The sequence below is a fragment of the Silurus meridionalis genome, chromosome 4, assembly GCF_014805685.1.
Source record: "Silurus meridionalis isolate SWU-2019-XX chromosome 4, ASM1480568v1, whole genome shotgun sequence".
Taxonomy (NCBI): Eukaryota; Metazoa; Chordata; class Actinopteri; order Siluriformes; family Siluridae; genus Silurus; species Silurus meridionalis.
In genome coordinates this window covers 8,791,904-8,863,016 of record NC_060887.1, presented here as the reverse complement: position 1 = coordinate 8,863,016, position 71,113 = coordinate 8,791,904, and the positions used below count along the sequence as shown (strand labels likewise).

The 71,113-nt window shown below is 37.9% G+C and overlaps 5 protein-coding genes across 13 annotated transcripts in view; 3 read left to right on the top strand and 2 right to left on the bottom strand.

Moving 5' to 3' along the window:
• The window catches only part of prelid3a (PRELI domain containing 3A), an 11,205-nt gene extending 2,371 nt beyond the window's left edge, over window positions 1–8,834 (bottom strand). Inside the window, exons 1-6 of the mRNA XM_046847180.1 lie at window positions 8,638–8,834; window positions 7,455–7,623; window positions 6,628–6,717; window positions 6,340–6,410; window positions 6,134–6,236; window positions 2,950–3,056 (exon numbers count right to left, since the gene is read on the bottom strand). Coding sequence (XP_046703136.1) covers window positions 2,985–3,056; window positions 6,134–6,236; window positions 6,340–6,410; window positions 6,628–6,717; window positions 7,455–7,623; window positions 8,638–8,669 — 537 coding nt within the window. The 5' untranslated portion in view covers window positions 8,670–8,834 and the 3' untranslated portion in view covers window positions 2,950–2,984. The remainder of the gene's footprint in view (window positions 1–2,949; window positions 3,057–6,133; window positions 6,237–6,339; window positions 6,411–6,627; window positions 6,718–7,454; window positions 7,624–8,637) is intronic.
• A 1,837-nt stretch (window positions 8,835–10,671) lies between these two features.
• si:dkey-29h14.10 lies at window positions 10,672–15,449 on the top strand. Its single transcript, XM_046846295.1, has 5 exons — window positions 10,672–10,862; window positions 12,434–12,697; window positions 12,778–12,828; window positions 13,920–14,039; window positions 14,848–15,449. Exons 1-5 carry the CDS (start codon window positions 10,817–10,819, stop codon window positions 15,036–15,038), a joined length of 672 nt encoding a protein of 223 aa, XP_046702251.1. The 5' UTR covers window positions 10,672–10,816; the 3' UTR covers window positions 15,039–15,449.
• Window positions 15,450–21,847: 6,398 nt separating this feature from the next.
• On the top strand, window positions 21,848–43,528 carry tbc1d31 (TBC1 domain family, member 31). 2 transcript variants are annotated; one of them, XM_046848246.1, is made up of 23 exons: window positions 21,848–21,955; window positions 22,144–22,265; window positions 22,994–23,140; window positions 23,217–23,332; window positions 24,629–24,807; window positions 26,745–26,896; window positions 29,128–29,287; window positions 29,482–29,682; window positions 29,801–29,971; window positions 30,465–30,544; window positions 30,713–30,859; window positions 31,055–31,188; window positions 31,338–31,471; window positions 32,018–32,197; window positions 33,976–34,208; window positions 34,485–34,637; window positions 38,091–38,226; window positions 38,373–38,465; window positions 38,980–39,120; window positions 40,032–40,226; window positions 41,739–41,895; window positions 42,004–42,123; window positions 42,638–43,528. In XM_046848246.1, the coding sequence occupies exons 2-23, from the start codon at window positions 22,192–22,194 to the stop codon at window positions 42,781–42,783; spliced, it is 3,249 nt and encodes a 1,082-aa protein (XP_046704202.1). In that variant the 5' UTR covers window positions 21,848–21,955; window positions 22,144–22,191; the 3' UTR covers window positions 42,784–43,528. The 2 variants fall into 2 exon arrangements, with proteins under 2 accessions (XP_046704202.1, XP_046704201.1); XM_046848245.1 differs by lacking the exon at window positions 21,848–21,955 and having other exon boundaries at window positions 21,979–22,265.
• A 3,059-nt stretch (window positions 43,529–46,587) lies between these two features.
• On the bottom strand, window positions 46,588–49,802 carry LOC124384995 (cancer-associated gene 1 protein-like). The gene is made up of 10 exons (XM_046848036.1): window positions 49,534–49,802; window positions 49,237–49,283; window positions 48,692–48,772; window positions 48,272–48,442; window positions 48,069–48,161; window positions 47,753–47,923; window positions 47,572–47,664; window positions 47,328–47,399; window positions 46,830–46,997; window positions 46,588–46,731 (listed from the first exon to the last, which is right to left on the bottom strand). Exons 1-10 carry the CDS (start codon window positions 49,667–49,669, stop codon window positions 46,645–46,647), a joined length of 1,119 nt encoding a protein of 372 aa, XP_046703992.1. The 5' UTR covers window positions 49,670–49,802; the 3' UTR covers window positions 46,588–46,644.
• Window positions 49,803–51,440: 1,638 nt separating this feature from the next.
• On the top strand, window positions 51,441–69,617 carry dync1i1 (dynein, cytoplasmic 1, intermediate chain 1). Of its 8 annotated transcripts, none has more exons than XM_046848064.1 (17): window positions 51,441–51,591; window positions 52,920–53,035; window positions 53,119–53,200; window positions 55,656–55,713; window positions 58,020–58,079; window positions 58,183–58,301; window positions 58,402–58,491; window positions 58,572–58,734; window positions 59,824–59,923; window positions 64,619–64,744; window positions 65,196–65,342; window positions 65,918–66,031; window positions 66,559–66,692; window positions 66,777–66,921; window positions 68,454–68,594; window positions 68,831–68,956; window positions 69,128–69,617. In XM_046848064.1, the coding sequence occupies exons 2-17, from the start codon at window positions 52,928–52,930 to the stop codon at window positions 69,188–69,190; spliced, it is 1,776 nt and encodes a 591-aa protein (XP_046704020.1). In that variant the 5' UTR covers window positions 51,441–51,591; window positions 52,920–52,927; the 3' UTR covers window positions 69,191–69,617. The 8 variants fall into 8 exon arrangements, with proteins under 8 accessions (XP_046704020.1, XP_046704019.1, XP_046704017.1 ...); XM_046848063.1 differs by having other exon boundaries at window positions 55,623–55,713; XM_046848061.1 differs by having other exon boundaries at window positions 55,572–55,713.
• Window positions 69,618–71,113: the final 1,496 nt, after the last annotated feature.

Sequence of the window (71,113 nt, the reverse complement as noted above, 5' to 3'; positions counted from 1 at the left end):
AACCTGTTCCACAGCACTCAGGACCTCATGTTTACCTTCCTACATGGCAACAACCCTAAGCACACAGCTAAGACAACACATGAGTGGCTTAGGGACAATCAGTGAATGTCTTAATCTGGCCCAGCCAGAGCCCTGGCTTGAACCCTATTGAACATCTCGGGAGAGGCCTAAAAGTGGCTGTCTATTGATGGTCCCCATTCAACATGAATAATCTTGAGAGGATTTGCCATGAAGAATCTCCAAATCCAGGTGTAATTGTTGCCAAAGGTGCTTCAATTGAGTACTGAGTAAAGGGTGTGACTAGTTATGTACATGTGTGTAGCGGATTTGAATAATGATGCAACAAACAATGGTTTATTAAGCAAGAGTTTTCTTTAATAACATTCATTTTCACCCAGGCGCTTTCCTTTTCAGTAATCACGCTGAGGCACACACTTGCGGTTGACCCCTGCTTTTCAGTGGGATCCACGCAAACTCTCATACGGAGGCAGACTCGGTCTTTCCTGTGGACGAAACTGCTACCCGTCAAAATCTATGCACACGTGCTCAGCTCTGCTCAATGTCTCTTCTCTCCTTTTTATCCTTGCCGCCGGACAGAGCACGCTGACTGGTCCCCTCAGCCACAGGTGTGCTATTCACTGCTCGTTTCCTCTGGCTTTGCCCTCCACTCCCATACTGGCGCTCATCCACTGGGGGTTGAGGGTGGTCCTAGATTCCGAAGAGTCCAAAGAGAGGAGTGAGAGAGAGGTCGACGAAGAAGGATTGGGGTAACGAGAGAGCAGGAGGAGTTGTCTGTCCCCGAGTACACCACCCACTGCACTTCCATAGACTTCCCTGGAGGTGAGGCGCAGTGCTTGTTCCGACGCAGGCCCCGTCTGGTGTAAGACGGTACAGTATACAACACTCCTTGATGGCCTGGCCCAGCTCCCTCCGTGTCAAAGTCTCCATTTAGTTAACCCTCTCTTCCTGCCTGGATTTCGGCACCACTGTAGCTTATTTGCAGGCGCAGGGTGGGAGAACGAGGTGACGGTTCTCCAAGCAGAGCTTTCTTCTTTTAGATCACATTATTTTTTGTCCCACCATGAGTACTGAAACACAAACCTACTTTTTTGTGAGCTCCACCGGAACACTCAAACACAGGCATTACTCAGCAGTTACTCTTTCTTACTCTTCGACAAAACTGCTAACAGTCAACACACATGCATAGGTGCCCAGCTCTGCTCGGTGTCTGCCCGCAGGCTCTATTCTCCCTCCTTTAATCCTCAACACTAAAACAAAGCACACCAATTAGTCCCATTAGCCACAGGTGAGATTCTCACCGCCCGGTTCCTCGGGCTCTACCCTCCACTTGTCCATGCGCCCACTGCCCCACTGTGGTATTTCAGTTTTTCATTTAAATAAATTTACAGAAAATTTTAGAGTTCTGTTTTCACTTTGTAATTATAGGGTACTGAGAGCAGATTAATAAAAAAAACTGATTGTAGTATCAGGCTAAAACATTTAATTTTTTAAAGTGAAGGGGGTCTGAATACTTTCTGAATGCATCTTTATCTACATTTTGAATGAATTTGTACTTGTGAGAGACAAAGAGAGAGGGTGAGCAAGAAAGAAGTAGAGATTATGTACGTCTGTGCCATGTCTCTACTAATAATGAATAATGGCATTTTTGGTTATCTAAATGTTAATTTTCTTCTCTAGTTCGTCACATTCTTCTTGTTCCAAACACGCAAAAAATTACTCATCCAGCTTGGTATTGTAATTAGGAGAAAGCTCTAAATATTTATATATAAATGCTTTAAAATCAAGCATTTATATATTTATATACAATCACCTACATAATAGTCCCCTTGCACAGCAATACAGAGCTCCCAGCGTTACTGCCACTTTTGGAATGTGTCCTGGAAGTCTTCTTTTCGAAGCGTGTCAAGCACTGTCAAGCGATTCACACTGTCCACAATGGTGTCAAAATAGCAACCTTTGAGCTGGATCTTCATATCCGGGAAAAGGGGTTAATTCCACAGGAGCCAAATCTCTCAAATAGAGTGGGTGCGGAAGTGAGATTATGTGGATTGTTCTCCGATTATCATCATGCTGGTGTTGCCGAATGGTTTTGACATTTTCAGGGACTGAGTTCGTTGAAGGTCTTCTGATCACTCAGTGTTCTTCAGCACTTAAAGCGCGTGTCACTCACAACACCTCGAACGACTCAATGCAGGATTGGCGTATGTCAAACTATTAACTATTTAAACTTTTTGATACCACCACGTATATATACAGTATGCAGTGCAACCTTGATACTCACGGGGGTTACGTTCTATGACCCCTCGCAAGTAAAAAAGCAAAATGGCGAGATTTTGACTCTCTTCTTTAGACGGTTCCTTTTTCAAGGGGGAATTGTACATGTACTGTATGGTAAACTCAACAAAAATTGTGAATTACCTGTCATATATGTTTTAAATAATACAATACTAAAATACTAAACTTCTTGGGCCGGGGGCCTGACTGTATATAAAGCAGACAAATGCAGAGAATTTTTTTGCTGTTCTATTCAATGTTTGTTGGCTGTAGCTTTAAAAATGTATTTTACTGGAACTAAGATGGCCCACCAAACATGTTTCAGCATGACATAAATTACTTAAAATGACTTTGACTGGAGGTGAATATCATTAGCTGTTTACCATAACACAGTTTTTGAAACTAATGCTAATAGCATTTTTTTAAATTGCTATTTTAAAACAATTTTACCAAAGCTAAAACACAAGTCAGGGATGTCGAAAATGTTGCATGTCCAACATGTTACTAATAATTACAGTAATTTTTATAATATCATAAACTAGGATTAAAGACAAACCAAGTAAAAGACATAACCCACTATATAACTAATGTTAATAGATGTTTGGATATAAAGCGCACACAAGAGCATTTGGAACAAAGAATAAAGAACCTTACCGTTTGACTACTGAGATGGCTATGGTTATTGTTGTTCAGCACATGTCACATAATGGTACTTTCTCTCGTTCTGAGTTTTTAATGATCCACTCAATTGCATCCCATCCCTACAGAGAACATAAACATAGACAGTGGCAATGGTTTCAACAGTGATCAACTACTGTATTCCATCATATCTTCCAATCAACCTATTCATTATATTAGGTGTAATTGAGGAATTTCTCTGAACTGATCAACACCCTGAAGACCCTTTTTTTTATAATGTATCAGTGCAATAATCTGTCCGTAATTAGTCTAATTTCATGTCATAAATTAGATTTTGTGCATATAAAATACAATCCCAGAGGTTAAGATGTGCAAAGTCAAGACATGATGTCTATAATCCCACTGCTGTTCATGACTGTGTACATAACCTGAGGCACACCACAAGATTTTCACTTTTTTAACCAGAGTTCATATGAGCTCAACATTTTCAGTTTCATGATTGGTGATTCGGGAACTATAGAACTGTGTGATCTTAGAAATGCCCAATACCAGCTTTCCTTTCATTCGAACTTCAGCAGAAACTAAACATGAGTCTGAATATTTCCATCAGTCTTTAGGGTTAACAACCTGACACACGCAAACATTTCTAATGCTCTTATTTGTAATGGTTGATGATCACCACTATGCTTATTCATTGTATTGAGTTTCACTTCCTACTTGTGTTTTGTTAAGACTTTCCGATTCAAGTCTTTGTTTTTCCATTAAAGCATTTAATTATGTTATGTATAAATAAAAAATATGATTAACTTGGCAAGTCTGTGGTTTCCAACATACAATCAGGGCAAATGATTAAACATGAGCTAAACATTTTAGTTTTAAAATATACAATTTTGGAATCTCACAATCCAGAACTGTGTGATTCTGGAAATACACAGGAAACTGCTGACTGCCTAATCAACACTTTTAGCGTTTATTTTTACCACTATATGGACAAAAGTATTGGAACACCTGGTTTTTCCATCTATTTGTGTTTTTTCCTCAAACTGTTGACACAAAGTTGGAGGCACTAGGATTCTTCGGTAGCATTCAATTTTCACTTCACTTAAAATAGGAGACCCAAACCAGTCACATGCTTTAACAATACCCCAATGCACAATGCCAGCTCCAAAAAGATATGCTATCAAGGTGTTAAAGTGGAAGGTTTTATGTGGCCTCTTAACCCTAGTGAACACCTTGAAGAGTGAAGGTTATTATAACAGCCAATAACTTTCTTTCAGCTTCTCCCATTAGGGGTCACCACAGCGAATTATCAGTATTCATGATCCGCATGTTTGATTTGGCTTGGGACCGGCACTAAGAGTGCACTGGCTTGTGCAACCCTAATGGCTGGGGTCGATTCCCTGACCGAAAATCGAACACGGGCCGCAGCGGTGAGAGCGCCGCATCCTAACCACTAGACCACCAGGGAACCTATTATTATAACAGCCAATGAAAAGACAAAATGAAGAATGGAATATTTAAAAAAAATGGTGTCCACTTACTTTTGCCCATACAGTGCATATATAATGCAGATTGTATACACACAAAAGAAATCTTTATTTTAATTTACAACTTTCAAAGAAAGCTTTCTGCATTTCTAAGTAAGTTTAAAAAAAAAGTAAATCTCAGTCACGATAAATGTTCAAATCTTTTCACATTTTCAGATCCACAAACTGCCTTCTTCAGGGCACTTAATGTAAACCTGCAGAGCAAAAGCAGGTCTGTTTTTCATCATATTATCCCAGTGAAGAAAGCTATTTTGGTCTGCATCTTTAAGGGGTTTGTCTACGTTCTCTCGGGTTATTAATACTGGTTGATAGAACAGAATAAATACTAAATAAATCCTCTGGAGTACTGAAGAAATTAGGCATGCTCTTAAATAATAAAGCCCATAATATCCAGCTTTAATATGTAATGCTTGCCTTATGTGCTGAATAATCTTAAGACACTGCACCATTCGGTCATATCTCCAAAGAAAACCACATTGTTTACGGAGTAAATTCCTCAATTGCACCAGTTTGCTGATTGGGTAATTCAGGCAAACGAGAACTTGTATAGAACTGCCCTTTATACACCCACGTCATCATGTGATGCACTGAAAAGGGTATTCCAGCAAATGTAACAAATCAAAAACTGAATTAGAAGGCTGCACCAAACACACTGGCCAGCACAAGTATTAGCCCCCCCACCCACCACCCCCACTGAACTTTTCCGCTTTTGGTAGCATTACAAAGTGGAAGTGAAGCACACTTCATTGAGTCGTGGTGTCGTAACGTTTTATAACAGTGAAGTTTGAGGGAAAAAGTGAGTATAGCTTGCGAAATATATATTGCACATTATATATAGTAAAAAAAAGCAATATATTAATAAGATAGAGAAATAATAAGTTAAAGTTCCACATGATCTCAGTATGAATAAACGTGTTTCTAGAAGACCCCAGAGTTTGTTACGCAACATATCAAAACTATCTGCATTTCGAAGACCAAGAAGCTCCCAAAACAAATTTGTGAAAAGAAAAAAAAATCAGTCAGGTTTTGGTAAAAAAAATGTTTCCTAAACACCTCATATAGCGCCTGTAAATCCTTTATTACAAAATGGAAAAAATTTGGTATAATCCAAATTTGCCTAGTAAGGGCCAACAAAGGCAATCGAGGAGGCCAAGGGCTAGATCTCCAGAGATCCATGGGAAGGAAGAAAGATGGACGAAACCAAATACAGAGCAATCTAAGAAGAAAACCTGTTTTCATCTGCTTCAGACTGAAGTAGTGATTTATCTTACCAGTGAACATTACTGTAAAAACCACAGCTGTGTGGTACAAATCTGAATGAGATGAGCCAGAATGACCACTAAAGGTGGATCAATTTTGCAAAAAAGCATGGATGAAAAAAACAGCGTGTAAAACTGATCCCAAAAGACTTGCAGCTCTACTAAGTGGTTCTACTAAAGTACTGACCCTGGGGGGTTGGAGTGAATATTTATTTCACCAACAAATGTCTTTAAACATTGCATATTTTAACTAAATTGTCAAATTCCCAATTTAGTCTATTTAAATTTCCGGTTTTATCCCTAAAAAATGTGAAACTCCTCAAGACACCACACATGCAGTGTATATCTCTGAACTTCTCTTTAATCCAGGTCTGAAATGAATATTTTACTTACCTTTCTTGCATTAGCACTCATACTGAGAGCCATCAGTCCTTCGAGGTAGTTGCTCAGACTAATGCCTTTCACGGTGATTATTGCCTCTTGAGTTAAAACCGTTCTGTTGTAAAAAAGCACATTTATGTAATCGTACCAGTACGTGCTGTGAGAAATGGGATAAAGCCAGATAATGTACATATATGATACAGAAATTCTCAACTTACACGTCTGGGTTTTCAGAATGTGGTCTGTAAACAAGTCTCTCATCAACGGATATTAAATTTGTGAGGGTTATCTAAAAACAATCCAAACAATTCATGTTAATATCACAGGAATGATTTACACCATTCAAAACTGTTCTGAAGCAACACACCTGAAAGAAGACTCTGAGGTTAGACAAGAATATACTGTAATGTTAGTGAAGACACACACATACACACATAATTATATATACACAATATATAATCAAAACCAAAAAGATATGTAGTCTTTTCTTGTATGTGAATACTCACGTTTGTTGAGCAAAGCTCCATTTTTTTCTCTACAGGATCAACAATGGAATGCTCTTTAATATATGTGGTGGATCGACTTGTTCCCAGTATCTACAAAAAGACAGTTTTAAAAAGATACCTTAAAATGTATATTCTAACATTATATATAGTTTATATATAGACCAATGTATATTTATATTTGAATATATATACACATACACACATAAATAAATATATATATATATAAAATAGTGCTCAGAGAAGAACGACCAGCATGGTCACGATCAGCTGACAGGGAGGATATAGTACCTAAAATAAGCACTTTCTACAACCACAATGAACAGAAAGGCAGAACAAACAACAAGATCTCCACATCAAGTTCCACTCAAAACAAGAATTGAGAACACTGTGCAGTTTGGATGAGCCGGTGTTTATAATAGCCATGATGGTTTTATGCATGCTGACGAGCTTTTACATTTTTTTCAATAAAATTTAAGAGTTTGTTAGTATTCAGTATATCTGCATTTTTTCTCGACAGTGTGCACTCGAGCTGGTGCAGACTTCGCAAAACCTTATGATCCGTTTCATATCAAATCCATCCGAGTGTGGTCTGAATACAGGATTCATTAAGGCTCAGAGGTGAGGAAAATCTGTTCCTCATATTTGCTGATTTAACTAGAAATAGTGCAGAATTCGGGCATATTAAATATTCCTAGCATTTGCTGTCATAATAATTAAACATTTTAAAACCATTATTTCTTCATATGAAAAAAAAAAAACCCAACAATCTCAATATATAAATGTGGTCTCATGTGGTCTCTGTGGACCCCACTGAGCGGATTACTAACCGCTCGCACTACACTCGGCAGGCCCCACTCAGTGCTCAGGAGACGATGGCTGTGGAGACGGCCATGTTTATCCAGGTTCCTGTCCAGGACGTCCACTCCTACCACGCAGGGGTTCATAGGATTAGGGTACTTTCTCATCGCTGCTTTAATTACTGTCTCCCAAGGATAGCTGTGAAGAGCAGAAAAAGGTGGTGAGGAAAATAATGAATTTTAAATGTAAATGTAAAAAACAAAAGTACTGGGCTTCGTTCTGTAGAATTTCTCACTTTATGCTCTAAACGTATTGCCCAATAAACTGGTGGACTGTATACAGGCACTATTTCACTATAAAGAGTTCATGAAGTTGGAACATCCAAGTTTGTTCCTTATAAGTTTACCCCAATGAGTGAGCCAGTGGCAACTGTGGCAAAACTCCCTGAGATAATATGAGGAATATGAATATGAGGAAGAAACCTTCAGAGGAACCAGATTCAAAAGGGAACCCATCATCATCTGGGTAGCACCGAATGTCCATTATTTATAGTTTAATCATTGTTAAGATTTGCTGTTCAGTGACGGGTTTTTAAATGCAGAACTGAGGTCCAAATCCACTGTAGCAGACTTTGAGATTAATTACAGTCCAAATCCATCCTAATAGTTCTTGAGTTGCTCAGTAACTTAATGGATCTTTAGGTTGTTCATATGAAACACTCATCAGCTGCAAACAGTGGCCTCTCATTAGAGACTCCATCCAGAGGTCGGTCGTTGGGATGAATCAGGTGAATCCGCATGTCTCGAAAGAGTTACATGAGGAACTAGAAACTAAGGTAATATTACAACAAAATGGGAAGAATCTCACAACACAAAACTGTTTTTAAGTCATGATTTCCCCATCATGACCTAGAGAATGTGAAAGTGGATATAACAAAGAAACAAAAAGGCTGGACATGTGACAATCCCAGTCCACTGGTCATCATGGGTCTGGGTAACACACAGGGGAACAGTATTGAAGTAAAGCCAGTGTGGATGCCACCTACTGTACATGTGTGATTGTTATGGGGATAGATGATTTATTAAGGATAAGATCCTAAAGTTCTTTATAGAACAGGTTTATTATAATACATGATCTATGATCCACATAGAAAGATTAACCGTGTAATTAAAACTGTCATGTGTCAAACGTGCTCACGATCATCTTTACTACCTGAATACATGCTCCGTGCTCCAGATCTTCATTTCTACAATACTATAAATGTCCCGGACACAAACACCTGCACAAACACATATGTAGGCTTACAAAACGGAAGTTAAATATAAAGCAAACATTAAAAACATCGACTGTTTTCTCCATCTGCCCGGTGCAACGTCACAGTACCCCCGTGACGACTTCCGCATTGCAGAGCCCGCCCTCTAACTGTAAAACACCGACCAATGGCAGCTCAGCTTCGCCGTCTGGCACTTCCCGGCCCTTCTTTTATGATCCATTATGCGTCGAGAATGCGCAAAAAAAATGCGCAAAAATAACGCTGATACTGGAGCCCTGTTTTAGCTGTTTTTGTGTGTTTATTATCATCATAACTACTAATAATTATCTGACAGCACACACATAACTACGTGCTATCAGCGAAATTACTGTGTGTGTGTGTGTGTGTGTGTGTGTATATGTATATATATATATATATATATATATATATATATATATATGAAATCCAAAACATAATATTGCTTGTTATTAATATTATTATTAACATTTTGATAACCATTTGAACAGTTTACATTATTAAAACAATTTTAAATACAATCAAAAATGTTAAATAAAATGCCTGTTTGGTTAAATTATATATAAAATAATATTTTACGATATTTTACTTAAGAAATAAAATAGAATAAATCAAATGAATGCATACACTTTTTATTATATTGATTAAATTGATTAAATAAAATGAAAAAAATAGAAAAGTATAATAATTTACATTTGTTAGAACCATTTCCCTATTTGGGTAATACAGATGTATTGTACAGTGTGTGTGTGTGTGTGTGTGTGTGTGTGTGTGTGTGTGTGTGTGTGTGTGTGTGTGTGTGTTTACATTTAATATTTCATTTTCTAAAAATACGATCTATTTAACTGTTCTACTTTATTCAGCATCGTTCAACAAATGTCTTTATTCCTTCCATCCTTCATTAATTCACTCCCTCCATATGTGGAATGTTCAGGATTTTCTTCTTTTATTCTTGAAGCTGGCCATAAAATGAGAGTCCATAGCGCTAGTGTTAACCGCTGGCAACTTTCTACTTAGCGGATAACTACGGATTCCTTAGTGTTTTCCTGCATGCGCAAAACAAATCGTATTTCTGGAAAGGAGTGTGTAGTTACAGTGACACTGCAGTAACGCTACTTTATTTTTTGTACCCTGGCATTGTTGTGTGTGTTTTCAAGTTTAATAATAACAATAACAATAAAATGTGGAGACTAAATGAACTCCAATGCCACTTAATATGTTCCTGAGGAAACCATTTGAACCATGTTTTTGTTTCTTTAACTATGAACATGATGTATCTCTTCAGAATCTGAGTCGAACAGCATTTTTCCAACATAATAACGACCCCAAACACACCGCCAAACTGACAACTGCCAAGCTGAAGGTGAAGGAGTGGACAAAGTATGTTTTCAGACCTGAACCCTATTGAGCACCTGTGGGGCATCCCTGAAGTGAAAGGTGGAGAAGCACCATGGGTCTAACATCCAGCAGCTCTGTGATGGAGGAGTGGAAGAGGATCCCAGCAACAACCTGTGCAGCTCTGGTGAATTCCATGCCCAGAAGGGATTAAGGCAGTGCTACCTAACAGTGGTGCTCACACAAAATATTGACACTTTGGTCACAATTATGACATGTTCACTTAGGGTGTACTCATTTTGGAGAGTAAATCTATACTGCTATACAAGCTTCACATTGACTAAAATATATCCAACATTTATTTCTATAGTTTTGTCCCTTAAGAAGATATAATAAAAAATATTTGCTGCACTTTTGTGAGATACTGTTTGTGTATCTATATATAAGACCACCAACAAGATCCATTGACATCTTTAAATCCTATGAAATAGTTAATTTAAAGCGTTTTTGATATAAATCAAGCAGTATATTAACACTATTTATAAAGCTCCGACGCGTGTGATGAAGTAATTATGTAAGTAGTAGAATAAACCAACTTGGTAAGAAATGAGGGATGAGCTCATACCGGGAAATTCAGCACAGGGAAATTACAGGCGCGCATGCGCAGTCGTGTACACGTGTCGCGGTCGCAGTATCGGTTTCATGTTGAAGTTCGAATTTGAGGCAGATGCGGAGAAGTAGAAAGTCAGTCCTGGGGGCTTCTGTTTAATGAACATCATCACGTCGGATAGCAGCATGATGGTCATCTCACCCGGTGAGTGTTATACACTTCTATACACTTCACACACACACACACACACACCTAAAAACTCGATTTGGAGAACGAGGAAGTGGTTGAAGATATCTAACACGAATAGAAATGACAATATTTATATATATATATATATATATATATATATATATATATATATATAAGTGTATGTGTGTGTGGAGAGAGCGAGAGAGAACATTTTAGCAGTTTAGTTTTAGTATTTAGGGCTTACAGTGCTGATTATATCTATGGAACTTCCTCACAAGGCAAGAAGGCAACAATACTAACAAAAATGTGCGTATGTTTGCGCATGCGTGTGTTTGTGCAGGTGTGCGCGTGTGTTTGTGCGTGCAGTAGATCAAAACACTAGATGACGCATGACTAGTAGCACACACAATCAGACTTCTAGAAATTTCTGTACAGCTTTGCAATAGGAGAAGTAAAATCTTCAGGCAGTCTTGAGCTTATTATTATGGTATAATGTCACAGAGAATCAGATGTAGTTATTCGATGGCAAAACAACTGTAGGTTATGTGCATCAATAACAACAATCAATCATAGTGATGTGCAACTTTTTATTGCCATAACTCAATGAACAATAATATGATTGTCCCAAAGAAAATTTTGTGTAAAAAAAACAAAAGTATGTAAAACATACAGCAGCCTCACATTTTCGAGGAACATTTACATTTGCACTTTTGCCTGACACTATAATCCAACACAACATACATTTGAGACATGATTCTGGGATTTAAACCTAATGCCTTGACTTAGTGCCATCACCTCTGCCATACCTGCCACAAGTTAAATCACGGACATACACGATATGGTCAAAAGTTTGTGGACATCTGAGCATAAGATCAGCATGCGCTTTTTGAACATAACATCGTTTTCCACATGTAGTCTCTATTTGCTATTAGATGTATTTTTTCATGCCTCAAATCTTGGAGAAGAAGAAACTGATCAGAAATAAACACACAATGTGGCATGTAAGTTCTTAGATTTAAGTCAGAAAACAGGCAAGAATATAGGCATATTTAACAGAGCCTGAGCTAAAATAAGAACTTATTTGGTAATAAAAAATAAGACAGGGAAAGCCAGAGATGTATTAGCTACATACATTCAGGGTCTAGGGGCTACATTCCTTACTCTATATGTAAACAGGAACAATACTATAGAACAGTTAACCCAGGAAGTCACATAAACAGTATTGAATAAGCCACGTTCTCACATTGTATAGGCAGAACTTACAAAGACGCCAAAGTACCATGAGAAACAACTCTGAGGCCCTCTAAATATTAACAGTGAAGAGAAAAGTCTAATGCTAACACGTACAAAAAAGATAGAAGCACATATGGCTGGAAAAACATAGCCCATATCGTGGATACACAGAATCTGTGAGCAGTTTGAAATGAACCAACAGATCTTCTCTTTTTCTGAGGTGATCTTTTCTTCCAAATAATCAAAATGAACCTTCGAAGATGTCTGGCCTTATGATGCATATTTGTGTGTTCTTTGCTTTGGCTTGACGCAAAGTGAAATAACCACATTCCTCCATCTCTGTTCTTGAATAGAAAAGGTCCTTAGGCGTGAGCTGAGCAACCTGAGCAAGCGCATGACTTCCTGCATGGTGCAGCAGATCTCTGATTGCCTGTGCCGCTCGCAAGCTCTGACTGACTACGAGGTGCAGGTGATCCGTGCTGGGGCCACGGACATGAAACAAGCAGTGTGTCTCCTGCAAACGCTTCTGCTCAAGGGCCGCACACCATGTCTGCAGTTCTTCCAGTGTCTGAACGCATGCAGCCCATCACTCTTCAACACCGTCACCAGAGGCTCGGGTAGGTGTGAGCAGACAGGTGTTTTCCAGATAGAACATATGTAACATGGACTGGCTCTAATGTGTTTGCCTCTCCTGCAGTGGAGGTTAATGATGAGGCTCACCAGCATGTGGAGAAGTCTACGTTTTCAGGTATGTACCTTTTTTCGTTTGCTTTCACTTCACGAGCCACTCATTCTTCAAATGGTGTGTAGAAGTAAATAACACTGAGAAGGCGCTTTATCGGATTCACCTTATCATCTGAGAGCTTCTTAAGCCATAGAAGATGTAGTTCTAGTGGACACTGACTGGCGTTACTTATGCTCGAGGTGAAGAGAACATTGATTGAGTGCAGGAGCAGTTTCACAGTGCGGATTTCCTTCCTGCAAAAATGTGTGAAGAGAAATTTGTTTGCTTGTGGGTTTGTGGGTTTGCTTTGCTGCTGCACAAGACCGTGTATATACTGTAGGTCAGAAAACTAGATAATAGACATGAAATTCCCGCCTCAACAAAATGTATTATGTCCAATTCAGCAGCGTTCTCCAAATGTTTTCATACCAGTTTTATTTAAAATATATTTTTAGAACAATGGTGTTACCTAGTGTAAAGATGTTGATCAATTATATAATCTATAAAAAAAAACTATGCGTTGGTGTACAAATTCATAATCATTAAACATGTACTCGTTTACTGCTGCTGTTATTTGCTGCTTTTAGATTTAGTGTTTGTTAGTGTTTGGTATAATATAATCTTTTTAACCCACTGACCTCAATCAAGTTAGATTTTTGACCTTTCTAGGAAAAAGATTGAGCACCACTCGAAAAATGGCTTTTAAAGAAATAATACTGTGCCTTATATATAGACATTTTCCCCTTGAACCTGAGGCCAGATCGTGTCAGGCGTATGCAACTTTAAGAGGGTTTAGATCACAGATGTCTGGCCTGATGACAAATCTAGTTTGGCCAGGGTTTTGATAACACTACTGTTTACATAAGCCAAACACACATGGAAGTTGTTATGCCGGTGTTCTTTTAATGAGAAATATGTTAGGGTTTTTTTTTTCCGCTTCATGCGTCATTGAACTGTTGTGGTTTGGTTTGATTCTTGGTTTGGTTTGGTCTTAGTTCTCCATGTAAACCAGATTCTCACTTCATTCATCCATGCTTATGCCATTTCTTTTAAGTGATGAGCAGAATATCTCGGTTTCAAATCCTTTATACTGTTTTTTGTCCCCTGTATTACAGAGGCACCTGAAACTGGTCCTTTGTGTGTCATAAACATTAACAATTCCTCGCTGAGGAACTGCATCATCGGAAGCAATAATAGCTTGTGCTGTCTTCTCACTCAGGCTGATGTCATTCACGGTAAGAGCGGCACAAAAGAGCAGAAGGAAATGGCTTGTATAGCACAATGTTTACTATTACAGTGCCCAAATCTAATGTATAAACATTATTTTTAATATAAAATTTTTTTTGTATAAAAAAATTTTTTGTTATAAAAATTTTCTCAGCCGCTTTGGAGCGTTTTTCAGATTTTTTTTAGATCAAAATTCACAACCTGCAAATCATGTAGTCACTAGTACACATCTTAAAAAAGCAGTTTGTCATTGATTTGAACAAATTGCGAATGCTTTGGTACAAACATTGAACTGATTGTGTACAATTGTCTACCGTTTCCTACATTATCAATTGTTAGTCATGTAACTAAAAATATATTATACTGGTTCTCACCTGATTATTCTTAACCCCCAAAACATCTAGGCTTTAGTTCATTGCATGCAAAATAGTTACATTAGTAGTAGCAGTAAAAGATTTAATACGTTGAGTAGTGAAATACGTTGGATAGTATTTGCTGATAACCAAATAATCAACCGATAGTTTCTAAAATGGATACTGGATATAAAATTAAAAAATAACACTATGTAAATTATTACTATCCTTTATTACAAAAAAAACCATTACAGAATAAAAAATGTGTTAAATGTGTTATGAAATCATAAATAATGCGAATATATGAATCAATATTGAGGAAAATAAAAGGCAAGCATTCAAACTGAAACAAAAAGAGAGACGCTCCGAAGCAACTGAGAAAAACTGTAATTATTTAGTAGATGTAATCAGTATAAAGTGCACTCGATGCAGTTTTCATTCTGTTTTTTTTTTTTATATGTAGATGCAGTAGAGCCTCCACAGGAGAGTCACAGGAGATCACCAAACCCCACAGAGGCTCCTAATGTTCAGGTGGAGAGCTCCAACGTAGAGTATGTCATCATAGGAGACAACAACTATATGAACATTGAAAGCAGTCTGGACTCTGAACATCAGGAAGAAACAGAGAGTGTGTCAGAGGATTTAGAGGAGTGAAAAGGTCAAGATTGAGGCCACAGACTGTACAGGAAATATATAGGTTCCTCAGTGGCGTCATAAAATACCTGTCATCATGTGCAAAGACTCTCAGGTGAAACTCAGTTCAAAACCAGTCATGGTTTCAAACTGAAGTGCAAGTATACACAATTGTGTGATTGAATCTAAAATGCCTAAGTGTAAATGCTGTTTTATAACTATCTGGATTTGATTATATCAGCGTTTAGGATTTATTTGTTTTCTTGTTACAGACCGATTTTGTTACATTTTAATAAGCTACACGTTACTGCTTTTATTCATTTTTATGTTTCATCCATGATGAAACATTTTATATTTATATATACAAAGTTATTTATTAAGGTTTGTAAATATTTACGTTTTAGTAAAAATAAAAATATCAATGAAAATGTACTGTGCTGTGCTGCTTTTTATTTCCTTTTTGGTTCCTATAGTTTTTGTCAGATTTGACTGATAACATGAATTACACAAATTCATTCCAGACCTCAATGACTTGAAAACATAGATGTGGAGGAACCTATTTTGCTCTGCTCATAGAAATTTCCAGCATAAAAAAAACACTATTGCTCTAATAAACAGAAAATAACATAATAAAGACGTGACTGTGCTATTGAGGGTGATGTTTCCCCTGCACACCTACAGGTTCTGGAATTCCATCTTGAGCTGGAGTCCTTGTGCGTCTTCTCTCTGTGTCGTGGGTTCTCTGGGATTGGATAGGTGTAAATATGTATAAGGAACCCAGTGGTGAACTGGTGCCCCATTCACACTGTGTTCCAGCCTCATTGCCACTAGGCTAGGCTTCTGTGCCTCTGACCAGAGAAAATTGCTAACTGTAAATGAATGAATGAAACGTTATATAATAAGCTTAATATTTGTAGAATTCGATTCAGTTCATATAGAACTGTATGAAAATTTCTTTCACATTTATTTTACATTGACTGACTGACAGTAGTTTTCAGGTAGGGCACAAAATATCATTTGACCACTTATTATGCTAAAATCTTTACTTTTACTTAAGATCAATATTATTATTATTATTACTATTATGTTGGTGGTCTAGTGGTTAGGATGCGGCGCTCTCATCACTGTGGCCCGGGTTTGATCCCCGGTCAGGGAACCATCCCCAGCCATTAGGGTTGCACAAGCCTTAGTGCCGGTCCCAAGACCGGATAAATGGGGAGGGTTGCGTTAGGAAGGGCATTCAGCGTAAAACATGTGCCAAAGACGGTTGCTACTGTATAATGTGGAATTAAACCGTTTAAAACACATTTGTCACAGGCCTTAAATTTTCCCTACTAAAAAAATCTTTATTTTTAAATGATTAAATACTAAAATACCAATAATTAAAATTTTCTTTTGCAAAATCCCCCTTTGTCGCAACTTCACCAAGCACCTTGTCAAGTCAAGTCAAGTCAAGTTTATTTGTATAGCGCTTTTCACAACAGACATTGTCTCAAAGCAGCTTTACACAAATCAACAGTGATGGTGAATGGTGTGAATTTGTCCCTGATGAGCAAGCCGTGGCGACTGTGGCAAGGAAAAACTCCCTTAGATGTTATGAGGAAGAAACCTTGAGAGGAACCAGACTCAAAAAGGGAACCCATCCTCATCTGGGTGACATCAAGAGTTTGATCATAAATCTTTCAACAATAAAGAACACTGGACAGTGAGAACTAACATGATTACTGGAGTATAAGATTATAAGTGATGTTCTTTCTGCAGTCTTATACAGTCTATATGGTTAGTAGCTCCGAGTTTTATGAGCTCAGCATTTGTGATCACCACAGATCCAGCATCAGCTTCTCCATGCCAGAGCCTTTAAACACTCCAGGAGGTCCAATGTCAAAACTCCACACATGTAGCGGGATCCAAATGGCACTGGTACGTCTCCAGATGGTTCGGGATGTTTGTGAGTTCGGCATCTACTTCTTCAAAGGTCCGTAATCATCACGAGGTGGGAGGTGACTGGAGCTGGCCAAACCTCAGGGTGTCTCGGGATGGGGAGAGAAAGAGAAGCAGTGGAGAGGAATTAGCGTAGCTGCTGTTCATGATATTAACAGCACAAGTTGATAATGTGCATGTGATCAGATGTTCTGGAGCACAAGGTTATGATGTGATGTGTGTTATGTGTAGGCTTTGCTAAAAAGATATGTTTTTAATCTACACTTAAACTGGGAGAGTGTGTCTGAGCCCCGAACACCGTCAGGAAGACTATTCCAGAGTTTAGGAGCTAAATGTGAAAATGCTCTACCACCTTTAGTGGACTTTGCTATTCTAGGAACTACTAGAAGCCCAGAGTTTTGAGATCTCAGGAGCGTGGCGGATTGTAGCGTGTTAAAAGACTGGATAGATACATGGGAGCCAAACCATTTAGTGCTTTATAAGTGAGAAGTAATAGTTTGTAGTCTATTCGAAACTTAACAGGAAGCCAATGTAGGGACGATAAGATCGGGGTTATGTGATCATATTTTTTGACCTTGTAAGAACTCTGGCTGCTGCATTCTGGACTAACTGAAGCTTGTTTATTAATGATGCAGGACATCCACCTAGTAACGCATTACAGTAGTCTATTCTGGAGGTCATGAGCATGGACGAGCTTCTCTGCATCGGATATAGACAACATATTTCTTAGCTTAGAAATATTTCTAAGGTGAAAGAAGGCTGTTTTTGTAACTTGATTGATGTGATTTTTGAAAGACAAGTCGCTGTCTAAAATAACACCCAGGTCTTTTACCGTTGAACTAGTGGTTACAGAACATCCGTCTAAATGCAGGTTGAGATGCTGGAGCGTCTGTATACTAGTTTTTGGGCCGATGAGCAAAATCTCAGTCTTATCAGAATTTAAAAGTAGAAAGTTATGGGTCATCCAATCTCTTAGTTCCTTAACACACTCAGTTATCCGGGTTAATTGAGCTGTATCGCCTGGTTTAGATGAGATATATAGCTGAGTATCATCAGCATAACAATGGAAGCTAATTCCATGCCTTCTAATAATATTTCCTAACGGAAGCATGTATATTGTGAAGAGCAGGGTCCTAGAACTGAACCTTGCGGCACGCCATAATTTACTTGCATTAGCCTGGATAGCTCTCCATTTAAATCTACGAAATGGTAACGATCGGACAGGTAGGATTTAAACCAGCTTAATGCCTGTCCCTGAATGCCGATGTAATTTTGTAAGCGATCTAGGAGGAGATCATGGTCTATAGTGTCGAATGCAGCACTAAGATCTAGTAAAACCAACAGCGAGATGAAGCCTTGGTCTGAAGCTAAAAACAGGTCATTAGTTATTTTAACTAGAGCAGTTTCTGTGCTATGATGGGGCCTAAAACCTGACTGAAATTCTTCAAAGATATTGTTCTCTTGCAGGTAGGAACATAACTGTGCAGCGACAATCTTTTCTAAAATCTTAGACATAAATGGGAGATTTGAAATTGGTCTGTAATTTGATAACGTGTTTGGATCCAGATTAGGTTTTTAATGAGGGGCTTAATAACTGCTAACTTGAGGGATTTAGGGACGTGACCTAAAGATAGTGAGGAGTTAATAATATTTAGAAGAGGTTCACCAGTTGTATATAACACTTCCTTCAGTAATTTAGTAGGAATTGGATCTAACTGACATGTTGTCGATTTAGCTTTGGCAATAACATTATACAGCTCTTCCTGTCCTATACATGTAAAACAGTGGAGTTGTGGAGTTGAAGGTAACACTGTCTCAGGAGATGCTGTCAGAGGTTGAACTGCCACAATTGTTTTTCTAATGTTATCTATTTTTCAGTGAAGAAAATCATAAAGTCCTCACTACTAAACTGTGATGGAACACAATTTTCAGAGCCCTGATTTGTAGTTAGTTTAGCTACTGTACTGAAAAGGAACCTGGGATTGTTTTTGTTGTTTTCTATAAGTTTGCTCAGGTGTTCAGCTCTAGCAGCTTTTAGCGCCCGTCTGTAGCTGAGCATACTGTCTTTATCTGTGATTCTAAATACCTCCAATTTAGTTTTCCTCCATTTTCTCTCCAGATTACGTGCTGTTCTCTTGAGGGCATGTGTATGACTATTATACCAAGATGCAGGTGCTTGGTCTCTAACCTTTTTTAACTGAATAGGGGCAACGGTGTCTAATGTGCTAGTGAGGATAAGGTCTATGTTCTTAGTTATCTCATCAAGATTAATAGTAGTTATGGGTTTAGTGAGAAATTGAGATAAATCAGGCAGGTTATTTATGAATCTGTCCTTAGTGGTTGGAACAATAGTCCTACCAGGTCGATAACGTGGTGCAACACGGCTAATCTGCTCTACCGGTAGTGTGTACAGTATGAGGTAATGGTCTGTGATGTCATCACTCTGAGGTAAAATATCTATATCAGTGACGTCTGCTCCGTGGGATATTATTAAGTCTAGTGTGTGGTTAAAGCGATGAGTTGGTCTGGTGACGTTTTGTTTAACCCCAAAAGAGTTTAATAAGTCAACAAATGATAATCCTAGAGCATCGTTTACATCATCTACATGAATATTAAAATCTCCTACAAGCAGCACTTTATCAAAATCGATCAAGAGGTCTGAAAGAAAACAAGCAAACTCTTGAAGAAAATCAGCGTAGGGTCCTGGGGGTCTGTACACGGTGACCAGAGCGAGTTTTCTATGTATGTCTGAAAGTACAACTTTAAGAACGAGCACTTCAAATGATTTAAAGCTGAATCCTAACATCTGGCTAACATTAAGAGAAGCAGTATAAATGGTTCCTACACCCCCCCCACGACCAGTCTGACGGGGCTCATGCTTATAATCATATCCTGACGGTGTCGACTCGTTTAGACCCATATAATCACCTGGTTTAATCCAGGTCTCTTGTGTTTACTGTTTGGTATTCATGTACTTTACTCTAACAATATCTCTGAAAAAATCAAACCCAGACTAGATCATTAAAAAATTCGATATTCTACATGTGTTTGAGATTGAGAACAATACTGTGTAAATAAATCAAACTAAATCATATTATATGAATCTTGTGTGTTCCATATGGTGTAAAAATTGTTTTGTTAAATTAATGTACATTTTTAAATGAAGTGTTTCCTTTTGCAAAATAACTGACATGTTCAGCTATTTGTGTGTGTCGATTTGTGAATCGTTTATAGTGTTTTGACAAAATGAGCCTTGTTTTTAAAATTGTGTTTAAGGAATTCATTCACAGAAAAAAGAAACATTTCTAAAATGTTTGGTCTATTTTGGCTGTAACTGACTCATAAATATTTTTTGACAAGAAGAAAAAAACCAATTCATAAGCAAATTCTCATAAATTCATGATTCTAATTCAATATTTAAGTTATCGACAGAATGGGTTGCATATTTCTAAATGATTGTTCTTCTTCTTATGCTTCTTCCTCTTTCGGCTGCTCTCGTTAGGGGTCGCCACAGTGGATCATCCAGCTTCATACCACTCTGTCCTCTACATCTGCTTCTTTCAAACCAGCTATTGTAACTGCATGTCTTTCCACATCACATTCATAAACCTCCTACTTGGCCTTTCTCCTTTCCTCCTGACCTCGTTCGTCAACCTGTACATCACCACTGCAAACAGGAAAGGACTCAGAGCTGATCTTTGATCAACCCTTCTCCATTCCTTCGGCATCTTTCGCCTTCCAAAATCTTGTTTAACTATCTTGTGAAAAACTGCACTGCATCTCTCCTAAACATCTCCACACTTCTACTGGTATGTCATCTGGTCCAATCGACTTTCCACTCTTCATTCTCTTAATTGCAGCTCCCTCTTCCTCCTTACTAATCCTATCCACTTCCTGTTTCACATCTCCACACTATCCAACCTTCTCTCTCTCATATTCCTTGGTCATCAGCTGCTCCGAACACTCCCTCCATTTTCTTAACACACTCTCCTCACTAATCAACACATTTCCATCTCCATCCTTTATTGCTCTATCTTGCAGAACATCCTTCCCAACTCGGTTCCTCTGTCTGGCCAATCGGTATAAATCCTTTTCTCATTTCTTAGTGTCCAACCTCTCATACAGCTCCTCATATGCCTTTTCCTTGGCTTTCGCCACATCCCTCTTTACCTGCTGCCGCATCTCCTTGTACTCTGTCGATCCCAATTTTGTTTTGCCAACTTCTTTTCCCTTCTGTTCTCCTGCACTTCTTCATTCCACCACCTCGTCTCTTTGTCTTCCTTTCTATTTCCAGATGTTACACGGAGTACCTTTCTAGCCATCTTTCTTATAACTTCTGCAGTAGTTGCCTAATCATTCATTTAATCTTTTTATTTAAAGGGGTGTAAATGGGTGTAAATGTGTATACATTTCTAAAAAAAAAAAAAAAATGTGTAAATGTGTATAAATTTGTGTAAATGTGTATACATTTGTAAAATTGTGTGTAAATGTGTAATTGTGTATACTTGTGTATAAATGTATACAATTTTGCACACATTTAAATTCATTTATACACAAGTATACACAATTACACATTTACACACATTTTTACAAATGTTTACAGTTTTGCACACATTTAAATTCATTTGTATAAATGTCTGTAAATGTGTATACATCTGTAAAAAAAAATGTGTGTAAATGTGTATAAATGTGTGTAAATGTGTGCAAACGTGTATACATTTGTATAAAAGTGTATAATGTGTACAAATGTGTTTAAATTGTGTGTAAACGTGTATAAATGTGTACAGATGAACTTTAGTGAGGAATATACAGAAAGTCGGCTTTAAGGTCGTATTGCAAATGCTTTTCATTTGACCCTATGAGTGTGCACTTTGTAGGGTGTATTAGCAGTTATTTTGTAGCGCACGTAGTGCACTAAGGTAGGGACTCGCGAGCAATTTGTACTTGAAACAAAACAAACATCCGGCGTACACTTCCGGTATCAAACAGCAACGCGGGTAGGTTTAATATGGCTGTATTATAAACAGGAGCGAGAAGGTTCTCAGTGTAGTGAAATCGCTCATGTGTTTAAACATTTATACACGAAATTAGAGGCCGTACCTGATTTATTAATATATTAAATTGTTTGTAAAGTCTTACGGCTGCAGCAGGCTAATGACTAACGTTAATCCGGTTGTGTTGTTAGCAACAGGTATTCAGCGGAGCGGCGGTGCAGTAGAGAACTGATGGAAGCATGCAGACTCTACAGATCGCCTATAAAGATGAAGGGAAATTATGGCACCGCAGACCAGTGCCATCTAATAATGGGTAAATTTCAACCTTTAGAGATGACCTTTCCAAATCTCTGCTGGAGGTTTTGTTTGTGGCTGTTCACCTGTATTGAAACACAGCCCAGGGTATTAGTGAGACTCTTGTCCATGTCAAAAGAGTGCAAACAAAACACAGAATTTCACTCACAACTTTCATTAATACTTGTCAGCAAATGCAGTGTATACCTGGCACACTCAACTTACACCAGCTCTTCTCATAGGGTGCCATTTCTTTTGTCCTGATTGTATGGCTGATTTTATTTGTCCTAAAAGTGCATTCAGTAAGAACACAAAACAAAAAGTCTGACATTGTTTTCAGATTGACTTTGAATATACTTTTGAATATACTTATAGAAACCCTTCTGGAAGCCCCACTGGAACCCTTCTAGTTTATCTATTTATTCCAATGTTCTATGTATCTTTCAGAGTATTAATAGTTTACACTATTGCATATTTATTGTAAGGGTTATTTTCTTTCAGTTGTGTAAAATAAGACAAACTAGACAATGTAATCCTTTTTATAAATTTAGAGTACGTCATGGCACCGAATGGCCTGTCAATCAGTATTTACATCAGTCACCTTCTCTGTATTGCACTTCTTTATGATTTGGAATAAATCATTTTAATCATCTCTTTGTTGCACACTCAATTCACTGCTGCATTGTTTGATGAACTGATTCGAATAAAACATCTAAAACTGTTTTCCACTCTTGTTCCCACCATCAGGATCCTGCTGTCTGTTATTCGCAGTGCAGCTGCTCACCACAGTAAGACTGTTCGCTTCCTCCAGGTGGCATTCGACACTACGGGGGAGGCTTTTCTTGCCGGTGATCACCATGGGAATATCTACGTGTTTGATATGAGCAGAAATGGGTCCGTACATTTGAAACCAAATAAATACATACATAAATAACGTGGTACTCATCTTGTACTGACTGTCATTTACCAGATTTAAGCTGATCCAGAAAACAGGGCAAGCCTGCACAGCCCTGGCTTTCAACCTGCGCAGAACGACTGAGTACCTGGTTGCCCTTTCCGATTATTCCATCAAGTGCTTTGACAAAGGTACGGTCTCACAGCTTCCGATCAAAGCGTAAAACCCCGACACATCCACAAAATAACTTATTTACTGTTATCACTTGCATTGTTGAAGCTATACACACACATTAAACATACTGTTTTTGAATTTTTTATTTTTTTCGTGAAGGGCCAAAAATTTAACTTGATTGGCATGTTGTATTATACCAAAATGTGTTATTTGATTAACTAATGCAGTTCATTTTTTTTATTAAGGTTTACTTGTTTTATGATTATTCCATAGATTTTTTTTATCGAGTAATCGGATAAGAAGTTTCTTTTTCTTTATTAAAGAGCAATACTAAATATACAAGAGAAAATATGTCAAGTTTCTTAAAATGAAAAAGTCATTTGTTTCCTTTTTTTTTTTTTTTTTTTTTTTTTAAGAAAAATGAACATTTTCATTGCTGAAATTGCATACAGGAATAAACTAAACCCATTTAGTGTATTTAATTGTCATATTACATCAAAATACAAATATATAAATAAATAAGAAAAATCCATTTTAGATTACTTAAACAGATTAATACAGTGAGTAAACTCACTGTAGGGTGTTTTTTTTTAATGTTTTGGTTTGAAATGATTCCAAACTTTGGAAACTTGCTGTCATTTTTTTTGGCCTTAATCATTTTTCATTCTGCAGTGTCTTCTGCGTTACCTGTCCAGAGCGCTTGAGAATTTAGTGGCAGTGCGTCTAAAATTTAGACCATTTAACCACAGAGCACGTGCGTTACTCCACGGACCATTATTACTGACGCACCACCACTAAACTCTGTAGCTCTGCCCAGAGTGATAAAAATGTTACAAATCATTTAGCATTTAGACTCTAAATGATAAATAATTTGCCTCAATTCTTCTTGAGGAGTCGTTCCAGCCCTCCAATGGGGTTTAATTCCTAATACAGCTATGAGTCTTGGTTTGTTTGCTTCTCAGTTTACCTACAAGTTCATCCGAAGTCTGTGTCTGTCAATGGCATTTTTATCATTTTTTTTCTCCTCTCATCATATATGGCATGGTGGTCCAAAATTAAATGTCACCGCAGGCCAACTTTGGCTCATGGGCCCTAGTTTGTGCATTTCTTTATTAGAGGAGCACATTAACCCAGGATTTGAATTACTCCTCTCAGAACCAATGTATAATACATTTCATATATTTTACAGCAAAAGAATTATATTCCTGTCCAAAAAAATTGCTGTGCCACAACTAACATTGTTTTGGCTGTTGTGGTGTATGTGTTAGTTTTTGTCTGTACCTAATATATGTAATGCTTTCTCTGTGTTTCAGAAACCAAACAGTTGGTGAGCTGGATGAGGGGTCATGAGGGTGCCGTGTCCTCTCTGTCAGTCCATGGTTCAGGCCGCTATGCTATCAGCACATCCTCAGACACTGCTCAGCTTTGGGACTTGGATACATTTCAGAGGAAGAGAAAACTCAATGTGCGCCATTCTGTGGGAATACAAAAGGTCTAACCACAGCTTCTTAACCCTTCGGTTCTGCTTTGACACCCCCCCCTTATCCCTAATTCCAATTTTCCACCAAATTGTCAGTTGTCCTATAATGCTGATATCCATTATGTCTAAACAGGTTAAGATGCATTTAATTATTAGGTGTCTACCAATTCTCAGTGAGAATTAACATTTCCTCAACATGCATGTACTCTAAGCAATGTAAAACCTCTAACAGCATCTTTTTGAACTGCTGCTCCTGCTGTCTTGTGGTGTAACAAATTTAGAGAAAATGTGCTATTTTTTCCTTCCACATGCATGAGCTCTCAGCTAATATCCTTGTACTTGACAGGGGGAAAGAGTGTATGTTGTGGTTTTGCTAATTTAATTACTGTTTGGAGAGTTAGGAATTTAGATGTCTTTTGATGACTGCTAGTGACACAGCTGTTCAGGCATTAAGTGGAAGTGTGTTCCACCACCTAGATACCAGAACAAAAAGAAGTCTTGAAACCTGTCTCACGTGTTCCCTGAAAGGCACAGGGATCAGTAGAGCAGTGTTTTAGGATTAGGGGGAGTATAGTAGTGGTAGAGGACGAAAGGAGCGTGGTGCAGTGTTTAAGGATAAAGGAACGTAGTGCAGAGTTAGAGGACGAAGGGAGCGGGGTGCAGTGGTAGATGATGGAGGGCGCATGGTGCAGTGATAGAGGATGGAAAGAACTTGGTGGATGGAGGGAGAGGGAGTGTGGTACAGTGGTTGAGGAGGGAGTTGAGGATGGAGGGAGTGCGGTGCAGTGGCCAAGGACAGAGGAAGCATGTTGCAGTGTTGTAGAATGGAGGTGTGTGGTTCAGTGGTTGAAGTTGAAGAAGCGTGGTGAAGTGTTGTAAGATGGAGGGTGTGGTGCAGTGGTAGAGGATGAAGGGAGCTTGGTGGAGTGGTAGAGGATGAGGGAGTGTTGTGCATTGGTCAATGGAGGGAGCGTGGTGCTGTGGCAAAGGGCAAAGAGAGAATGGTACAGTGGTAGAGGGCAGAGGGAGCGTAGTGTAGTGGTAGAGGCTGGAGGATCGTGGTGGATGGTGGGAGAGTGGTGTAGTGGTAGAGGATAGAGGAAGGGTGGTGCAGTGGTAGCAGACGGAGGGAGCACGGTGCAGTGGTGGAGGACAGAGAGAGGGAGGGTGGTGCAGTGGTAGAGGACAGAGGGAGCGTGGGGCAGTGGTTTAGGATGGAGGGTGTGTGGTGCAGTGGCCAAGGACAGAGGGTGCATGGTGCAGTGGTAGAGGACGGAGGTAGCGTGATGACAGAATCACTGTGCTACAGATATTACTTCATTGTTACAGAAAGTAACATACAACACAACAAAATCTTGGCCTGTTTTTATAAGATATCGTTTTAGTTGATGTTCTATGTACCGAAATGTTCCTCGTTCATGTCCATTTTCATCATTTACACAAAAAGTCAAACTCGAATAAAACAAAACATGTTAGTTCATTTTCCATTTCTTTTTTATTGGCGCGTTAAAGCAAGTGAAACTTATAAGAAAAGCAGAGTAGCAGGAAGAAGCAGTGCATTGAAAATAAAAATACTTATACATTTTGTCTGCAGGCTTTTGTGGGCCAATGCCCCTTAGAGGCAGACCTCCCAGGAGCAGTAGTGTACCTGTGTGGCTTATGTGGATCAAAATTGACAAAATTCTTTTGAATCTCTTGATTATGCAAGTTATTACTATACAAATTATGATGTGTTGGGGGGATTGGGGGTGCATGAATGTAAACAGTGTAACTGCTTCTCTACACAGCGGTGGCAGCCGTACTTCATAGCTCTTATTCCAAAAATGTTCCCTATTATAGTAAAAGTCATATAGTTTGTAGTCATATATAGTTTCATATCATGACATTCATTCTTAAATGTATTGAGATTGTTTTCTTATTGTTTTGTTTGTGCCTTGGTGTTTATTTAGGTGTTTTTTCTGCCACTGGGTAACACCATTCTGAGCTGTTTTACCGACGACTCCATCTTTGCTTGGGAAAGCGACACGCTATTTTGCAAATATCAGCTTCCAGTTCCACAGGAGGGACCCCGGATACACTACAAGGCATTTGCTGTAACACAGTAAGAGAATAAATATTTTCAAAAAGCAACATCTATTGCAGGATGGTCACGTTCATGCTAGGGTACTTTAACCTAAAGTGTATTATTTTTGTATAACAGCACGGACTGGAGTTACTCCAACTCCATTATATTTCACCAACAATGTTAAAATGTCCAGCACTTCAGACTTTTGTCAGAACTCAGACCCTGTTACCAAAAGTTTTTTGAGCTACAAAAGGTTACACAACGAAACCAAATGAAGAACCTTCCAGTCATGTGATGAGAAGGAGCAAAATCACTTTACTGCAGTCAATACAGCTCGGTCCCAGAAGGCCTTTCAGGAATGAGCCTGAACAGCACTTTTTATATCACACCTAGTGAAATTTACATATTTTCTCTAATATCTCCTCCCTAACAATTTACATATACCAATAATTTTACGTGGGCTTGCGTACTCCACCCCTTTGCTTGCGTACATCCTGGTAAACTGATCCTCTTTCTCGGAAGTCTCATTTACCTCCATACAATTCTAATTTACATTATAATTGAAAAAATCTCTCTTGATAGTGACCTTTTCTTCAAAAACCCCCCGATCGTGCACTTTTGCAAATAACAATGCAACCCCCGCAATATTCCCACCTTTACTTAAAATCTCGTCTGGGTTTTTATTTTTTCCTTTCTGTCTGCAAATCATCGTTTGTTTTCTGTACAATTTTTTTCTAGTTTAACCAGTTTTAAACCACCAGCTCTTTTCTTCAATTGCTTTTCCTATTTTTCATAGCTCTCGTCCTTTTACATAGTTTTTTTTTATCTTCTCAAAATATATTTATTATGCCATAATACTTCTTAATATGTTATTTCCTGTCTTACGCTCATCCTGCCTGTAAGCTCATGCTCTCATAGAAACATCTTACTTCCTGTGTGTTTTGGGCAATGGATCTCTTATAAAATTTCTTACTATTCTCCTACGTTCTTTATCATCTGATGATGTGCCTATTACCCTATTACTCTTCTCATTTCTTATATTTTTATATGATTTTTGACTTAAGTTTCTACTTGTGCTTTGAATAAATATGCATATAAACTGTTTGAGTATAGTGCATATTGCATGTTGCCTGCATGCTGCTTATTCCTGTTATATTTTCCCTAGCTCTGTCTCTTTGGCACGCTTCCGGCCGATGCGCTTGCATGGTGTGCGTGGTTGCCACTTTCTACTGGCCATATCTGTCTTATGGAACAATTTTTTGATCCTCGTATGCGTCTCTATTTTCCACCTTGAATAATTCTCCCTGTTCATACCTGTACTCATAATGCCTCAACACTACACTACACTGATCTCGAGCTACTGATCGAGCCTTTTCCCCCAGGCTCTGTCTCTCCTGACTATACCCCAACTTCTCCCATGGCAACTGGAGACGATCCTGGTCCATCCTATTTCTCAGGACCTGACTCTTTTGTTCTTTCCCCATGAACTGTCCCCTTATTTTCTACAACTGTCGATATATGCTAAACTTTAACTTAAAGCATGACTACGGATTTTTGCGAACTCTCTTTAAACACAGAGTTCTCTGCAAAGCTGAGTATTATACTGTATTAATGCTGAATAATGGTTACATGTATTAAGCTTGCATTTAAACTCATATAAGCAACGTGATATGTTATCTGAAGCATTTTGCTGTAAATGTTTTGTAAAATAACTAAACTTATCGACAGGAGTAACAATGTAATGCATGGCTACGGACAAAAGTATTGCCATCAGCCATGTGTAGTTCTTGCCCAAACTGTTACCACAAAGTTGAAGGCACACCATTGTCTATGATGTCTTTGCATGCGGTAGCGTTCAATTTTCCCTTCACCTAAACTAGGCGATCCAAACCTGTTCCAGCATGGCAGTTCCCGTGTGCACAAAGCCAGCTCTATGAAGATATGCTTTACATGGGATGGAGTGGAAGATCTCCTGCTTTAGAGCTTTAACCTCAACCCTATTGAACATGATTAATTGTAACACTGACTGCACCCCAGGCTTTATCACATGACTTTACTAACGCCTCTGAAACCGAATAAGCAAATCTCCAAAATCTAGTGGAACATCTATTTTCAGAACTAAAAGGTTCGGGACTGAATGTGAAACTGGATGTTTAAAAAGCACATAATCTTATGCTCAGGTGTCCAAAATTTTTTTTTTTTTTTTAGAAAAACTTCCTAAGAGAAAAAATCTTAGATAAGTGAAATATTAAATGTAATGTCTGCAGAGATGGAAAGACCCTGGCTGCAGCTGGGCGCTCAAACCTTATTCATTTGTGGAGTTTGGACAGCCAACAGCTCTTGAAGATAATACAGATGCCACAAGAAGTGCGAACTGTGAGGCACCTCGACTTCCTGCCAGACAGTTTTGATGGAGGCTCCAGCCAGGTACTGTAGCATGTCAGGGTCATAAATAATTGCTTCAGAACAATCAGGACAATTGGAAAGTATTTTGTGCTGTTTTCTTGTACTCTGATTTCACACATACACCAGTTTCTAACGTTGTAGATGTAATGATAGAGTTTCATATTGCGAAAAGATTGTGGTGTGAAATGGCCACCGTCTAAATGTTTGTGTTTCAGGTCCTGGGTGTTTTGAGCCAGGACGGTGTCATGCGCTTTATCAACATTCAAACCTGCAAGCAGCTCTTCGAGATCGGCTCTCACGGTGATGCAGTTAACTCGGCCGCTGTTGGTCCTAAAGGCCGCCACGTTGCGGCAGTGATGGACTCCGGTGCTCTGAGAGTGTACAGCGTGCAGGCTCTCACTCAAGAAATCAACAAGGTAAAGAAGAATCGTTGCAGTGTCTGACTTAAAACCTGTTCAATCTTAAATGGAAAGTCAACTTTCCCTGTGAAAAACCCAACTGTGTATATTAAAGCATATGTGTCTGTCTGTGTAGCCTCCACAATCATTAGTGAAAACGGTAAGTTCAGGAACAAACGTGGACACTTCATGCTTAAAGATGAAGGTGCACGCTGGAGCTGTGCTTCGACCAGCCAAAACATCTGCTCGCAAACGACGCACCAAAACTCTCCGCCCTCCAGCTGTTTACACACCGGAGAACAAAGAGGTTCTACTCAAATTTATGTTCTATTCAATTCTATGCTATTTATTCTGCACTGTTGACTTTTTTCATATTGGATTAATGACAGCATTGTGCTAGTTTTAAGGTTTCGGGGTATCAGCTTCACTGACTCATAATTCCTTACCAATTTCTGTGGACCCAATAAATAAAGAATTTGTCCTCATTTTTTTAATTATTATTATTATTATTATAAGTGAATTTTGGGTAAACAAAATGTTCAGTTCCTTTTTCAATACAAGGAAACATGCAGATCTGTGTTTGTGAAAGCACAAGCACTGGAGATCCAAAAAAATAAATATATTAGAGTGATTAGTGATTAGACGTGTGATGTAGTGCATTAGTATTATTATAAGATCTTCGTATGTCTGCAGGTTAACCTGCCGTCTCTGCTGATCTGCTTTCTCTAGACGGATGTATTTTGAAGGAACAATTTTATTAAACAATTTTAAAATGAAAGTCCATTACTTTACCCACTCAGAATGATTTGCCAGGTGGCCTGAATAAGAAGCAACTTCAGGGATTACTCCGAACATTTGGAGAGTATCCAGAGAAATACAGGTAACAATTTCACCCAGACGTTTCAGCTGTTTTCTGTTTGTTGTATTTTTTGTTTTGTTTTCTGATCTGTGTGTGTGTGTGTGTGTGTGTGTGTGTGTGTGTGTGTGTGTGTGTGTGTGTGTGTGTGTGTGTGTGTGTGTGTGCGTGTGTTCGCGTAATTTATTTTAGGATGTTCATTTGGCGTTCTCTGCTGCAGCTCCCTGAGAATCATGCCGTATTCAGCAGTTTAACAGATAAAGGCCTGCACTCTGCGTATACGCGTCTGCATGAGCGCTACCCAATCAAGAGCCACAAACTGCAGAGGGGACTCCAGAGGTCATGATAATAAATAAACTTGATTCGTTGGTGCTTTTGTTTTGTTTTGTTTTTGTTCTTTAAATAATTAATTACAAAATTTACACATAGGAAGATGATCTAAGCTCAATAAGCAAAATCAATAATCTGGTTTTTTTTTTTTTCATTTTGCTGGTATGTTTGTGTGTGTATGTCATACATTTTGTTAACCTGCAGAGTCCTGTCCTCTCTGGCTCACTGGTCAGCCATCTTCGGTGAAGCAGAGTATCTTCCGTTGTTGGCATTTCCTTTTGTCAAGCTCTTTCAGAACAATCCTCTCATCTGCTTTGAAGTTGTGGCTACTGTCATCGGTACACACACCAAACAGTGCTGTATTAACAGTACAATCATAGACGATGAATAGCAATTCAGCTGTTAAAAATCATCTTTGATACTTAAATAGTCCTGTTTCTATGTTTTATGTTTTTTTGTTTTTTTGTTTTTTTTTGACTACATTCAGTGAATTGGTGCCAGCATTGGTTTGAGTACTTCCCCAATCCCCCACTCAACATTCTGAGCATGGTAGAAAACGTCCTGGCGCATCACGACAAAGAGCTGCTGGGCCATTTTGTCGACTGTGGTGTCACATCCCAGGTATGTCGAATAAATATTGGTAATTGTCAACTGTAAAAAATGTAAATAACGATATTTTCTAATCAGCAAATATTAAAAGCACAGCAACAGAAATTACATTGTGGTGAAAGCATTTTGTCTGATCGAACATCGAAACCACCAATTTCTTTGTCTATTTTGTCTATTATGTGAAGCGGTTGAGATTCCTCCAGAGGGACTTTAAAATTTTACCAACCTTCTGGGTCGATGCATTTATTTAACTGATGATCATTAGGATTCAAGATTATGATACAATAAATAATTATTAAAAATGTTGTGTGAAAACTTTTCTAAATGAACTTATATAATAGAATGGATATTGTAATTTTGCTGCATACTTCTCAAATTCTTCCATTAGCCCTAAAGTTAGTCACATACCGACCAGAGGTACTAAAAAAAATGTATTGTATCAAGGCAAATCGAAGTCATTTTCTTATAAATCGTATTTCTATTAAATTATTTGGAAGCTCTTGTTTGGATTAATCTTGTCTGTGTTGAAATGTGCATTGTCTTTTTCCCCCTCTTCAGATATATGTGTGGCCTCTCCTAGAAACTCTGTTTTCTGAGGTGCTGACCAGAGACGAATGGTTAAAGCTGTTCGATAACATTTTCTCCAATCACCCTTCATTCCTTCTGATGTCCGTGGTTGCCTACGTGACCTGCTGCAGAGCGCCGTTACTCCTTTGCACTCAAAAGGATGACTTTGTGGTATCTCAATTTTATTATATATATATATATATATATATATATATATATATATATATATATATATATATATGTGTAAAAAAAGAAAAAGTCTGTGCTTTACGATGCTTGATTCTTCTCACAGATTGTACAAATATGTTTCAATTCCGTTTTTATGTGTATAGTGCTTTAAACTGTGGATATTTTCTCATAGCAGCTTTACAGAGATAAATAGGTTTTAACATTTGATTTATGTTAATGACTAGGTTTGGCCCTAATGAGTGAGCCAGTGATAACTGTGGCAGGGAAAATCTCCCTGAAATGGTATGAGAAAGGAAAATTTGAGAGGAACCAGACTCAAAAGGGAACCCATCCTCATCTGGGTGGCAATGAATGTCCATTCCTTATAGTTTTATCATTGTTAAGGTGTGCAGTTCGATAAACTTTTGTTCTGATGAGCACTTACAGTAATGCAGATTTGTTCATGCCAGTTGTAGTCTAAGCTATTATAGAAGACCGTTTATATTAATTACAGTCCAAATCCAGTCCAGATGGATCTCAGACTGTGTGCTGTGGATTTTGGAGTAACTCCATGTTAAACTGATACTTTGAAACCTTTGAGTTTGCGCCTACTGCAAAAAAGTGGTTTGGAAGTAACAATATAGATTTTCCACTGTTTATTCATTATGAGTGATGATTATAAGGGATGCACCGAATATTCGGCCGAAAGGCTTTGATCACCGAAACAACACAGCCGAAACAGTTTGTTGTGATGACGCAAACAGAAACCGCGGCCTGCACGTGCTTGTCTGAAGCAACATGTCTGCGGCGTGGACGTATTTCAGTATATCTGAGAAAGACCCACGGATAGCGATTTGAAAAACATGTAATAACGAAATTTCAAGAGGAATGCTTCTGCAAAGACTTTCTCCACGTCGGGTTTAATTTGTCACCTGAAATCCAAACATCCCGATCGCTATGCTGAATATGAGAGAAACGCGGCACAGAAAAGCAAAACCCCTCCGAGCGCGCGCACTCCGTCTGTGGTGGACGTTTTTGAAAAGGCAGGAAGTTTCCCAGTGATATTGTTGTATCTTTAAGCAGGTGCTCTTTGTTTTTATGAAAGAACATATTTAATTTTACAACCTTTCAGCAGGCCAGAGGGCCTGTACATTATTATTTATTGTACACATGAGTGCATTTAAGTTTGAATTTTAATTAATTTTATCCTGTGCATTGTTGCAATGTGCTATAAATAAATATTTTCATAATTTGTCATTGATTTATTCTTTGAAACTTTAATATTAATTTATGCAATTGAAATGCCTTGATTTTAGTAAGGTTAGTACACAGTCATAGACATAAATGCAATGGTAATAATAATAATTGCCATAATTTCTTTCGGTGTTTCGGTTTTCGGCCTTGTTTTCCTCTTTTTCGGTTTCGGCCAAACATTTTCATTTTCGGTGCATCCCTAATGATTGTAAGTGTAAATGGCCAGCGATCATGCCACATGAAGAACCACTTGTTCTGAACAAACTCATTAAATAATTCCCAAAACTGGGCTGCCAGGGTTACACCACATGCTCTAATCATGTGACCTTTGGCCTGTTGACTTGTACAGGGTTGGTTCCCATAGTTTCAATATCTACAGTAAAACAAATTTTTTTTTTTATTTTTTTTTTTGGATGTTCAGTTAAATCCTGAGACTGAGTGAGATTTTTTATTTTATTTGTGTTAAATAAAAATTCAAGCTAAATCCCATTGCCTTTGTCTGTTTGAAAACCCTGTCCCTTCTACAGTACTTCTTCCATCATCGCAACAATATAGACATGAGCGCTATGCTGAAGGAGACGTACCGGTTGATGGAGCTGACCCCAGCGGACCTGCACCCGAGCTTCATGCTGGCTGACTTTGAGCCTCTGACACCTGGTCAGTATCCAATCTTTAACAAGTATCCCACGTTTATAGTGGAGTACCAGTGCCAGGAACGGGAGCGAATCCGTCAGCAAGAAGTGGAATATCTCAGAGAGAGGTGAGTTTTTATTTTTATTTTTTCTGAGTATTAAATAAGAACAGACTGCGAACATGAGTTGCATTTATTCACTAACACAAACATGAAAAAATGCCTAAATGTGCCAGGCAGTGATTCAAAACTGGATTTTCAAACTCGAAACACAATCCTGCTTTATTTTGAACTTGATTTTTGAGTTGCCTATCTAAAGACATATTGATGTTCATTGGCGTTTAGAATAAAAACCGAGTTAATAGCAGTTGCTTTGTGTCAATGTATGTATCTGTGGGCAATCAGACAGGCACTTCAGGAGCTACGTGCTGAGGCAGTGAGACAGAAGGCTGAGGATGAAGCCTGGTACACACAACAGGAGCTGCTCCAGCAAGCCGAGGAACAACGCAGAAGAATCCTGCAAGAGGAGGAGAGCAAACTTGCCCAACAGAGAACCAGGTTTCTCCTTTTTCCTTTTTTTTTTTGGTCAAATTGGTTTGACATTGGTTTTTTTTATGTTGAAATCGAATCTGTCTGAAAAGCCTTGGCCACTTCTGGCACATACTGGATTAAATAGGGTGTTAAACTTGTGAAATGAAATACTAGCAAAATTAAATCCATATTAGTAGACTAGCAGACTAGCTGTGTGATACAGGCTTAAATAATTTGTTCAGAAGTATCTTTGTATTGACGATATAAAAAAAAGGCTAATTTGTGTAAATGAATACACATCCTGTAATTCTCTCTCTCTCTCTCTTTCACTCTCTCCCTTTCTCCATATACAGTTTCTCACAAAAGTGGGAGCACCCCTCATATTTCACCAACCATTTTATTATATGTTTTTAAGGGACAATACTATAGAAATGAAACTTGGATATATTTTAGAGTAGTCAATGTGCAGTTTGTATAGAGGTACAGATTTACTGTCCTCTAAAAATATCTCAACATACAACCATTATTGTCTAAACAATTGTTAACAAATTTAAGTACACTCTAAGTTATAACAGCTGTACGTCGTATAACCGTGTAAAGCCACACGTCCTATTCATCATGTTCATGTTTTTGTTTGTTTGACACGACCATACAAATGTAGGTATCTTGTATTAGAACAGAGAAAATTTGGTGCTTTGAGTACAATTCTCTCTAAAGGTTCAACATGGCACCTCGTGGCAAAGACTCTTTGAGGATTTGAGGATTAGAATTGGTGCTCTCTACAAACATGGCTGAGGCTATAAGAAGCTCGGCAACACCCTGAAACGAGTTACAGTACAGTGGCCAGGGTCATACAGAGGTTTTCCAAGACAGGTTCCACTAGGAACAGGGTTTGCAAGGATCGATTGAAGAAGTTGCTGGCTTCAATAAACAGACTCATGACTGCTGCTAGCATTGCTGTAGAAGTTACAGATGCAGAAGGTCTCCTTGTCCATGTGTCTAACATCCAGCAGTTCCGTGATGTCATTATGGCATTATTTGCTTTGAGAATGTTGATGGAGAAGTATAGAGAAGGTCAGAATAAGTTGCATTGTGTGTTTGTGGATTTAGAGAAAGTGTACGACAGGGTGCCGAAAAAGGAGTTGTGGTATTGTATGAGGAAGTCAGGTGTGTCAGAGAAGTATGTGAGGGTGGTGCAGGACATGTATGAGGACAGTGTGACAGCAGTGAAGTGTGCAGTAGGAACGGTCTGTCGTTCAAGGTAAAGGTTGGACTGCATCAAGGATCGGCTCTGAGCCCTTTCCTGTTTGCAGTGGTGATGGACAGGTTGACGGGCAAGGTCAGGCAGGGGTCTGCATGGACTATGATGTTTGCAGATGATATTGGGATTTTTGGTGAGAGTAGGGAGCAGGTTAAGAAGAGCCTGGAGAATGAAAGTCAGTAGGAGTAAGACAGAGTACATGTGTGTGAATGAGAGGGAGGGCAGTGGAGTGGTGCGGTTGCAAGGAGAAGAGGTGGAGAAGGTGGAGAAGTTCAGGTACCTGGGGACAACAGTGCAAATTAATGGAGAGTGTGTTAGAGAAGTGAAGAAAAGAGTGCAGGCAGGGTGATGTGGGTGGAGAAGAGTAATAGCAGGAGTGATTTGTGATAAAAGGGAAAGTTTATAGGACTGTGGTGAGACCTGCGATGTTGTATGGTTTAGAGCAGGGGTCACCAACGAGGTGAATAGCTGTTTCCTACCTTGTTAAATCATTGTTGATAACTATTGTGAGAAATCACAATAATCAGTTCAGTGTCTTCACACAGTCAAACTCAGTGTCAAATCCTGCCCGATGTACAATTATATCTGGCCCGCGAGATGATTTTATAAAGATCTATTATTATTGTTATTAATGTTTCGGCGATATGAAGCGCTGATAACACAAACTACAGATCCCATAATGCAGCGCTTCAGCTGTCTTACCGAACGCTAGACTACCTGGGAACATTCCAGCGTCAATCAAGTCGAGCTTCTGTTAATGTATTTAACCCTATTTTACAGTTATTGTGAAGCCCCTTACAGTGGTAAAGAGCAAAGTTTATTCTGAAAACAGAGTCTTTTAAAACCGATGGGATTCTGAGTAGATGTTCACTGACACTGGCGGTAAACACGTGTGTTTTATTAGTGGAGCGAATGTGGCTGTAAATAAGGAATTGAATCTAAGACGGAACTACGAGACAAAACACTAGGATCAGCTGAAAAACCTGAATGCAGAGCAGAAGATACAGAAAGTAGAAGAGTTGAAGAAGAATCTGACATTTCAGCAGACGTGTTTCAGCAGAGCAAAATCACAAAGTGAAGCTGGTGTGAAAACAGAGAAGAAATCAGAGTCACATCAGCCGGTTATTTACTGAGGGAGAGTTTCTGAAGAGCTGCATGATGAAGGTGTGAGACGTCTGGTGTTTGACTGGAGATATTTTTATGGAGAGCAAAATATTTTGTTATTTAAAGTTTAAGTTTATTTATTCTGAAATAATATTCCTGTCTGTTTTTATTTATTTATGTTAAAAAAAAATTTAGTTTTAGTGCGTTCAATAAATGTTTATCCTGTTTGGCTCGTGACCTCAAGTGTGGTTTGAGTTTTGGCCCCTGTGCAATTGAGTTTGACCCTGATATAGATGAATATCATTCATTATTAATAATAACATAATTTAAGGTAACTTGAGCAAATTTGTTATTTCAGAAGGGTGTATCAAACTGGTAGCCCTTCACATTAGTCAGTACCCAAGAAGTAGCTCTTGGTGTCAAAAAGGTTGGTGACCCCTGGTTTAGAGACAGTGACATTAAATAAAAGACAGGAAGTGGAGCTGGAGGTAGCAGAGCTGAAGATGTTGAGGTTTTCGTTGGGAGTGACGATGAAGGACAGGATTAGAAACGAGTTTTTTAGAGGGACAGAGCACGTAGGACATTTTGGAGACAAGGTGATGGAGGCGCGATTGAGACGGTTTGGACATGTGCAGAGGAGAGACATGGGGTATATCAGTAGAAGAATGCTGAGGAAGGAGGAAAAGAGGAAGACCAAGAAGGTGGTTTATGGATGTGCTGAAGGAAGACATGCAGATAGATGGTTTGAAAGAGGCAGATATGGAGGACGGGGGTATGGAGACGGATGATCCGTTGTGGTGACCCCTAATGGGAGAAGCCGAAAGAAGAAGAAGTAGAAGAAGAAGTGTATATATATAGATAATAGATATCCAGTTTTTTAGGACCCGGTTTTCTTCAGTTGTAGCGCATGCTATTCATGTCAAAGATTTCAGCGTTAATCACAATCGACCAGAGAATCCATTTCTTTATGCTCTCACAGTGCTTTCAGTACCTGGCATGTGCTTTTTACTCACTGGTGGCATCTAGCCATTCTAATGTTGGCTGTTTATTGCATGCAGGCACATATATATATATTTTAAATGCACATACAGTTGAATCTTTGTCTCATGCTCAAGGTTGGCTGCTATGAAGCGAGAGTTGAAGGTGAAAGAGCTCACCCTGCTCGATGCTGCCAGGATGCGTTTTCTCAAGCACCAGCAGAATCAGCGCAAGATGGAGCTCAGTCGCCTGGATGATGAAATCCAGAGAAAGGTTCCCCCCTTATTTATTTATTTATTTTTTGCTATGAATATCCATTCAGGATTAAAAATAAAAACGAAAGAAACGTTTTATTATTCCTGCATTAGAAGCTTTAAGGTACTTGTGTGAACGTGTGTGTGGGTGTGTGCTTTATTCAGGTGGCATTGCAAGACCAAGAGACTGCTATGGCTGTGCAGGATATGGAAGTGAGGCAAATGGAGCTGGATGCACAGCGGAGATTGTTTGAGCAGGTCAGTCGAGCACGGAGCACGGTGATGATGAACCACGATTACAAACAGCGTCAACACCGACCTAAAACATCGAATTGTAGATATTATATTAATATTATTATCGTTTTGTTATCAAATTTGTTGATATAATCCTGACCTAACAGCAGTCCTGTCCTGATAGCCTGGACTGGTTCCTAGGTGGAACTCGAGGTTTAACTCCAGAATAAATGCCATAAGCGAAAATGAGTAAAACGTAGAATATGTTCTAGCTTCATCTTATTCCTCTGGAAGTTCTATTTTTTTTTTTTTTAATTTAAAGGTTTTGAGAGAAAATAGTATTCAGAAAACTTCTTATCTCCAGAAAAGTACTGTCTGCCTAGAAATGTGCTATGTTTATTTTAAATAATTCCCTTATATATTACATATATTATATTTTATAGTTATAATACTATCAACTTACATAGATAATGTCCTCCCTTTCCCTTCAGTGTTCAGTTTAATCAAGGGATTTTGCTTTGATATTTTTTTTCCCTAGCAATTGGCCAAAGAACACGAGTGTGTGAGCAAAGAAGTAAGAGCAGAAGTGGATGCGCGGCGACGAAGAGCTGAGATGGAGGATTTAGCGTTTCACAACCTCCTTCAGAAAGACAGTGATCTCGGCCAGGAAACCAGAAGGGTACATACAGTTCCATTCAATTTTATTTATATGGCACTTATAACAATAGACATTGTCCCAAAGCAGCTTTACAGAGATAAAGAGGTTATAGTATTTTAATTTCTATGTTAATGTATATAAGTTTAGCACTAATGAGCGAACCAGTGGTGACAGTGGTAAGGAAGATCTCCCTTCTTCCTTGAGAGGAACCAGACTCGAAAGGGAACCCATCCTTATCCGGGTGGCACCAAATGTCCATTCAGTTCGATTCCATCATTAACGAGGTGTGCTGTTCAGTGTTAGGTGCTGAAATTCAGAACTCTTCATACAAACTGCAGTTTTAAACTATTGAAGTAAACTATTGTTAATAATAACAGTCCAATCCGTTGAGTTGCTCAGTAACACCAGGATCTTCAGACTGTAGAGGGGTGACCAAGATGATCAACGAGAGAATGATCAATGAAAGAGCTTGGAATTAAAGCGACACTTTTTAAAATTGAGGCTGATTAATTATTCCAGTGGTTCTCAAAATCTTTTTTGTCATTCCCCACTTTATAGGGGTGTATTTTCAAACCCCTCCTGTCCTCTATCACCCCAAAAAATAATGATATACTTAGAATAAAAATGGCTTATTTATTAATTCTAAATCAATCATCAAATGCATCAAGTAAAAAAAATAGAGAAAATTCAATTTTAGTTGTTAGCTTTTGTTTTAATTTGTTTTTGTGGTTGAGTGTATGAATGAAGATTAATGAAGCGCAATAAAAAATAGATAAATCCTGCTATTCATTGCCCCCACCTGTCATGTGTTTATTCCCCACTAGAGGGCCATGCCCTACACTTTGAGAACCAGCGGATTATGCCATGTTTATTAATATGCATTCTGAGATGCTGTGAGAGTGTTAAAATATGAGCTCATTCCTCTGTTGAAGGTGCTGGAGGAGTCTCTAGCGGAAGCGGAACAACTAGACGTGGATGCCGAATGGCAGACCGAAGTGATCAGGCGATTAAAGCTGGCAGAGGAAGAGAAGGAGAAGCAGAGACAGCAGCTGGCCAGACTCAGCCGTGAAACCCATGCTAAGGAGGAGCAGCTTGTTCAGATGATGATGGAAGTGGAGGGCAACCATGTAAGGTGTCTTTGTTGGATCTGCAGAAGAAATAGGGAGGATTATAATCCTTAGTTTAAAAAAATGTATATACATATACATACAGGTGCATCTATTATAATAAAAAAGTTGATTTATTTTAGTAATCCAATACAAAAAGTGAAACTCGTATATTATATAGATACATCACACACATTCTGATATTTGTGAAGTGTTTATTTCTTTTTTATTTTGATGATTATGGCTTACAGTAACATATATCAGTAACATATATTTTACATAAATGTATGTTTAAAACTTCCTTGTGCTATAGTGAAACAAAATAATACTAAACCGTATTAGTTTGCATGCATGGCAGCTTCTGACCAAACAAGATGTTTATATTTATGTTTTTAAATGATACATTTTATATACATTTGTCCAAATTTTTAATTCATTCCTAGAAAGTCCAATAAAGTCCTGGTTTCCAACTTTATATTTCCAAAATTCCCCAGATGAAGTTCCCATTAAAAGTGTCTGGAAATTTGCAACCCTATTAATAGCAGCCTACCGCCACAGAAGATCGATTGTTAGTTCTCCGAGATGTTTGGAATGACCTACCTGTTGTGTTCCTTCAAAATACCATGTTCATGTGTACCACAGACAGGAAGAAGAATTGATGTTTACAGGCAAACAGTGGTCACACCAAAGAGTAGTTTGAATTGGATTTTTTTTTCTTCATTTACTTTCCAATTTGTCCACTGATAAAGATCCATGAAATTACTGAGCAACACAAGAACTTTGTGGAAGGATTTAGGCTGTAAAAGTTTACTACAGTGGCACAGGACCACATGTTGCATTTAATCGCCTACTGTATCACTGTACACCTTAACATGATGGAATTGTAATGAATAGACATTTGGTGCCACCCAGATTAGGATGGGTGCCCTTTTGAGTCTGGTTCCTCTCAAGGTTTCTTTCTCATGCCGGTTTACAGTCGCCACTGGCTCGCTCATTAAGGATTAACGTGCAATTATAAATTATTTTATTGCAGCTTTAGGTCTGCCTCTTTCAAACCAACTTACCTGCATGTCTTCCCTCACCACATCCATAAACCTCCTCTTTGGCCTTCCTCTTTTTCTCCTTCCTGGTGCCCCACTGATGTACCCCATGTTTCTCCTCTGCACATGTCCAAACAAATTTGGTCCTTGTCAGACTCAAATCCTTACGCTTGCCCATTTTTTCTGCTTTTAACACGTCAAATTTGAGGACTTTTCACTTGCTGCCTAAAATATCCAACCTACTAACAAGTGCCTAGATGAAGAGATAATCAGTGTTCTTCACTTCACCTCTCATAATGATATAATGTCATAATGTTATGTCTGGTCGGTGTAAACGCATACACACAGTATATTTTTCCAGTTTATATAATGTTTATAACGTGCTCACTAAGCTGATATGTGTAAACATGTTTGTTTGCAGCCTGGGCTTATTTAAAATAGCCTCCTTTGTGGATTTGTTTTTTCTGACATTTGTAACCGGATTTGTTTTCAGTGGAATAATGTGGAAGCTAAGCAGGCCATGTTGAACGAGGAAAAGCAGGTAACACCTGCTGCAGACACCCAACAGACGTCACCCGTCTCCCAGCATCTAGATGAGATAACACAGCATCAGAACACACCTAGGAGGAGGAGTCAAGCAGAGTCTTTGAGTGGGTTTAATTTATCCGTCTATTTGTACAGATTTGCTGAATACAATACAATACTACACTACAATTTGCTAAATAAGTGGTTACAGTGGCATTCATTGTTTTCTGTAGATCTGCAGCGGGAAAGGAGGCTTCGCTCTCCGTACTCTTCACGGGAACATTTTCAAAAGTCAGAAAGTCCACAGGATGATCCCAAGAACAACCAGTCTCCTTCAGACAACTCCACATGCTGTAAGTGAACATTTTATATGGACGCTTTTGAGATTAAAACACGCGACACAATTAGTAATAAACTGCACTGTTAATGTGAATGATTGTGTTTGTATCGTATCAAGACAAACTATTTATTTTCATTTCAGTCGAGTTTTATTTGTATAGCATGTTTAACATGTTATGTATACATTGTCCCAACGTAGCTTTCCAGAGATTAATACGTTATAAAATATAAATATGTATGTTAGTGGCTACAATTATCCCTACATGTTTATCCCTAATAAAGTATTGTAAGAGTGTGTTTATATTCAAATCTATTCGCAAGTTCTTGAGTTGCTCAGTAACTTCAGTACGCAGAACCATCCTCAGCTGCAAAGCAGAGTGGTCTCTAATTAAAAGGAAGAGCATCGGGATGAATCAGGTGGATCCGTGAAGAAGACAAGGACAAGAGCTCTGGTCAATGGTACCTCAGAAACAAACCTGAACTGCTATCAGAACAATCCTCATATGTAATAATGTGTTCTCTGTGTAGTTTCTCTAGAGCGTGCTCGGGGTAGGCTGGACCACGAGGAGAGGGAGTTGCTGCAGGAAGTCAGAGAGCTCCGAAAGAAGCTGGCAGCTCGAGCTAGAGCTGCAGACTACACTATGTACTCAGCAAGTTCCCATCAATCCCACTGACGAGGCCACCAGCACCAGGACTGTGACTGGGCAGGAATCTATCAAGACAGGGACTGACTTTATCCAGTGACTGCATCAGTTGCTCAGACTAAAATAAAGCCACTGCTGCACAACACGTTTTACAAATGGTCCACACATTAAACAGATCATAAAGCACCATCAATTTTACTATGAAGTCTTTGCATGAAACCTGTTTTCATTTTATTATTTAATTTTTTTTTATAAATCTGTCCATGTTGGACAAGTTTTAGATGTGTTTGAGTGGGAAACAGTGAGCTTACAACCACCTCCTATAAAATAGCAATGGTGAGAGTGCAATATCTGCCTCTTCTTACTTTGTTCAAGAAATTAAAAAAATGTGTGTGAGTTTAATTTATTTAGAATGGAAAGACTTTTCTTCTTCAAATCTTAACTAATATGAATTGCTTTCAGTTTTTACACTACAATCTTAGTCCATTGTGTTTCTTTTTGTCACATTTTTCTCACATTTTCACTGTATCATTCTTAATTACAATGAAATAAAATGCTACTAAATTGGGAGGAAAATGTATTAATTTTGAAAAGTGCTGTTCTGTTCTGGATATATTCTGGATTCTATTGTTGCATGTCTGCCAATGTTAAACCAGAGCTCTTCATAATGTGTATAAAGCGTCTGTATGAATTGAGAATAGACTCGGGTAGTTGATCTGATACCTAATGGAGTAATGTATTGTGTGGTTTAATAAAGGAAATGGTCTTTTCTTTATGCACTTTCTCCTAATTTATTGTCTATATATTGCTGCATGTTATTACTGCAGATTTCTCAGCACCAGTTACCTTGGTGGTCTGCCTGCTTTAACAAACCTGCTTTGTAAAAGTTGTTATTTTTGTCAAGGAAAGGGCAGTTTCTTTGCTGCAAATAAATGGAAACAATGTTTAGTGTAAATAGAGATGCTTAAAGTAGTGGAATATAAATGACCCCATGGCATTAATGGAAGAAAATGTATAATATAGATGAAATCTGGAATCAATTTAATTCATTTTTATTTGTATAGCGCTTTTAACAATGAACATTGTCTTAAAGCAGCTTTACACAGATAATGTGGTGATGGAGATGAGAGGTGAGGGGTAGAAACAGTGGTCACTGGTGCCTCAGGAGCATGTTTAACTCAACCGAGAGAAAGAGAAGAGTGGTGACAAGGAGAAAAAGATATGATTTATTAAGAATCCTTATGGTTGAATAAAAGTTCAGGACACTGTGTAGTTGGGACTCTGGCAAGACTCGCTATGGCAGCATAACTTCAATGAAGAGCCAGAAGGTAACACAGACATGAGGGATCTCTGGGATAAGAGACGCCACCACACCACCGTCAACAAACCTGAGTGAATGTGTGAGAGTGAGGGGACGACAGCATACAAATATACCAGTTCACCAAACACTATATCCATGATCCCTCCAGATCTGCTCCTTTAAATAAGAAAAAATCTACAGATAAAAGGCTTGACTAAATAAATACGTTTTCAACCTCAACTTGAACACTGAGACTGTGTCTGAGTCCCAAACACTGATTGGAAGGTTGTTCCATAACTGTGGGGCTTTATAAGAGAAAGATTTTCCCCTGCTGTAGTCTTCATTATTTGAGGTACCAACAAATAGCCTGCACCTTGTAATAGGCATGGGAGATTGCAATGGTACAGAAGTTCACAAGAACGTTAAGTGCTTTATACATCAGTAGTAGTATTTTATATTCGGTGTGAGATTTAATTTGGAGCAGTGTAGACTGATTAAAACAGGGGTGATGTGGTCATATTTTCTAGACCTACTGAGGACTCTTGCTGCTGCATTTTGAACTAACTGAAGCTTATTTATGCATTTTCTTCGAACACCCAGACAGTAAAGCGTTACAGTAGTCTAATCTAGATGTAACAAAAGCATGAAAAAGTTTTTCTGCATCCTGTAACGACATCATATTTCTAGTGTTAGCAATATTTTTAAGATAAAAGAAGGTGATCCTGGTAATGTTATTCACGTGAGCCTTAAAGGAAAGACTACAGTCAATAATCACACCAAGGTCTTTGACTGCAGTACACACTGAGACAGAAACACCATCCAGAGATGCTACGTAATCTAAAGGTTTACTTCTAACTTTGAATAATTTATGATGCATGTTTTTATTAACCTGCTGTTTTAGCCATGGATGTGGCTGAATTCTCCTCAAATGATTTTTCTTTATTCAATTATACTACATTCAAAAAGGATCCATTTTATATCTAGCATTGAGTTATTTGGTATTAAACCTGAATGTCTTTCCCATGTGATAAATTATAATGTGTTCTCATTTAGCACAATTGAGTATTCCTCACAATGGTGGAAGGGTTAAGTGCTGCCTTGGCTTTATTGAAAACTACATCTTGGCTCCTGGTTCTCAATGGTGATTGGTGCTAATGCTGACACTCAATTAATTCGAGTGGCTTAAATATTTTGGTTTTATTCATTGATTCAATTAGTGACTCTTTCGTTGGATTACATCAGTAAAGTCTAGTTTTTCGATAATAGTCGCGAACGAGGATATAAATTTTATAAAATATACACATTAATGCATCTCGGATTATGCTATGAATTAACCCCCTATGCACTGTTTCCCCATCGTTCTCTTGTAGTTAAGAGGGTGTAGAACTGAATGAGTCACATGCTGACCTGACATTAGTAACAACAGAGCATTGTCTGTTCGGCCAGTTTGTTTATTTTGTTCACTTATGACAATTGTTCAGTTTTTTTATAGGAATGAAAATGGCCAGAGGCATGAAAATTGGTGTTTCATAACTGTTTTCATCTCAAATGACAACCACAGAGTTAGTATATTTTCCTATATTTAAAGAAAAGAAAAGAAAAGAAAAAAACAATTTACATTTGCAGTTAACTTTTATTCATTTCTCAGCCAAGATCATCAATCATTACACACACACACACACACACACACACACATATATTGGGATAATGCTTTGTGTGCAGATATATTCTCTTCACAGCAAGGCTCTCTCCTTCTGCTTTTTTGTACCAGTTACATCCAAACTAAACACTCGTTCATTTTTTTCATTCTTAACTAACAATTATTTGTTCAACAAATGTGCTAGTGCTATACAACAACAACTGAATTGAACCAGATTAGTGTCTTGTTTAATTCCGTTGTATTTTATAGCATTTTCAACAAATTATATTGTCACAAAGCAGCTTTCCAGAAATATAGAAATTACGATTTTCAATTAAAAAATCGTCTCTATACATTTATCCTGAATAAGAAAGCCAATGGTGATGGTAGCAAGAAAAAAAAATCCCTGAGGTGATTTTAAGAAGACAGACAAAAAAGAATCAGTCCTTTGTGTGACCCCGGATATAAATTTATTATCCATTTACCAGTTAATGCTCTGGGTCACTGATCGAAAGGTCAGTCACTGGGATTCAAGCCCTAGTATTCAAGCCCTAGCTGTAGTAAGCCTAGTAAGACAAACTGCCACTCTTGGAGCCTTCAGCAAGGCCCTTAACCCTCTGTGCTCCAGGGGCTCTGTACGGCTGACCCTGCACTCTGACTCCAGACTGATGGGGACATGAGTGAAAAGCTACTTGTGGCAATTGTTATCCCAAGCCATTGTAACAATGATTATATGAATTGATCAGACTTTAACATCAAGTCTCGTTCACTAAGAGGAAAGATATTTCAATAGCTCCCAGTAATGACATGCTACTTTATTGCTGGCCAGGTAGTTACATCTTTTACATAGGTAGGACGTGATTGACGTGAGTGACAAAAAGGCTTTTTACTTTTTACTTCAAATAAAATTCTTTATTTTTTTTCATCCTTCGTCCACAAATCACAATAATTTCTATTCTGGATCGGTTTCGTTCCCTTTCTGAAGATCCTGGAAGGATTCCTGAAGCTTGCTGTGGGGTTTTTGCTCTCTCTTACACTCCTACAACACACACATGGGACAGAAGGTGTTCAAGTGTTTCATTCTTTAAAATGAATAAATACTCCATATTATGTCTAAAGAAACTGCGTAATCCTTACTTTAGTTAGCAGGTCATCTATGTTTGCATTGTAGATCAGGCTACATAAATCCTGCATGGTTTCTTGCAGTGTCTGCAGTTGATTTGTCAGGTGTGACTTCTTGGCCCCCAGCTGTGCAATGAATTCCACAGCCTTTTTGTTTTTCCCCTTGGATTCCATTAAGCAAACCTGAACATACAACAGCTTATTGGAGACTTACGAATTCAGACATTTTTTAAGAATTGACTGATAAAACACACGAGTACAATTCAAATGTAATTTGCGGTGAATTAACAATCGCACATGCACATGCATACACTCTGAGATCACATAAACAGCCGTGATTATTACATAAGCATATCATCTCACTCCTAAAGAGCGCCCACAGAGCAAAACCTAGATAAAAGCTGAAATAAAGTCTTCAGATTATTTTTAAAGGCACTGCTTAATGCAGGTGCAGCAGGTTTCTCCCAGTGTCTTCACTCATCTTTTTATAAAAAGTCAAACAAAAAAGTTTACCTTCTGTAGCTCCTCGTTGTTCTCCAGAGTCTTCATCTCATCTTTCTCTGCCACCCTTTCAAGCTCAAACTCCTAAAACACACACCAGTTTAAACTCACCAATGCTTAATGATCATTCTCATCAAGTTCATTCATAAAATTGAGCAAAAATGACAATTTTGCATAAAGGCTGCTTTTAATAGCTGACCGATAGTTTAGAAGCAATCACAATAGCAATCATGGATTTCTAGGAAGGAAAACTTACCTTTAGTAACTCCTCTTTCTCAATCAGTGCTTTCTTCAACATGTCATTTTCCACCTGGAGGAGGTTTTGAAGCTCTCGTGCTTCATCACACTCCTAAAACACACAAATGGGGCAAAAGGTGTTCAAATTCAAGTACTTATTAAGTACATATTTTTGCTTAATGTACATTTTTCTCACTCACATTTAGTAGCTTGCCATTATCAATGTTTGCCTCAGAAAGCAGACTCCCCATTTCCTGCACTGTGGCTTGCAATGTCTTTACTTGATAAGCCAGGGTTGAGTTCTCAGACTCCAGCTGTGCAATGGATTCCATAGCATTTTGTTGTTTCTTCTCAGCTTCTGCCATGGAGACCTGAACATACAAAAATTGATTTGCGTTCGTGATTTACTTCCACACGCTTGAATATATCAAAAAGCTGTGTGACTGAACACACACACATATACACACAAACCTGCTGCACAAGAGCAAGCATGGATTTATGGAAAGGGAAGGTTACCTGCAGCAACTCCCTATTCTCAATCAGTGTGTTCTTCAACTTGTCGTTCTCCGCCTGGAGGACGTTTTGAGCCTCTCGCTCTCTCTCACACTCCTAAAACACACACACACAGGGGTGTTCGAATTCAAGTGCTTAATACTTAAACATAAATAAAGTCCTTGTATTGTTCACAAGGATCTGCTTAATGCGGGTTTCGCACTCACAGTCAAGAGCTTGTCATTCTCCAAGTCTTCCTTAATCAGCAGGTTCCCCATTTCCTGCACGGTCTCTCGCAGTGCCTTCGCTTGAGATGACAGCTCTAACTTTTTGGCCTCCAATGTTGCAATGTACTTCATAGCTTTTTGCTCTTTCTCCTCAGCTTCTGCCATGTAGATCTGAACATACAACAGTAAAGGCTTATTGGCTTCATTTACTCTTACACATATTCTGATAAAACACCAAGCCTGAACTTTATTGCGGTGGGGGGGTATCCACAAAATATGAGTAAACAGCACACATGCACACACACACACACACACACACACACACACACACACACACACACACACACACACACACACACACACACACACAGATACACACAGATCACAAAGGTCACATGGTTTTAGAAAAAGGAAGTCTACCTCCTTTTGAATCAGTGCGTTCTTCAGTTCGTCATTTTCCGCCTGGAGGATGCTGTAAGCCGTTTGCGCTGTAACACACTCCTATAACCGAAACACACACCATTGAACAGAGCCATTTAGTAGAAAACCACAGTGTAGATAAATGAGTATTATAAACTTGCATACAACCTAACAAGAACCAGTGTGTATGTGTGTGTGTGTGTGTGTCTAATAATTAAGCTACTGACAGAGATGTTCTACTCCTCTCTAATATCATAACCAGCTGGCATTGCTTCTACACCTCTGGTGCAAGTTCACATCAAAATCGAGTGTACAGATATTTCCCATCCCCTTATTATTTCCATAGAGTGGCACTTATAACATCTTGGAAAGTACTTTTTAACAAGAAACTTTCTCTCATGTACATATTTGCCCTCTATTTAAAAGTACAGTAAGAGTACTATAAAAAAAAACATGACAATGAATACTATAATAATTAAGCTGCAGGTCTAATTATTAATTACATGTAAATGTAGTTTACAGGGTAACATTTAGAAGCAACATACTATGTCCTGGTCCTCAGTATCCTCTACGGTCTGGTCATCCTCTGGTCCTAATTGCAAAACAATTATAAATAAATCATTACCAGGCATTATTTATGTTTGGCATTTATTTTCCACTTCTGATTGGACTGTAGCTCAAGTGTTATTACAGCACATTTTACTGATGTCCAGTGCAACAAAGATTTTACTACACCTCCCTGGACAGAAGGAGAGTGTTTTCACTTAGCAGTGTATCTCTGTATAGTTTTTTTCTGGGGCAGAATGATCTTAATAAACACCACGACTTGGACACAGTTGTACCTGCGGGTGCGTTTGGTTCCTCGGGGTCTCCGTCTGCAAAGCAGTAAACGCCGGTTGCAGCTATGATGGTGTACAGAAGAGGGAGCTGCAGGAGAAGACGAGCCAAGCCATGGCCGAGAGCGTTCGTGTAATCCATCGTCCCTTCCGATTCCGACTACAAAAACGTAACCTTCCTGTGCGAAAGTCTGTTTTTCTGCAACCTCCGAGAGTTCGATCGATCCTTATAAAATCACAACCGCCATGTGACTTCACAGAGACACGTGACGTAACTGTAAATAACATGTATCATCTTTTAGACTTTAGATATGAAAATATAAAATCTACATTATTATGTACAATGAAAATACAAAACAAATCTAAAAATACATTTCAAGGATGATTTAATTAGTTGTGCTTGCAATGCAATTATAATTGTGCTATAATAAATTAGTTATTTTTAAATGTGTTATTTTTAAAGTCGTTTCTGCTGAAGGTTAAGTGTACTATAATAACTACAATGCATTTCAAGGATGCTTTAATTGTAGTTATTATAGTATAGTTAACTTCTTCAGCAGCTTGGTCTGTTGGATCGGACCACACGGACCAGCCTTCGCTCCTCACGTGCATCAATGGGCCATGACCCTGTCGCTGGTTCACCACTGTTCCTTCCTTGGAACACTTTTAATAGATACTGAGCATAGCAGACCAGAAACATCCCACAAGAGCTGCAGTTTTGGAGATGCTCAGACCCAGTCGTCTAGATCAGTGGTTCTCAAACTTGGGGCCGTGGCCCCCCTAGGTGTCGCTAGAGGGGCTGTATAAAAATCCTAGAATCCAAATTAGAAAATTATTAAAAATATATATTTTACCTGTAAACTTTAATGAATTTAAAAAGAATATATAAATGTTTAAAAAATGATAAAATTATATACATTTTACGCAACACTTTTTCTTTCGGCTTCTCCCATTAGGGGTCGCCACAGCGGATCACCACACCTCCACACACCCCTCTGTCCTCTACATCTGCCTCTTTTAAACCTACTACCTGCACATCTTCCTTCACCACATCCATAAACCTCCTCTTTGGTCTTCCTCTTTTCCTCCTTCCTGGTGGCTCCATTCTCAGCATTCTCCTACTGATATACCCCATGTCCCTCCTCTGCACATGTCCAAACCATCTCAATCTCACCTCCCTCACCTTGTCTCCAAAACATCCTACATGCGCTGTCCCTCTAATAAACTAATTTCTAATCCTGTCCATTGTCATCAACGAAAACCTCAACATCTTCAGCTCTGCTACCTCCAGCTCCATCTCCTGTCTTTTACTCAATGCCACTGTCTCTAAACCATACAACATCACAGGTCTCACCACAGTCCTATAAACTTTTACTTTCACTCCTGCTATCACTCTTCTCCACCCACTCCACCCTGCCTGCACTCTTCTAAAACACACTCTCCATTACTGTTACTGCACTGTTGACTCCATTATTTATAATATATAAACATAATCTCCACCACAACCATCATAAACATTATGGATTTTTCCTTAATGTTTTCCTGTGTGTGTGTGTGTGTGTGTGTGTGTGTGTGTGTGTGTGTGTGTGTGTGTGTGTGTTTGTTCGTGTGTAGTAGTAGTTTAATAATATGATATTATATATTATTTATAATAATAAAACATTATATATATATATATATATATATATATATATATATATATATATATATATATATATATACAACAACAACAACAATAATATAGTAGTAGTTTATTAATATGATATTATATATTATTTATAATATATAAACATAATCTTCACTACAACCATCATAAACATTATGGATTTTTTCTTATGTGTGTGTGTGTGTGTGTATAAACGCATATCCTGTTGTACCACGCTACATCACGCTTTCCGTTTTCAGCACCATTACCGCTATGTGTGTAAGAGCCGCGCCCCTAAAAGCTCGGCCGGGGTCCGGGGAGGAACAACACTGCCAGGGAAGCATCTGAATTCTCCGGAGCTGCTGTTCAACCTCCAATATCGCAGAAGATCAAAATTCCATATACAGGAAGCAACAACGGTACAGTGAATATCCATCAATTCGATCATGTAGTTCAGCGTGACGTTTCGGTTTCTAAGCTGAAATGAAATGTTTTTTCCTGATGTGCTGCTGCTGTGTTCTTGTCTTATTATCACTCAAACACCAACGCAGCCAATTACATCCTCAGTGTATCAGGAGAATGATGTCTGGTATGGCAACATTATATTTCAATCTGACAATAAATAATGTTTGATAGGACATAAGACACTTATGCATCCTACAAATACAGTCAGGTCCATAATTATGTACAAAATTCAGTTTTAGTCTTGATGCTTGTGTGTGCCACCAGAATGCCTTTGAATTCAGGAAGTAAATATTGAATTATTTAGCTTTAATTCAAGGGGTATAGCATAAATATTGCATTAATAGTTTTGTTGTTGTTGAAGGTTTTTATTTATTTTCACAGCCTAAAAAATGATTAGACAATTAACTGATTAGCAGTTAACCAGACTTGGCCTGTTATTTTTTTCATGATTAAAGGATGAACATTAGAAGTTAATCAACAATTTGTTGTTTGCTATTCACTGGCAGCACCAAAAGGAATGAAAGACCAAGACTAAAGTGATTAACGTGTCATTTTCACCTTCATCCCGGTGAAGAAAAACTCATTGTCTGAGTTTACATTAAACAGACTCTGTTGTTAATGTAAATAAATAGATTTTATCTTAAGATTGAATGTTAACATGTGAAACATGGAAAATGCTGGAACAGGATTGGACAGGTTGAACCAAGATGGCCAGAGATATAGGAAGAGAAGGGTATGGAGAAGGAAAGGAATGGTTCATAATCCAAAGCATACCACATCATCTGTCAACCATGGAGGCAGTGTTATTAGATAGACCTGCGTGACTGCCAGAGTCACTAATTACTGCTGATAGAAGTAGCAGAAATTAAACGTGTAAGTCACCTGGCATCAGCCTGATCAAGGGACACTTTTGTTACTTCCTGACAAAAAACACTGAAGGCAACAGTAAATATTACAGCTACAGTAAAAGCTTGTAAAAGCTACCGTAAAAACATTTCAAGGGAGGAAACGTCCAAAATTCAGGCAGTCATAAAATTGGTCATTATTATTATTGTTGTATTAATATGTTATAATAAAAAAAAGTTAAATAAATTCAGGTTATATGTATAAATGCAATATTTTTATGAAAGCCCTGGATTTAAAGCTAAAAGTCGTTGGTTCTAGGCTGCTTTTCTTCCAAATTCACATTAAATGATTGAAAATGATTTATCTGATAAATGTACATATATATGATAATAATCAGATTTATCTGATAAATGTACATATATATTTATATATACAGCACTGAAAATGTGTGACACACGCAAAATAAAAGCCAAACTGGAGCACACAAAACAGCTTGTTGCTGAGATGCATGAGCAAAAAAGACAAAAAGAAGAAGAGAGAAGAAAGAAAGAGGTAAATATATACATATAGATCTTTTATTTTATTTGCTGCTGTTGTGGTTATACCCAGTTTTAAAGACCATTCCTATGTTCTAGTCTGAGGCACAGCTAATAGCAGAGAGTGCATCAGAAGACTCGGATACAAAGAGAAGTGAGATCTCTCAAGAACTTCCTTTAGGTATTTATGAATTTTAATACTGCATGTTAGATATGTTATGATCAATTCTAATACCATCAACATATTGTTTATTTCATTTATACTAAAATATGTATTTTCCTTTGATTTCTTTCTAATACACTTCGCTATATCTAAACATATTATTTAGATTGCTACAGGGGAATAGGGGGAATAAATAATGATTTCTCAGAGCAGATATTTCCTTTGGTGAAATTTGCGACTCTGTACCACTACAAATGTGGACTAAACATTGGAGCCTGTAAAGTACATCTTCAGGCCCTCTTTAAACTCACTCATAAGCAAGCTGTTGGAAATTACAGGATGTCCTCAACAGCATTTCGATTTTTAGCAGAGATGGACTTCTGATCGGAAAGCTATAAGTTAAAGTCCCAGCACCACCAAGCTGCCGTGGTTGGGCCCTTGGGCAAGGCCCTTAACCCTTGACTGCTCAGTTGTAAAATTGAGATAAAGTAAATTGCTCTGGATTAGGGCGTCTGCCAAATTCCATAAATGTAAATACTTAGTTTTGAAAAGCAAGCCAATCTCTGAAAGGTCAAAATTTCATGCTGATCTGTCATGTTGTCAGTGCAGTTTTTCCTCTGCTTCAACTTTTTCACACATTTGAAACTAAATAACAATATTTTTATTGTCGTGTGTTACAATTTTATGGAACCGGGTGTGTGTGGCACTGGAAACCATGGCTTGCATTTATTCCATAACATATAAAGCATCTCTATACTATTTTTAAATAAGCAGTGACATTTCATGGTTTGTCACTACAACACTTGCTTTTGACTTTGCACTCAAGCTGTTCAAGATGTTGAGGTTTATGTGAGTTTCATCACTTATATTGACCCTGTTGTGACACGTGTACTCACGCAAATTTGTGGTTAACGTGAAATGGACACGTGGCTCACCTTCAGCATTTGTGAACAAACCGCTTAACAAACTGTGTATATACATGTGTATACACACCTGTACGGTTGCCCATCTATGTAGTTATCTAATCAGCCAGTGGCAGCAGTGCAAGGCAAAAGATCATGCAGCTTCATGATCAGAATGGTGAGGAAGCATGATCTCGGTCATCTGTGGGCATGCATGGTGGTACCAGATTGGCTGAATTGGGTATTTCAGAAACTGTTGATTGCCTGGGATTTTTAAACAAAGCATGGTGAGAAAAAATGAAAAGAAAAAACACAGAGTGGATGACAGTTTTGGGTGAAAAAGCTTTGTTAAGAGAGTTCAGAGGAAACAGCCAGATTGGTTTCAGCCGCCATAAAGGTCGAGGAAACTCTTTACAACTGTGAACAATAAAAAATTGGGGGAAACCTTTTTTTTTTGTATTTATTTGTATTGTTTTTAACTGTCTAGTTCAAGTGAGCAGAACCCTACATTGATTGATGTGTTGAGATGTAAAGTCCTGAGATGTAAAAAGACTTTATATTAGTTACTATACACTTCCTGTCAGCTCAGTCCAATCTGGTCATACGCTGTCATTCTCGGATCTCTGACATCGTATATCTGTAATAAATGGACATTCGGTGCAACCCAGATAAGGATCAGTTCCATTTTGAGTCTGGTTTCTCTCAAGGTTTCTTCCTTATCCCATCTCAGGAGTTTTTCCTTGCCACAGTCGCCACCGGCTCACTCATCAGGGACAAATTTACTTATAAAGAACATATTCATTTTTTTATCACCAAATAATAAAAATCAACAAGAATAAACAAGTATATAAACAAACTTTATGTACAGAATACATTTGCTAGGTTTCCTGCCAGTCTCCCCAAGCTGACTCCAGAGTTAAACACTAAGAAGTCTCACTTAGTTGCTCATTTTGGTTTTGGCAGAACTTATCTTCCTGAGGAGAAAATTGTCTTTTGTGCTGTGTCACGTTGCAGTGTGGGAAAAAATTTAATTAACAAGTGTACATCGGATGCACACTTGAAATCAGAGTGCATTGTGGGTACAAAGAGAGAATGAATGTAGGAAATGAAGAATTAGGACAGCACTACAAAATGGCAGACAATATTTCAGGCACAGCAAAACGTGTTCCAGCCTGCAGAGCCTCCAGTCACAGAAGTGTCTCAAAAATCACATTGTTCATTCTAATGTGAACAGTAACTCAAACTCTTTTGTTGCATTGTGCTGCTGTCACCTGATTGGTTGATTGGGTATCTGAATAAATGAGCAGGTGTACCAGTGCTCCTAATAAAGTGATTGTATATATGACAGATTCTCAAAAATACGTCAAAAATTATGATTATAACCCAGTTTCTCTGTTTATTCCTTTTCTTTTTCTGTCTTTATTTTATCATCTTGATTTGTCATCTTTCATTTTGTTTTGCTGCTCTTGGACTGTGCTGGGCTCCAGAGCAACCTCTCCATCTTTTAACATGGGATACCTGTTATTTTCATTATTTAGTCCCACCCCCTATGTCTCCCTCTTCACAATCAGTGAGCGCTTCCAGTGAAAATGGGAGCCAGAAGTCAGTGGAGGGAGGAACCATGGCTAGGTACGAAAGTCCCAGTGCACAAAAACATCAACTGTCATTCCGCAAATGTTTTGTCTTCCAGATTAAAACTATGAATTTTGGATTTGAAATAAAAATCAAACATTTACCTTATATTGAGTGCATTTTGACACTCGTCATTTATATATAAATCTATACTTACCGTAAAAAAAAAATTCCAACAGCATACAGTACATTCACTGTGTTTTAGCACAGATTATATTTTATCTTGATCTTAGATTACACGTTATCTGTATAAAGCTGTTTTGGTTTAAAAAGAAAAATCCATTGTGGCTATACAATTAAAAATTCATTGAATTAAACTGAACAAGTCTCTGGAACCCTGTCACAGTGTAAAAACTGTACTGTTGATTTTACAGTAATTTTCTAGAAAACTGGGTTGCTATTAAAGCAGCTATAATATACTATGTTCTGTCAAATAATCGTATCAAGTTCTTTTATTTGGCTGGTGCAGGACTCAGCTCAAGGTGCTTGCTCAAGGATCCAACCATGGTAAGCGACTGGGAATAGAATGTGAACAGTCAGAGTCATTAAGAAATAGCAAAGCTATAATTCAGTGCAGTTAGTAGTGCTATTAATTCACTAAAAAAAAACTTTCTTTCGGCTTCTCCCGTTAGGGGTCGCCACAGCGGTTCCTCCGCACGTTTGATTTGGCAGATGTTTTACGCTGGATGCCCTTCCTAACGCAACCCTCCCCAATTTATCCGGGCTTGGGACCGGCACTGAGAGTGGCTGGGGATGGTTCCCTGACCGGGAATCGAACCCGGGTCACAGCTGTGGGAGCACTGTGTCTTAACCACTAGACCACCAGGGGACCAGTGCTATTAATTCATTGATTGATCTAAATGAATCAGTGGTTGCTAGTTGAGCTTATTGTGGTGGCTCCATGGTTAAGGCTTTAAGGTGCATATGAAATGGTTTGGTGTAAAAATCCCAGCATTGACTTTCTTCAATGCATGTGGTACCAAGATGAGCAGATCCAGAGAAACTGAGGCAGCGTAAACCGTTCATGGCCCCTCTAGACCAATTAATGGCTGGGCTCACTGTCAGGTACCTCCATGGGCCCTTTTTGGGGGAAGGAGATCCTGTCCGAGTTGAAACTGCATACCACCATTACTTCCCCACTGCTTCCACCCTCTCTGCCCCGAAGAGAACATTTGTAAAGATCATGGACTTCTCATGGGCATCACTCTGTCTCCTTGCGCCACTCTGGACCTGACTAATCCACCCTGCTCCACTTTTGGACATCACTCTGTTTTTATATCTCCACTGGTGCTTCTAAGAAAATTGCTATCCTCTCTATGTTTGTCCCCCGTCTGGCTTCAACGTGAACTTTGCTTAACTTGTTGGCCTCACATTAGCTGTCTTTCCATTTTCATGCTCCGCCTTGGACATCAGTGCACCCCTTACTTATGCAAATAAGATTGCACCACTTTCCTCACTCTTCTTCCCTCTACACTAAGGGTTTTGCTTCCTTGTAACTTGTTGATTCTTGTCTTTTCTAGTATGAATGTCCAGACTTCCTTCCTTATCTTATTGTGGGCTCTGTCAGGAAAGTGCTAAAAGGATGCTAACTGCACTTCCCAGTAGCCAGAACATGTGAAGGGTTTGTTATTTGTTTGTTTGTTTTTAATAGCCTTGCTCGTAATCTGTATGTTTTGCTATTTTGTCGTTATTTCTACAACCGTGCACAATTATAAATTAAGTTTTTACGTTTATTGCCACTGAAAATATATGACTCTTATGCAAAATCTCTCCCTACTTTCTTTCTTCTGTTTGTTTGCTATATGCATTTAAGCAGATGTGCCATTGTAGCAAAATACTACATACTCTGTATTGTGGAAATGTTTAACAATAAAGCAAAATTTTACTTGTTACACCATGATTTTAAGTGCTTTGAGGACGGGAAAACAGGTGCAATGAAAATATAATTTTATGGTTTAAAAGTATCCTTTGGCTTCAGGTAGTTTTAAGTAATGTTAAAACGAGAAACAAGATACAAAGCACATCTTTGTCAGTTTTCAAAGCTCAGGCTATGGGGATTGAAATGTTAAGTTTATTGGACCTGAGCATTTAATGTGCAGTAGAAATAAGAGCAGGCTGAAACTTGTGGCCCACATCCCTGAAGCATAGACATAGTATCATGTGTGAGCACTTCATTTCAGCGAGCACTGGGCACCACTTCACGTTATCATATACCATGTATCAAACAAACATAGAATATGTGACTCCATTTTTTATTGTTACTATATAATTGTGAAATCCTCACCCTCTGCTGATGTGTTCAGGATGCTTCAGTGGGATATGGACCCCTCAGCTCTTCAGCTCTTAGCAGACGCGGAGCACAGGTGATATTATACCGTTGACTAGGTTATTAATCTTAAATCTGAAATAATAGAAGGCAAGGGTCTGTTTAATGTGTTCTTGCTGTTCTTTTCTCCTCATTTGCAGAATGCAGAGACTTGAAGCATCAGAAATGGTGCAGATTAATTACATGCCCAAAGAACTGGTGACTTACTGTAAAGAGACCCAGACTACTTTTACAACAAATCAAATATACAATCAAAAAGGTACATAATCTGAATAGAAATAGAAATTAAATAGAAAAAAATGTAAATATTATTCATAGGACCTTTCTCTATTCTTTATAAAATCTTTCTCCTAACACAGACGAGGTGAAGAATGAAGAACTTCCTGCGGTCAAACCTGATCCTGAAGTGCATTTGGTAGAGGACAATCAGGAGTCAATGAAAGATAATGGTGACCTTTTTACAATACTTTATTCTTAGTAACTGCATAACAGTTATGGTATGCTGGTAAAAGCAATTCTGTTTTTATAGAACATCCTAAGGAGCTCACAGGGGAAGAGAGGCAGCAAATTGTTCACTCTGAGGATTTCCTGATCTTCTTTGACCGCAGCATTCGATTGGTGGACCGAGCACTAGCTGAGGACTTGGATATTTTCTTTGACTATAGTGGACGTGACATGGAAGACAAAGAGGGGTCAGGATATTTCTCCCCACAACCTTATTTAATCAGTGTGAACAATGAAAAGGAGATGCAGTCACATATGTTGAAAAATACTGTATATTCAATTCCCTTCATGTTTAGTTTAACAGGAGGTCTGCTGATATTGGAAAAGAAAAAAATATATTATTTACCATATATATATATATATATATATATATATATATATATATATATATATATATATATATATATATATATATGCCAATACTCCTTTCTACCATATAAATTAACCACCACAAAAGCATTAACTGTCTATTTAGGTATATATTGTACCAGTAAAGTACTATATAAAGTTTGGACACACCTTCTGCTTCAGCTATTTTCTTTATTTTCATTTTTTCAAAATTGATAATGAACATAATTAAAGAAAATATATGTATATATATATATATATATATATATATATATATATATATATATATATATATATATATATATATAGTGTATATATATAGTAAGCAAAAAAAACATGTTAAACAACCCAGAATATAATTTTATATTTTAGATTGTCTAAAATAGCTACATTTATCTTTGATGACAGCTTGGAAAACTAATGGCTTTCTTTTATCGTGGTGATCTTCTGGAATGTTTTTCTATACACAGGTGTTCCCTGTCATTGTTTGAATTCTTAATGTGCTTTAGACCCTCAGTTAAAAGTTTGAGTATAGAGTCAATAGCATTATATGTTACTACTTATTATCGCAAGAAACTCTCAAAAATGAAGGTCAATCAATGTTCCTTCATAGTTTGGATGTCTTCACTATTAACGAAAAGTGTTGGAAAAAAAAGAAAGAATGAAAGAAAGAAAGAAAGAAAGAAAGAAAGAAAGAAAGAAAGAAAGAAAGAAAGAAAGAAAGAAAGAAAGAAAGAAAAACCACTGAAGGCAAAGATATGTCCAAACTGATAATGTATATTAAAAGACAAAAGGCAGCCGCTATGGCTATGACTATTTCTTTTTCAGTTTTACTATTATTATATCTTTCAGTAGTCTGCTAATAGTCAGTTTTCAATTATCCAATGTTATTTCCTCAAAATAATACAGTTAATGTATTTGACCATTAGAGAAACACAAGCTGGATTCAATCTGTCCTTCAATCGTCAGTTTTATAATGAGCAGTGGTCAAAACATCGAGTTGTCACTTGTCTGGATTGGTCATTGCAGGTAAGTAGCTGGTTTAATAAAGCTGTCTGTGACATACGATAAAATTGTATCTTTATAATAAATTGTAATTACATACCATATTAACAGTTCGCGTTGAATTGGACTGGCCTGGATCCCCCTTAATGTATCAATGTGCATATGGGCAGTGTTTTATATAGATAGGTCAAAATAGATACAAATTTATTGCAATTGCATAGTACAGGTGCACAGCAAGGAAATGCAGTTTAGCAGCTACCAGAAGTGGAAATAATTCAACTCAATTCAATTTAATAAATTATTTTTTATTTGTATAGTGCTTTTAACAATGAACATTGTCTCAAAGCAGCTTTACACAGATAATGTGGTAAGAAATGATAAATAAGATCCTTCTTTTTAAGTGTAAGTTTGTCCCTAATGAGTGAGCCGGTGGTGACTGTGGCAAGGAAAAACTCCCTGAGATGGCATAAGGAGGAAACCTTGAGAGGGACCAGACTTAAGAGGAAAAGGTTGTTAACATTTGGATTAAAAATAAAAAACTTAGTCATAATTCCACAGTCTGAAGCTATTTCAGACCATTATCTAATCTCGTTTAAAATTTGCCTCAGTCATTGCATTTCTACGTCACCACGTTACAGTGTTAAGCGTACTTTCACGTCAGCTACAGCACCGCGTTTTATTAATAATCTTCCAGAAATTACGATATTAGATAGATCTCCGTACGACCCCGCAGAGCTCGACTGGGCCACTGAACATCTAGAATCAACGTTACGTTACACTCTAGATGATGTAGCGCCCCTTAAGACCAAAATAATCAGGGAGAAAAAATTAGCACAGTGGTATGATGATCATACGCGGACCTTAAAACAGACCACTCGAAAATTAGAACGTAAATGGCGTTAAACAAAATTAACAGTATTTCAAATAGCATGGAAGGAGAGCCTCTTAAATTATAGAAAATCTCTTAGTGCTGCTAGATCAGCATATTTCTCCACCCTCATAGAAAATAACAAGCATAATCCTAGATTTTTATTCAGCACGGTAACAAAATTAACAGGGAATAAAAGCACTGCGCTAACATGCACACCATCAATAGGTAGTAATGATTTCATGAACTTTTTTAATAATAAAATTGAAAACATCAGGCAAGAAATCCAGACGGTTAATATAAATCCAAATTATTTTACAAGTAACCCTGTAGACAGCAGTGTAATTATAGCAGACAATCAACTACAAAGCTTCACTCCTATTCATGAGAATGACTTAATTTCATTAATCTCCTCATCAAAATCATCAACCTGCATTCTCGATCCCTTGCCTACAAGTTTCTTTAAACAGATAGCTCCAGAGGTAATCAAACCTGTTTTAAAAATAATTAACTCTTCCATTAGCACTGGTTATGTACCAAATCCTTCAAACTGGCAGTTATCCACCCCTTATTAAGAAACCTGACCTTGACCCATGTCAGTTGTCCAACTACAGACCGATATCAAATCTCCCCTTTATATCCAAAATTTTAGAAAAGGTTGTAGCACAGCAGTTATGCTCACATCTGCTTATGAATAACATTTTGAAATGTATCAGTCAGGATTTCGGCCTCATCATAGCACAGAGACGGCGCTAGTTAAGGTGGTAAATGACCTGTTATTGGCCTCTGATCAGGGTTTTGTCTCCTTACTTGTTTTGCTCGACCTTAGTGCAGCTTTTGACACCATTGATCACACTATACTGCTTGCTAGACTTGAGAACGTTGTTGGAATAAAGGAACAGCTCTCTTGGCTCAGGTCTTATTTGACTGATCGCTATCAGTTTGTGGATGTAAATGGTGAGTTCTCCACACTCTATGAGGTAAAGTTTGGTGTTCCTCAAGGATCTGTCTTAGGCCCACTGCTTTTCTCTTTATATATGCTGCCTCTTGGTGAAATTATTCATAAACATGGGATTCGCTTCCATTGCTATGCTGATGACACACAGCTGTATATTTCAGCAAAGCCAGATGAGAGATCAGCTTAACAATGTTGAGAAGTGTGTAAAGGACATTAGACAGTGGATGCTTAATAACTTTCTTCTGCTCAACTCAGATAAGACGGAAGTACTTTTACTAGGACCACATGCAGCTAGAAATAAACTTTCCGATGACGTAGCATCTCTGGATGGTGTTTCTGTTTCAGCATGTACGGCTGTCAAAGACCTTGGTGTTATTATTGACCCGAGTCTTTCCTTTGAGTCTCACGTGAATAATATCACCAGAATCGCCTTCTTTCACCTTAGAAATATTGCTAAGATTAGAAATATGATGTCGTTACAGGATGCAGAAAAACTAGTTCATGCTTTTGTTACTTCTAGATTAGACTACTGTAACGCTTTACTGTCTGGGTGTGCGGTAAGTGCATAAATAAGCTTCAGTTAGTCCAGAATGCAGCAGCAAGGGTCCTCACTAGATCTAGGAAATATGACCACATCACCCCTGTTTTAATCAGTCTACACTGGCTCCCAATCAAATCTCACATTGATTATAAAATACTACTACTGACGTATAAAGCACTTAACGGTCTCGCACCGCAGTATCTGAGTGAACTTCTGTACCAGTATGATCCTCCACGCCTACTTAGATCAAAAGGTGCTGGCTATCTGTTGGTTCCTCAAATAATGAAGACTACAGCAGGGGGCAGATCTTTCTCTTATAAAGCCCCACAGTTATGGAACAGCCTTCCAATCAGTGTTCGGGACTCAGACACAGTCTCAGTGTTCAAGTCGAGGTTGAAAACTTATTTATTTAGTCAAGCCTTTTATCAGTAGATTTTTCTTAGGTAAAGGCACAGATCTGGAGGGAACATGGATATAGAGTGTTTGGTGAACTGGTATATTTGTATGCTGTCGTCCCCTCACATTCACACGTTCACTCAGGTTTGTTGACGGTGGTGTGGTGGGTCGTCTCTTATCCCAGAGATCCCTCATGTCTGTGTTACCTTCTGGTTCTCCCTTTTAGTTATGCTGCCATAGCGAGTCTTGCCGGAGTCCAAACTGCACAGTGACATTAACTTTCATACACCAATAGTTACACTTAATAATCCATATCCTTCTCTCTCTCTCTCTCTCTCTCTCTCTCTCTCTCTCTCTCTCTCTTTCGGTCGAGTTAAACATGCTCCTGAGGCTCCAGTGACCACTGTTCCTGCCCCTCTCCCTCCATGGATCTTCACACTTCTGTGCAGCTTGGGACGGTCTCTCATCAACACCTTGGGTGGTTCCATATAATTCCAGAGTAGAACGGGTGCTTTTGAGGATGGATTGGACTGTAGTTGGTGTCGGCGGTCTGCTGCACTGACTCGGGAGTGCAGTTTGCTTCTGATCATCATCACTGTACCCCGCAACTTTGCATATATGCTTCAAATGGACATTTGGTGCAACCCAGATGAGGATGGGTTCCCTCTTGAGTCTGGTTCCTCTCAAGGTTTCTTCCTTATGCCATCTCGGGGAGTTTTTCCTTGCCACAGTTGCTCATCAGGGACAAACATACTTACAAAGAACATATTTACATTTAATCACCGCATTATCTGTGTAAAGCTGCTTTGAGACAATGTTCATTGTTAAAAGCACTATACAAATAAAAATGAATTGAATTGAATTGAATTGAATCCTCATCTGGGTGGCACCAAATGTCCATATATTACATCTTAACAATGTTGAAGTGTGCAGTGATGGTGATCAGAAGCAAACTGTAGTCCTTGGTCATTGTAGCTGAGAGTAATTTGATGGATCCTCAGGCCGTTGATGTGAAACCATCCCCAGCTGCACAGAGTGGCCTCCAATCGAACAGCATGCAGAGGCAGGACAGGACAAAGCAGGCAGACCTGAGGAGAGGAGAGGGGTCACTGGAACCTCAGGAGTATGTTTAACTCCACTGAGAGAGAGAGAGAGAGAGAGAGAGAGAAGAGGGGTGTATTCTTATTGTTGTATTAAAGTTAAAGGGACTGTGCAGTTGGGGACAGAAAGACCATCCAAAGATGCCACGTAATCGGAAAATTTACCTCAGAGAGTGTGGAGAACTCACCATTCACATCAAGAAACTAATAGCGACCTAAGCCAGAAAAGCTGTTCCCTTTACTCCATAACATTTTCTAGCAGGAAGATAGTATGATCAATGGTCAATTGATCAATGGTATGATCAAATAGCATCATTGTGCAAACTGACAAGTGCAGATCAATAGATTAAGTTGCAATTAATACAAGTTAACTCATGACAATCGTGCAATTAATCGTGATTAAATATTTTAATCGAATGAGAGCCTTAAAATTATATATATATATATATATATATATATATATATATATATATATATATATATATATAATTTTTCACGTTTTATTTATATATATAATTATATATATATATATATATATATATATATATATATATATATATATATATATATATATATATAATATGAAATCATTTTAGTGATTTTATCACGTTTTATTTCATTGTGTGGAAGTGAAACTTCTTGGAAACTTCTCAGTCTAAATAGACAAAAAATGCTGTTGATTCCACAGTTGTATTATGTAGTTACTCAACTCACCTTTTGCATTTCATACTAGGAAATTAATACTTCTTTGCTATGCTGTTTTGTACACTTTGTCTAAGTAGCCCAGTTAAAAGATATAGTTTTAATATTACTGCATTTAGGTTTTTAATAAAAATGTGTTAAATGTTTTTCTCAGCACCCAGAATCGCTTATGGCTTCATACAATGCCAACGAGCATGCACCACAGGAGCCAGATGGAGTTGTGCTGGTGTGGAACATGAAGTTTAAGAAGACAATCCCAGAATACATATTCCATTGTCAGGTCAGAAGTTTTGCATGCTGGTCCTAATGTCTACTTAACACTTGCGTAGAAGATCAGAAAGTACCAGTATTTGTAGTGAACTGGCATTTTAATTTAGTTAGTAACCAAGCAGTATCCAGGAATAACACTCCAGGCCAGATAGCTGAGGCACACTAAGGTCAGTCTTTGTTTGTGTTCTGCCTGAATAGCAGCAGTAATGAAATTAGCCCATTTGTCTCTCTCCCCCTCATTATGTTCCCTTCTAATAATAAACATGACCTTGGATTTCTTTAAATACCATTCACTGCCTCGTCCATTTTCTGAACTTAGCTGTACCATATTGTAATTTATGATCTAAGCATCCAATACACAATTAAATGGAAATTCTAATAAATGCAGTTGGTGGAGACCGAAATACTGTGAATATACGACCATCTTGAATCATCTAACTCGCATATGTCTCTCCCTGCAGTCCTCTGTGATGTCAGTGGGTTTCGCACAGTTTCATCCAAACCTCATTGTCGGGGGCACTTACTCTGGCCAGGTAGTATTGTGGGACAATCGGAGCCACAGAAAAACTCCAGTACAAAGGACACCTTTATCTGCTGCTGCTCATACTGTAAGAAAATAATACTGCAGTGTAGTTCATATACATCTGCCCAATCTTCAGTTATTAAATCTGGCACAACTGTGCTCCAGCATTTTTACCTCACAAGCCCAGGGTCCATAGTTACTTGTAAATTGCACATTACACCACAGTGAAAAGCTTTCTTCGCATAACCCAGTGATGTTAGAAACCAGAGCACAGGGTCAGCGATGGTACAAAGCTGCTGGATCACAGAGGTTTAAGGGCCTTACTTAAGGGCCCAAGAGTGGCAGCTTGGCAATAATGGGGTTTGATTCCTCCCTTCCAATCAGTAACCTAAAGCCTTAACCAATGAGCTTCCACATCCCTTCAAAAACTAATTTAAGAGATGAATTAACCTTAGGTGTGAATGAGTGTGTTGACATGTGTTATTGGTATGTTTTGGTAGACTGGCATCCCACCCAAAGTATAGTACACCTGCATAACACCAAGCATTCCTAGCATAGGCTTCTCGCTGAACCATTCCCCTGATTAGAATAAATCAGTTACAGAAGATTGAGCTGAGGGTTTTTGTTTTGATTCAGTAATTATTCCTATGTTTTCTGCAGCACCCTGTGTCCAGCATAAATGTGGTGGGAACCCAAAATGCTAACAACCTGGTCACAGTGTCTACAGATGGCAAGATGTGCTTCTGGAGTTTAGATATGCTATCCAAGCCACAGGTAAAAAGACAAACCTTCTAATACATTAGATGGACACAGGTGGAAAGATATAGGACATACGAGTAAACCTGCATTAGAGCTAATGTGAGCAAAAACAATTAAAATATTGAGGTATATTGTGGTAAATATTGTTGCTATGCAGTTGATTTTAATGTTCCTACAACACAGATCAGATGTTCATCAACACATTGTATTTTTTCTGTATAAGTGTGTATAGCCTGGATGTAAACCCAAGTCCATAAATATTTTGAACAGTTAGATGTTTGGAAATGTTTTTTTTTTTCCCTAATACTTGAGAACCTGACTGGTTTTGGTTTAATCCTTGCAATTGGGGTCTTTCAGCTTGATATTATCCACAAGCAGAAGCAGAAGTGCTCACTGACTGGTTTGATTTAGGCATTTAGACATTTTATGCTTTTTTCCCTTGTCACAAACAAGTATGTATTTCCATATGTTGCCTTTAAATAATGTCTTGTCTGTTAGATAATCATAGCCTTATGGTGATTTTTGTTCTGGTTTATTCACAGGACAGTATGGAACTATATTATAACAAGTCTAAAGTAATTGCTGTGACTGGCATAGGTTTTCCTGTTGGCGAAGTTAATAACTTTGTTGTGGGAAGTACAGAAGGGACGGTGTACGCGGCCTCTCGGCATGGCATGTGAGTGTATTCAGTCGTCCAGCCATGTGAATTCTAGAAGCCGTTGTATTTCCCTGATCCTGTGTATGTATTTTGTCTGTTTAGTAAGGCTGGAATAAATAAGATGTTTAAGGGCCACCAGGGGCCAGTCACTGGCATTAGCTGCCACAATGCTGTGGGCCCCATTGATTTCTCCAACCTTTTTACAACCTCATCCTTTGACTGGACTGTGAAACTGTGGTCAACCAAAGTAAGCTTTTTTTTTTTTATATCTTTCCATTCTGTCAAATAGTTTTAATTTATAAGGACTTATCCAGAGGGACCCATATCATGGGTATCATGGGCATCACTGTATACTGCATCAGCTATATATGGTTGAAATGACAATAAAAGCTTCTTGACTTGACTTGACTTGACTTGATGGTTGGCCCTGTGTTTTGACCCCAACCGAAAAAATGGGGATATTTATATAGTACAAAGGATGTTACTGTACTGTAATATATACTGTGATGTGACATATAAAGGCTTCTTCTTCTGAAAAGAAAATTATATCTGTACTCGGTCAATTAATGAATGGGAAACAATGTTTGTTAATTTATATCACAATCATGTTACATTTAATTCAGTATTGCATTTCAGGTGCAAACTTGTAACTTTATTTTGCCCTTTTTACATGCAAATCAGGCAAATAGTATAGAAATTATAGCGCTTTTTCTATGCAGTCTCCCCGAGACAAGATCAAAAGAAACTGGACAGTTTACTTAAAAGTGACTCTATAGTTTTTCCATGTGATTTTTTGCTACTTAAGGCATTTGAATGTTGTTTGTTGATGCACCTTAGTAAAGCGTATCTATGGTGATCTGAGATATTGCAGACAATCCTCATATGTTTTGGGTATATTTTTAAATTGTCTAGTTCCACATATAACCTCTCAAAAACAGCAAGTGTCCCAAAAATAATTCAGATAGAAAAATACCAAAACAGCAAAAGTAGCAGCATAAAGAATAAAGAGACTTGGATTTCCTCCAAAATTGTGGCTACCCACTTCCTGTTGTAGTCTTCTAAATAAAAGTTCTCTCATGCAGTGGTCAAAGCTAGGACATAATTATAAAGCAGAAAGGAAACAGAATAACGTAGAAAACAACACAAAACCAATTCTAGTGCCTCTTTTCCAGTAACGTGAGTCTTATGGTTGACTATAGTGCTAATTAGGCAGTTAAAGATAAACACATGTCCCAATATGTGGCCAGTAAAAGTAAGTAGATAGGAAGACAAAATTTGATTTCATGTATAGAATTAGCATTTGGATTTTTCTGTTGAATTCCAAAGTGTGAAGCAAACTTTCACTATACTGAAAAATCACATCCATCGGAGAGATAGCAAGATATTTCGCATTAATCAGTTATTTGGTACATTCAGTCACTAAGTGCAAAGGCTTTGCAAGCAAACATATATATAAAAAAATGACAGTATTATTTATGATTGTTAGTTTGACCATTTAGCTTTACTTCTATAACAAGGGGCTAACCAGAAATGAAGAAATTAGCAAATTTGAGTGATTTGAGCCTGTTTCAGCCATGTTCCCCTACATAAAACTTGCAGCACTGTATCAGTAGTAGTTTTCCTGGACACTGTCAGACTATGCAGCAGATGCATTTTTCTACAATTTTGGCTGAGGATTCCATTATAATGTGTTTGACCCCTTTTAACTATTCATTCACTATTTTTTACATGCAATATTTGGCTTGTCTTATTTTTTTGCCTTGTATTTTCTTTACACAGCACAATAAACCACTCTACTCTTTTGAAGACAATGTTGACTATGTCTATGACGTCATGTGGTCTCCCATGCACCCGGCTGTCTTTGCTACAGTGGATGGACTGGGTCGCTTGGATATCTGGAACCTTAATAAGAACACAGAAGTAAGTAAGCTGGATCTATCAGAAATACACTATCAAAGTTTTGCAGTGTGATAAAAAAATGTTCTAATATTCTATTTTTTACCTAGTGTTATTTTTCTTTGTGGTTATTCATGAACAAATTGTAAAAGATAAACAGTGAGTTATATTATTTTGGTTCAGTTAATGCCAATTATGAAACTTGGAATATCAAATAAGCAAAATTGTCGATTAGCAAATTATCGTATTCCCATTTCCAGGTTCCTACGGCGAGTGTGACAGTGGATAGCTCTTGTGCGCTGAACCGGGTCAGATGGGCATCAGGGGGCCATGAAGTAGCAGCAGGCGATTCTGAGGGTCGAGTCTGGATCTATGATGTTGGAGAGGTAAATCAAATAAAATTTGAACAGTGTGTTTTTACAAAATATATGGAAATGTCGAAACAGCCAAGATAAAGGAACACTGTGTGGAACAGTCAAAAAGACAGCATACCTGTGTTTTTACTCATTAAGCAAGAGCGCCACCAAGCTGACTGTGTGTATTTTGTCCATTTTTAGCAATTGGCAGTGCCACATTCAGAAGACTGGAGCCAACTTGCACGATTTCTTGTGGAGTTCTGAATAAACGTTGATGATAACGGTGTCATAGAAGTGACCAACTGAGAACAGTGAAGGACAGATCAACTGCTAAAAATTGAAAATACACATAGATATATTTATAATAAGTAATAATACTGAGCTATTAGAACCAATGATAGCCTAGACTGTTAGATAAACTTTAATGTTATTGGTCTTCCAGATTCAATTTTTTATTTAATTTTTTTCATGTAAAATTCAGGTTAATATAACTGAAAATATTTATTGATTAATCCAAAAAATGTCAATATATTGTGAATTTTTTTGTTTAAAATCCTGTTCAGAATGTATTATTAAATGCAAGCTGAGTGTATCTAAAGTGTGAACTAAATGTTTTCCAAATTGAACAAAAACATTTAAAATAACATTTCAAATGGTATCAGGAATGCTATTAAAGAAGGTATTTATATGGTATTGAATTATTTGTGGTGTTTTTTCATCAAGTTCAATTCATCCTTAAAGACAATGGGAAGACTTTATACAAAACAAGGCAGAGCATTTCCATACAAATGTCACTGATAACATTGAAATTTCTGATAAGTCTCAGATGTAAGTTAAATGTGAGAATTTAGAGTCAGGAAAAAGACAAGCAGGCTAAACAAATCACTAAATGTAAAAATACTGTTTATTTAAGTCATCATAAAATCAGATAATACTGATCAATACAATTTAAATCCAGAAACGTTAAACAGACAGATGACAATATATATATATATATATATATATATATATATATATATATATATATATATATATATATATATATATATATACATCAGAATAAAAATTAGAATGCTTTACTTCCATTTAGGAGACATCAAAAAAAATTCTGGCAGTTTCCTCATTAAAATAAATTTGTGTAGTAAAATGCTTTACTAACACATTTCTTCAAAACAAATACTACACAATTTATTGACTCACTATTTAAATTATTCAGTACTTCTTTAGTGCAATATATGTACCTAAATCTGCAGATTTGTCCACAAAATCAATGGATGGTTGAGGTGCTTAAATAACTAGTGCCTTGATTGAATGCTTTAAATTAGATGATCATGGTCACTAAGGGGTATTTGTGTACATCGCCAAGCACACACCTCACCCTCTGGACCAATACTGGACCAATACTGTCCTTAACATGGCAATAGACCTGGAAATGCTCAAATTTGTCCAACATCAGCAGGAGCCCAAGAATTTCTTCCACACAATGTGACACTGAGGTCACCAAAGAAGAGAAAGCACAGGTTTTAGGGAAGTGGTATTAGGAAAGAAATAGCCCCCTATTTCCATCGTGAAGATTGTAAAAAGACAGGGGGACGGAGAAGGCCCCTAGGGTTGCAGCTAGAGTACCCTCTGGTTGGACCAGGCTCCGAAGAACTTAACAGTCCTCCACCTGAGCCTGAAGCAGGGCCTGAAAACGTTGTCCCAGCGTGAGCAGGCCCTGATGTTGAGCTTTGTAGCGGATAGCAAGGGTCTTGACAATTTCACACAGTGGACTCCATAAAAGCAAATATGGAATGTCAAAGGTGAGATCTAATAATACTCATACTCACGTTTCTGGTAACAAAGTCATCAATGCTTTTATTTATAGTTCTACAAGACAAATAATTTATAAGTACAATAGCAGGTGTCATTTTACATCAGGATTTTATTTTATTTTTGTAAAGCTGCTTTATAACAATTCTGGTTAAGTACATTTAAAGGCAAAAGCATTTGTACTTTCACTTGAGTAAAAGTACAAATGCTTTTGCCTTTAAATGTACTTAAGTATCTAAAGTACTATGAATTATTATGGTTATAATGTTCCTAGTGTACTTTTGTCAAGATTTTTGCTTAATCAACTTAGTTTATATGAAAAGACTCTAATTTTACTCGTATCGCACCAGTCTATTAATACACTGATATTAATGA

Excerpts from the sequence above, each read along its gene's own strand:
- si:dkey-29h14.10 (XM_046846295.1), top strand. The coding sequence starts at position 10,817 with ATGAACATCATCACGTCGGATAGCAGCATGATGGTCATCTCACCCG. Across the intron at positions 12,698-12,777 it reads CACCGTCACCAGAGGCTCGG|TGGAGGTTAATGATGAGGCT; the intron begins GTAGGTGTGAGC and ends CCTCTCCTGCAG. Across the intron at positions 12,829-13,919 it reads GGAGAAGTCTACGTTTTCAG|AGGCACCTGAAACTGGTCCT; the intron begins GTATGTACCTTT and ends CCTGTATTACAG.
- tbc1d31 (XM_046848246.1), top strand. The coding sequence starts at position 22,192 with ATGCAGACTCTACAGATCGCCTATAAAGATGAAGGGAAATTATGGCAC. Across the intron at positions 29,683-29,800 it reads TCACTCAAGAAATCAACAAG|CCTCCACAATCATTAGTGAA; the intron begins GTAAAGAAGAAT and ends CTGTCTGTGTAG. Across the intron at positions 30,860-31,054 it reads CTGCAGAGGGGACTCCAGAG|AGTCCTGTCCTCTCTGGCTC; the intron begins GTCATGATAATA and ends GTTAACCTGCAG.
- LOC124384995 (XM_046848036.1), bottom strand. The coding sequence starts at position 49,669 with ATGGATTACACGAACGCTCTCGGCCATGGCTTGGCTCGTCTTCTCCTG. Across the intron at positions 46,998-47,327 it reads ACAACGAGGAGCTACAGAAG|GTTTGCTTAATGGAATCCAA; the intron begins GTAAACTTTTTT and ends TTGTATGTTCAG. Across the intron at positions 46,732-46,829 it reads TAGATGACCTGCTAACTAAA|GAGTGTAAGAGAGAGCAAAA; the intron begins GTAAGGATTACG and ends TGTGTGTTGTAG.
- dync1i1 (XM_046848061.1), top strand. The coding sequence starts at position 52,928 with ATGTGTGACACACGCAAAATAAAAGCCAAACTGGAGCACACAAAACAG. Across the intron at positions 64,745-65,195 it reads AATACATATTCCATTGTCAG|TCCTCTGTGATGTCAGTGGG; the intron begins GTCAGAAGTTTT and ends CTCTCCCTGCAG. Across the intron at positions 65,343-65,917 it reads TATCTGCTGCTGCTCATACT|CACCCTGTGTCCAGCATAAA; the intron begins GTAAGAAAATAA and ends TGTTTTCTGCAG.